The sequence below is a fragment of the Manacus vitellinus genome, unplaced genomic scaffold, assembly GCF_001715985.3.
Source record: "Manacus vitellinus isolate BGI_N305 unplaced genomic scaffold, ASM171598v3 scaffold_196_pilon, whole genome shotgun sequence".
NCBI lineage: Eukaryota > Metazoa > Chordata > Aves > Passeriformes > Pipridae > Manacus > Manacus vitellinus.
Window position 1 is genome coordinate 1 of NW_021939372.1, and position 56064 is coordinate 56064.

The 56064-nt window shown below is 47.6% G+C and overlaps 2 protein-coding genes across 3 annotated transcripts; one reads left to right on the top strand and one right to left on the bottom strand.

The window, feature by feature from the left end:
- Nucleotides 1-765: 765 nt before the first annotated feature.
- On the bottom strand, nt 766-23451 carry LOC108639362 (homeobox protein NOBOX-like). The gene is given in 10 exon segments (XM_029959056.1): nt 766-1046; nt 4373-4624; nt 4627-4709; nt 5206-5515; nt 16591-16725; nt 17555-17615; nt 17897-18033; nt 18445-18526; nt 22703-22734; nt 23295-23451. Coding segments are annotated over 10 exon segments (1530 nt in total).
- A 12207-nt stretch (nt 23452-35658) lies between these two features.
- On the top strand, nt 35659-44731 carry LOC103755408 (butyrophilin subfamily 3 member A3-like). 2 transcript variants are annotated; one of them, XM_018070897.1, is made up of 7 exons: nt 35659-36348; nt 36664-37005; nt 38343-38618; nt 38948-39049; nt 41313-41480; nt 42959-43009; nt 43905-44731. In XM_018070897.1, the coding sequence occupies exons 1-7, from the start codon at nt 36279-36281 to the stop codon at nt 44459-44461; spliced, it is 1566 nt and encodes a 521-aa protein (XP_017926386.1). In that variant the 5' UTR covers nt 35659-36278; the 3' UTR covers nt 44462-44731. The 2 variants fall into 2 exon arrangements, with proteins under 2 accessions (XP_017926386.1, XP_008919589.2); XM_008921341.2 differs by having other exon boundaries at nt 35659-36344.
- The last annotated feature ends 11333 nt before the right edge of the window (nt 44732-56064 follow it).

A 56064-nucleotide genomic window follows, 5' to 3' on the forward strand; every position in this document is an offset into this window, starting at 1 on the left:
GCTGGGGGCTTATTTCTCTCCTCCTTCCTCCCTTTTTGGTTTGTTCATTTTGTTGGCCACCTCTTGGTAATAAATATCAGTTTTGTTGAGCTTGCAACAGTGTCATGGTTTCAAGATTTCAGTATGTTTGAACCCGTCCCTAATACACTCCCACTCCCCTTCTTCTGGGGCGGATCATAACAACATGACACAAAATACTTTGGATTTTTCTAATGTCTCATATTTCAAAATGAGACACACATATACCCCCATACACATCCAAAGAATATTTAAGGCATATGAGACCTTTCAACCATTCAAAAGTAGGATAATCTTGTTTCCAAAAAAAAAAAGAAGCCTGGAAATGGAAATCCAGACAGAAAGCTCTCTCTTCTCTTCCCTTTTCCCCTCTCGTGCTGAAGAAGTTCTGCCTTGAAGAGAGGTGTTTATACCTCTGGAAATCTTAGAAATTGTCAGTCCTGTGCAGCCATTCAGATCACAACAGATGTTGTCTGAGAGAGGACAGAACTTTGGCATCTATTTTACTGACTTCTAAGTCCCCGTTTCTATGAACAGATGAATCTAAAAACCAGGTACAGGATAATGGGACCAGCCTTGGATGGCAGACCAGAAAAAAGGAAGTTCCATTCCCATTCATGCCACAGTTTTGATCCTGCATTCAGAGGAGCTACTGCTGTCTTGGAACTCTTTCTTTTTCCCCCCAAAAAAATAATCAGCTGGCCTTTCAGTTACCAACAGTGGTGTCTCCTTTCTTGTTACAGCACTCTACATCATCTCTCTTTCAGCGAGCCATGGCCATGCCAGCTCTGGCTCTGTTTGGTGGCTCTGGTTTGAACTCTGGTCTGGTGTGACTCCCTTTTGCTTTCCAGCCTGTGACATGGATCCCAGTGCTGTTCCATTGGGCACTTGAAGAAGAGATGGCTCTATGAAGTTCTGTCCTTCTGCTGTGCTAAAAAGTGGTATTTGGGAGTGCAGCTGATTTGAGAATTGAGCTCCCTGCATGTAGAAATCACTCCAGGGGACAGCCTGATAGGCACTGATGTCTGCTGAGGGAAAAGCAACAAAAGGAAAGACAGAATACTGAAAATAACAGCAGCATGTCTATGCTCCGTGCAAACAGCATTGCAGCCATGCTCTGGTGGTCATTGCAGTAGAGCTGACACCATATATAGATAAAGGATCACTTTGCTGTTTACGCTGCAGTGTTTTTATCCAAAAGATTGTCGTGGTTTGGACCTTGTGTTTCCCCCAGAGGCTAAGAAAAGTGGTAGACCCCAAGGGGTGGAAACCCCTGGAAGTTTTGGAGTTCTGTCCAATGGGTGCTCCTGCAAAAATGTCAACATCCCACAAGCTCACCGGAAGAGATGAGTTGTAGTTTTGGTTGTTGAGGAGAGGTGGCCATGTTGTAGAGCCACGAGGAAGGGGCTCTGAGCCCCTGGGGCCCTCTGGGGCCTCCCAGCCCCTGGCTGGGGGGCTGCGGGGACCTGGAACAGCATAAAGCTGGGCTAGGTGCCTGTAGTTATGCCGGGAGATGTTTTCTCCATGGGCACAGAGCAGCAGCAGGCACTGACCAGAGAAACGGTGGCAGAGAGCCAGGAGAGATAACACCTGAACTGAAGGAGCAGCAGAAACAACATGCAGCACCACAGAAAGGACTCCTGGAAGGAGAGCCGGAAAGAAGAGAGAGCCAGCAGCCTGAGAGACAGAGTTCTGGGGGTAAGACTGTACCAGATCCCCTAAAACTCCCTTGAGACCCCTCTTGGAGAAGAGGGACATGGACTCCTATTTTGGAGAGTAGTTTTGGACATGCAGCACTAGAGAGAGAGGAGCTAAGAAGCTCAAAGTGTCCCGCAGCTGGACTGGGACGGCCAGAGGAATGCAGGGGGAGTTGACCTTGGCTCTTCCCCCTTGCACGCTGCCACGGTGGCAGCCTGAGAGACAGGGCACAGAGGCCCTGCAAGAGATACCAGACCGTCACGAAGACCCCCCTGTGTCTTCGTGATATGACGTGGTGATACGACCTTGTCTGGGGTTACGAAGCCCACGGAAGACCCCTCGGTTGGAGGCGATGGGGACGAGAGAGAGGCTTGAATACCTCCCTCGTGGATGCTGGCAGAAAGCCAGCCATAAGCTGCTGCATCAATGTGAAGAAGACAGACAGACTGCTGCCTCAGAAGATGCTGCTGTTCAAAGACTGAAAGGGATCTGTCCTTCTCTCCCTCCTGGACTTTTATTTGGAGGGGAGAAGAGATCTGATCATTGTAAATACATATGTCATGGTAGAGATAGTTGTGATCATGTGTATAATGTGATATGGTATTTATTTGTACAGTCATTGTAATATATTCCCTTTCCCCCACTTTGAGTCTGGTGTGTTTTGTCTGGAAAAACCCATCTCACATTAGGTTGAGATGTGGGAGGGGGAATGGAGCTAGGGGTCTGGTGTGTTTTGTCTGGAAAAACCCATCTCACATTAGGTTGAGATGTGGGAGGGGGAATGGAGCTAGGGGATTGGATTTTGGGGCTATCTCAAACCATGACAAGATAGTTCTTAGGAGGAAAAATCTTGGAAGTTCATAGTATTGTTATAATGTAAAAAGAAATCATGATGTCACTCAGCACTGATCCTGAGAGTATGTAACGATATTAGAGACACCCACTCCCCAATTTTTTTTCTCCACTCCTATTTTCCAAGAGGTTCCAACTCTGTCAAGCATAACCTGAATGTTTAATCTTCACTTTCATTTATGGAAGCTGGAAGCAGAAATGTATTGTTAAGTAATAGCTATAATCCAACTAAGCTGTTCACTTGCTTACTCTGTGAAGTAAGACTCACGGGTGTGTCTGCACTGACAGACTGGTTCCCTGCCCACTGCATTTTGGGAACCTGGAACCTTTTCAGGAAGAAATTCTTCCCTGTGAGAGTAGTGAGGCAAGTTGCCCAGAGAAGCTGTGGCTGCCCCATCCCTGGAAGTGTCCAAGGCCAGGTTGGATGGGGCTTTGAACAACCTGGGATAGTGGAAGGTGTTCCTGCCCATGGCAGGATGATCCTTAAGGTCCCTTCCTACCCAAACCATTCCATGATTCTGTGAACTTGGTCATAACAGTTGTAGGATCCCTTCCTCGAACAGAACAGCCACGCACTGCTGATTGTGCTCTGGACAGAGTAAGAGAACATCAACTCTGCCTCTGTTCCTTCAACAATCTTTCAACTTTATCAGTCTGCACCTTTACACATCCCTTATACTCACACAATGTGCCCCAAAGAATGCAACACACACTTTGGCATCACGCTATAAAAATGTTAATTTGGTGCACTGGGGCACAGCCCTCTCATTATTTCTGGCACTTCAGACTGAAAAACCACTGAAAAGAATAATTATGCCTTGAAACCAGAGAGGGGAGACAGGCCAAGTGTGGTAGATAGCACAGGTGCTGCCAACCTGGCCTGGACAATGTCAGCAGGAATAATGGGAACAAGAGCCAGTTTGCAGCCTGCTGTGAGTCAGACTTCCCTCCCTAACAATGTCCACAAGACTGGTACAAAACTGGCAGCAGCATCTGTGGTCTGAAACTATTCTCTTATGTGATAAGACAAGACATGTAGTTTTTGGACTGTGAGCTTAATTCAACAAACCTGACAGTCCAAATAAACTAACTGCAATGGTTTCTTATTTGATTATACTTGGGCTTGAATAACTTCAAAATACAAAGCCTGGACACAAAACAAGATCAACAGTGCCAGTTTCACCTAGTTACTTTACATAAAATTATGCAGAAGTGCCTTAATCTGTTCCAAATTCAAACCAGAGGAAGAAAAAGAAAGACTCTATAGGCATACGCTGCTGGCTTCTGTCTCTCTCTTCTTTTGCACTACCTGAAGATATGAAACTTCAAACTGGTTTCTGCAGAAGCCCAACAGAGTGAGAAGCCTGTTTTTCTTTCTACCTCCAACTATTCCACTTGCTGAGGCACCTTTTCTATTTTGCACCCTTGATTCCCAGCCACATATACCAAAGGCATGTTCACTTGCACAACAGTACACTCCTGTAAAAGTTAGTTCTCCAGTCCAGAGAAAAACCACTGCACTACCTGACACATTCATATTTAATGCTCTTTCTGACGTGCAAACTGTGTAGTAACTTTTGATTCAAATGAATGGGTCACTCAGCACTTTAAAAAAAAACAAGCATACAAAGAAATTAGAAAAAAAGATGGGCCCATATATATATATATCTATATCTGTGCATGCATGTGCATTTTTCTACTTTCTGTCACAGCCACCAGTAAAACCACTGATCATCCTGAGTGTTTCAGGGTATGGTTTAGTTACTCCAGAGATGCAGGATGACAAAATATTTCAGAAGTTTACCTGAGTTTCCACTTGACTGCTGTGGCACGAGCTGTCCCCCCATGTAGTTTTGTCCATAGCCTTGTGTGGCTCCACAGGTTACTGCTCCAGTGTTACCAGGTAAGGCCAGGAAAGCTGAATGGGACTCAGGGGGTGTTGGAGGAGGGAGCTGGTCACTGGAGAGCAAATTGGTGGCCAGGTGATCTGGCAGTTGGCAGAACTGGGAGAGCTGGTACAGCTGGGAATATTGGGACAGCTGGTAAATTCCCCCTGGCTGCTGTACTGGCAGTACGTGGTCTCCAAGTTCCCTGCAGTCTCCAGCTGCTCAGGGTAATGGCAGGAGGGTGGTGGACTAAAGCTCCAGAGAGCAAGGAGAGGTAATCCAGAGATTAAAGTAGGGTCAACAGCTACAGCAACCCATCCAGTAAACAACTGTGTTATTGCCAACTCTGATCTGACTCCAACCCCTCCTCCCAGATGCCAGGACAAAGGCAACGGAAACCACTTGAGCCAAGTGGTTTCACAGCAGGATTCTTCACCAATGGGCATTAGTGGGGATCATCTTCCCACTCTCCAGAGCACACCCCAAAGTTTGAAACATCCTCTCTTTTGCTTGACAGGTATGCAATTCTGGAAGCATTCTGACCAGAGGTATCACTTGTCTCACAGCAGGTGCCCTGTCCCACTATGCACATCAGGCAGCTTTTCACGCTTCATTTAAAAGATACTGTCACTCCTGCACCTCACTTTTCACTTATGCTCCCACCTAATTCCTTGTCCCATGTCCCACATTCACCCTCACAAGGCTTCTCCCAGGCTTTGCTTTTTTCATTTCCCTTCTCATCTGTTCCTACTCTTGATTCTGGATGTTGTAAGTGAAGGCCTCCCTGGAGCCATTTTCCTGACTGGACAACCAGCATTCACTGTTGGGAGTGTCCAGCGCCATGGACACAGCAGGGCTGTGGGGGTTGAAGGACAGGTTGGTGGCCCTGCGGATGGGAGGAGGGCCGGGAAGGCTCGGGAAGCACTCCACTCTGCTGGAGTTGAAGCTGTCCACTCTGCTGGAGTTGAAGCTGTCCACTCTGCTGGAGTTGAAGCCGAGCCGTAGCGACATCTTCGCCTGAACTTCTTCACAAGATGCCACCGTTCCTGCCACCGAGGAGGCTGTGAATGAAAAGAGAGACTGTCACACCACGCTGTCATAGCAGGAATGAACAGGAGCAAGCAGAGGGAAGGAGGAGCAGAACAGAAAAGCAAGAAGCCAGACATTAACTGGTGGGAATAAAAGTGAGCAATTACAGGCATTGCTGTAGAGAAGCACAAGGAAGTACTAGCAAGTTCTCTGGAGCACAGGATGGTGTTTATTGGCTAAATAAAACTACCTTCATGATTTCAGCCTCTACATATTATATTTATTCAGGTCTCAAGAAGGCAGCCAAGTGAAGCAAAGTACTTCCTGGAAAAAAAGCCAGGAATTATCCCCCAGTCATCTTCCATCACTACTGTCCTCTGGGAAGAGTGTGCTGCACTCAACTCAAAAGATTACCCTTTTGAAAAATTTAACTGTGGCTCGTAAGAAACAAAAACATGCACGTACACATCCACATCCTCGGTCATTGCTTTGACCATATTTTCACTCAGATGAGTCGTGCCAGAAAAAAAATTAAAAGAACAGAGATGTCAGCTGAAGATCTTTTGGAAAAAGTAGCTGGGACACAGAAAAAGAAACCAACACCTTTTGGTTCCTAGAATCTTGTTTGGCGACCTCTCTCAGTCACTGCTGGAAAATGAGAGAGGAAGAGTTTCTTACAGAAGAGCCTCTGTGGAAACAGGACAATAGAGGACATTAAAGGTCAGAGTCACATATGCTGGTAATCCAGAGTAAGAACTATACACAGAAGTTCAAGGAGCTTGCACATGGGGCAAGAGAACAAGATTTTCTTTCATTATGGCAATTAGCAAATGATTTCTCTCTTCACAAATTTAGATGATTTTTTGAGGCTAGCTGGGCTGAACCAGCCGAATGTTCAGGTAAAGCTGGTCTACTCCCACTCCTAGGAAAGCTTTATGGAGAGTTTACAGTTGTACTTCACCCTTGCAGGCATACAGGGTAACATCAAATGCACTCCACCAGGTACGAATGAAAGGCCTCAAGCATAAAACTTAAAGATGCCACAGCAAGCATTAGCAACCTCCGTAGAATTTTGGAATGCAAGCCCAGAGAGCTGATGAGGAGATTCCACTTCAACACCTCATAGCACTGTTTCTCAGATTCCCCATCACACTGTGCATTTCTGTCTCTCTTATTGCATCTTCCCACATGCAGTTTTTTCTAACTCTCTGCAACCATGGAGAGACGGAATCATGATGTTTCCATGAAAACTTTTCAAGTTTCAATAACCTCGATTTTGGGCTCATTTAGAAAACTGGAGCAAGAGCTAGGATGGCATCTCTCAAGCATTCACATGCCCATGCAATTCTCAGCGGTTTATTTTTTCTGTTTGAACATACTATTTATCCATGTCAGGCAGCATCTATGATATACCTGTCCCACTCCCGGTGTTTGACATAGCACAGATCTACTCCCACACAACAAAGCACAAGGAAGCCAATATTTAGTGTCCTCAAAATCAAAATGGCTTAGCCAGAAATGAAACTGAAGATCTCTCCTGCCTTTTTTTTAAAACCTTCATTTGCACAGGTTCTCCCAACCATCGTGTCCCAGAATGTTCACACAAACATTATGAAACATACCTACCTGAAAACCAGTCTACATCCAGGTAAATCTTCAGTTCAATAATGACATTAGGGTGAGCTGTTCTGCAGATGGCACTAGTCTTCCTCAGGATGAATACAAGCAGCCCAGGAAGTCACTTCTAATCCCACTTTCACATCTACTAAAAATTAAGTTGTTTTTTGAAATATTTGCAATCATCATCACGGCTAGGCTTCGAGAACGAAGATTTGGGAAGGCTCTATCCACATTTGCTGGTGGCTTATGAGGCCAATACGTGACAGACATATCCGATTGCAAAAGGCACAGCAGAAAGACTCCTTAGATGGTGTATTCTGCAAGACACGGTTCTTTCTGCGTTGCCTTTTCTCCTCGAGAGTGATCCTGCGCATGTTCTCGAAGGAGACAGCTGTGTTATAGATGGGGTGTCTCCAGGCCTCCCGATTTGAGGCCAGAGTAGACCAGTTATGGTGATCAATATGGCCAGGCTGAGATGTTGTTTCAGGGAGTCCTTGTATCTTTTCTTTGGGGCTCCTCTCTTGCAGCAGCCAGTGGCACGTTCACCATAGAGCAGGATCTTCGGGAGGCAGTGGTTGGTCCTTCATCCTTGAGACGTGCCCTGCCCAGCACAGCTGTGTTCTCAGCAACATGGCCTCAATACTAGTGACTGCTGCTTGTTCTAGAACAGATGTATTGGTCACATAATCTGAGCAGTGGATGTTTAGGATTGAACGGAGGCAGCGTTGATGGAAGCGTTCTAGGAGACATAGGTGGTGGCGGTAGATGACCCATGAGATGCAGTCATCATCACCTTGCATAAGAAGAAAGGTATTAAATCAGATTGCTCAAACTATCGTGGTATTACTCTGCTCTCCATTGCTGGCAAAATCCTGGCAAGAATACTCTTGAACAGACTAATACCCACTATAGCAGAAGGCATCCTTCCTGAAAGTCAGTGTGGTTTCAGAGCCAACAGGAGCACCACAGACATGGTATTTGCAATACTTAGGTGTAGATAATCTTTGTGGGTCATGGCAATAGGACCCCCAGGCAAAGAGATTGTGAAGGGACACCCATGGTCTCCGAAGAGCTGATTTAGCCTTTTCTCAAGACTTCTCTGTTTCTCAGTCCTTTGAAAGACAGATGCTGAAATTATGCCTTCTGAATAAAGTCACAAATGCAGTGGGAATAAACAATTCCTAGAGGAGCAATATCTGCTAAATCTGACATATTTACAGAAGATTCCAGAATTGTTTGATGGAGAATTCTGATCACTGGCTTGAGATAATACCTACATTTTACTATTCTGTTGCTTTTCCTGACACTGATATAGAGATAAATAACCTCAGAAGGCTTTCCAGTGAGTATGGGAATGTAACAGCAGGATTTTTGTTTATCGCTTCCATTATTTCTGGATTTTCAGTCCATGAGACAGCCTTGGGAATTTTTGGAGAGCAATTTAATAATTTGCAGCTTCAGATCTCTGAACCAGCCCTGGTTAAGACATGTGCCTTAACTCAAGAATGTCTATTCTAAGTCTCCACCCACACACCTGCCTTACCCCTACTATAGCTGCTTCCACAACATCCTGGCAGAGTTCAGAGATCCATTCTTTAGTGCAAACAGCTTCCAATGAGCAGGACAGAGTCTTGAAGTAACAGAAACGGATGTGTGTTTTTCTGTCGGCATGACTGGGATGTCTGTCTTTCACGAGTCATGAAGGAGACTGAGGCTTGTCCTAGAGATGTATCCATGAACTTACAGCAGGGCCTGGTTTCACAAGCCTGTGTCACACACTGATGTCACAAACAGTTTCTTTTAATGCTGAGTAATTACAGCCTTTCGTGCAAATGACATCTTGAAAGCAGAAAAAAAATATTACTCAAACTTAGGAGCAATGGCCTCTTCATTTAATTGGAGTGATGGTCAATGAACCAATTCAGCTTCTAAATTCATTGCTTTGAGAAGCCTGTCAGTCTGATCCTCTTCTGGATTTTCAGTAGGCCAGAACCTACCACTTGTTCAAAAGATATGATTCCTGCTTGCCATGTCAGCTACACATCATCAGCTTTAAAGTAATTTGTTCAAAAGCCAGAATCCTGTGAGTGAAATTCTGAGAAATAAAAATATGGGTTTTTTATAAATAGACGTACCATGAAGTTGTAAGATACCCAAGTTCCAAGAGCTGAACTTGGGTATCAGGGTCTCTTTCGGCAGGATAAGGGAAATGAGAAAATCCTTAAAAATTCAATCTTTTAGGGCCATTTTGTACACGAGGTTCCTTTTCTCTTTGGGCTAAGAACAAAGGAAGATCCATCACTTTTGACAGGGGATGGCTTGCAGCCAACTGGGAAAAAGGGGAAGCCCCTTTTCAGAGAAAAGAAACCTTTTTAGGTAAAGATGAATACATTAAAACTTATCTGAAAAGGGTGGGATTTTGCGAAACTATAAAATGTATGGAATTTAAACCGAAGTTGTCTTTTTCCCTGGAAATGCGGTGCGAGAAAGACCCAGCGTGTTGAATAAATTCTTCCTTGTTTCTTTGTTCCCTAAGTTTATGACGTCTTTCTAAATTTAAAGAGAGGGATATTTCCCACAAAATCATTAGAGCTTGTTATTTATTCACTCTTCTCTGACAGATCATATCCAGCTTCATCCAATTGCTCTCAAGACTTCCACAGCCATTCCACCTCTGACAGTTATCTGCACAGATTGGGCTCCTGACAGGTGTCCTCACAATACAGCCACATGAAACAAAGGATTTCCTGCAAAATCACCAGTGGGGCAGAAAAATCTCCTCCCACAAACTAGAGGAACTTTTCTTTCTAAAGGGTTAACTCAAAAAAAATCATAAGCCAATGCTTTAAGTCAGTGAATCACAGATATATTTATATCAGTAAGGAATCTCAGGAAAACAAGAAAAACTTTAAAGAACTGCCAGTGTCAAAAAAATCTATTAATCTCAAGCATGCTGTCCAGCAAAAGTAGTAAAAAACAATTCTAAGACCAAAGCAAGCTCAAAATGGAAGTTTTGAGGTGCAAAAGGCTCTCATAGCAAGCAGTGTGCCCAATACCCAAATCAGAAGCCAAAACTGCCATCAAGGTAAGATACATCTCAAATAGAACACGCTGACATTTTTAATCAACTTGTTTGGCAAACTGGAAAAAACGGTGACACATTAGGAAAAAAAAGAACCCACAAATCAACAGTCAGAAGTACTGGCCAGAGCAAAGAAAAACAGTGGAAAAGGCAGCACTGAACACTCTCCAAAGGTCTCAGATAACAGATTTTACTGTCCTCATCATTTTCTTGTCGTGCTGAAAGTGGCTAAATACACTGGTACCAAGGAAAGCACCTGAACAGCCACTCCAGCAGGCCAAAATCTATAGGCATAACTGCACCACAATGCACAGGTCACAAATTATTTTGCTGAAATCTAACATTACTAAGCAATTGGTTTTGCCTTGTAAACTGATAACTTTTTTTTTTCTAATTTGTTTCCTCTTTTATTTTGCTTCAGCTAGTTTGGATTTTATCCTATTCAAGTTTTGCCTCCTTCATGTTCTGAGATATTCTAATAAAGCTAACAGGTGGACCCTGGATGGCTCTATTTCTTGGCAAGTTTTTTTAATGAATGAATTCAGGTCACATTGTCTTTCATTTTCCCTGTTTCAGTTTTTGCTTTCTTAAAGAGAAAAGTCTGCCTATGCAATGCTAGATAACAAGCAAACAAACAAAAAGCAAATTTTATTGTTTTATTCCCCATAGCTGTGTTACCCTGCATCTAGTTAAGGCAAAACTGCAACTGCAGCTTTCCATGCCACTGTGCCCTGCAGATCTCTCTTCTATGAGGACTCTCGACACCAAATACCAGTCTTCTCCCTCAAAGAGTGCACCAACTTAGGTCTCTACTCTGCCCAGGCACCAGTTCTCCCATGACTTGTAGGAATGTAATTTTTAGGACTTCTAACTTCCATCTGATTAGAGCTGAACAAATTTGGAGGGCAGGGTGGGTTTCATAAATAAAGAGAGCAGAATGTGGCTCTTTACACAGACCTTATTCCTCCCTTCCCTCAGGCAACCGGGTTCAAAACCACTCACCAAACCTCACAGTTCGTGTGCACTACCAAAGCAAGCCTCTTTTCTGAACAGTGACTTAGAGACGGTACTTTTTTTGATCCCCTCAAACAGATCTGTATCTGGAAAGTATTTACCAGCCTTAGCTGACACAAATAGATTTCATTACTTCTTGCCCAGCCTGATTTAAAGAGAAAAAGGGGAGGCTTGTTCCCTCACACAGATCTAGTGGAACAAAGTAAAGTCTCGTTTTCACACATCCCTATCACTGAAGACACAGGGGTTTCAGACAAGCAGAGGAAGCCTGTTGTGCAAGTTTGGAGTTGGCCTCCTGCCAAATCTCCGAAACTCGACAACAGGGTCTCACATTGCCACAGACCCGCCAAGGTAAACGCTATGTGCTTACCATGGTGGAAGCAACCACCGGATGGTTGGAAACATATTCAGTACCGCATGCAACAGCCCGAAACACCATCCTAGGCCTTGAGAAGCAGGTCCTGTGGAGACATGGCACTCCAGAGCGAATTGAGTCAGACAACGGGACTCATTTCAAAAACAGTCTAGTGGCCACTTGGGCACAGGAGCATGGTATTGAATGGGTATATCACATTCCATATCATGCACCTGCTGCAGGAAAAGTAGAAAGGTGTAATGGACTGTTGAAGACGACTCTAAAGGCACTAGGTGGGGGAACTTACAAAAATTGGGACAAGAATTTAGCCAAGGCCACCTGGTTAGTCAACACCCGAGGCTCTGTCAACCGAGCTGGTCCTGCCCAAGCAGAGTCCCTCCACACTGTAGATGGAGACAAAGTTCCAGCGATCCATCTAAAAGGTATGTTAGGTAAGGCCGTTTGGATCACTCCTCCCTCAGGCCAAGACAAACCCATTCGTGGGATTGTCTTTGCTCAAGGGCCTGGATATACCTGGTGGGTTATGAGGAAGGATGGAGAGATCCAATATGTGCCTCAAGGAAACCTAAGCCTGGGGAAAAACTAATTCTGTGCCTTGAGTTGTATTTTACAGGAGACCAGACACCAGACGGAAAAAAGACCCGAACAAAGCTGATACGAGAATCCAAGGATGGCCAATGATGACACAGCCCAAACCAGTGAGCCAGCCCTAAACTGGAACTGTGATTATGACGAAAGGGCCAAGAACACAAATCGAGTTGCTGGTGGTGCTGATCTTCAATGACAGACGACAGCCTTCGAGAAAAATAAACATGGACTATATATGTATATATGTATATGTGCGGGATAGAGACAAACACAATATACAGGTGTTACGTAAAGAAATAGTATGGAATAAGGGGTGGAGAATGTGATGGTTTCAGTCTAGGCCTTCCTGGAAACCAGCTTGTAACCAGGAAGGAACTGGGAAGGTGACCAAGGAAGTATTCCAGGCTATTCCTTTACGTAACCTAGGGTATAAATAAGGCATTAGCCAGGCCCCAGCACAAAGTAGAGAATCGCATATTCGGATCCTTGTAGGAGAAGCATCCTTCTGTTAGACAACGGGCCATCTCACCGGAATCAAACATCTGTTCCGGTGTGAACTCCCAATTAATGGGAGGTGACACACTTCCTACTAATTTACCAAACTCTACCCAAGCTCCATGCCACCCGGGGACTGGCCTGTCCGCAGCCCTTTCCAAAGTTCCAGCGATCTCCTTTGAGGTGCGATCTTTCCTGCAACAGGGAAAGCAATACAACACCATTCTTCCAATTTTAAGCAACACTTCCATTACCTTCATTAATAACAGCATGGTTGCCACACAATTTAGATAATAATTGGGTCCAATCGTAACCATGGGGATCTCCTTTACCAGGCCTTTGATGTCGAGATTAAGAAAAGAAAAGTACTGGCAACATTCGTCCTCTGGGCATGGACGTTTCCCTATGGGATAACTCAGAACGGGCACAAACATTGCCAAAATCAGCAAGGAAATAGGTAGGATGGTCTTTAAAAGAAGAGCCCTTGCCCTACAGGACCGTCGGGCAATGCCAATTTCGGGGTCATTGTTAGGGCCACCTACAGAGTTCCTGTGGTAGTTGCTGATGAAGGTAGAGCCAGTACTACCCATTGTTGTTGTTATTATTTCTTCTTGTTCTTAAAACAACCCTTTGTTTATGTAAACAAAGTTTTCTTGGCTGCTTTCCCAGACTCTGGCAGTGTTCCCAGACCTGTTCCCAAAACAATAGATTTGGTTCGAAAAATAACACCGAGCTTGGCTGTCTTCCCGGACAATGTTTTCAAAACAGGCCAAACTTAACCAAAATATCCCACTTCTGACACCAAAATTGTTGTGCAAGTTTGGAGTTGGCCTCCTGCCAAATCTCCGAAACTCGACAACAGGGTCTCCTTCCCAGAGAGGGAAGGAAAAAAAACCCGAAAGACCAGGCAGCCAAAGTTCTAGCCAAAATATATATATATATTATGTATAAAACAGAGATATACAATGAGAATTATATATATGAATCTATGACCCCAAATAGCTTCCCGAAGTCGAAGGGAAGAGGGGGGAAGGGAGAAGGGAAAAGGATAAAATAGGGTGAAAAGGGACAAATAATAAAACAGATCTACACAATCTAAAAACCCAGCAAAGCTGAAGAATTGGCAAGAGCTCACCACTTCCCTTGAAAGAAAGCAGTACGTCTGGACACGGCCCAGCACTCCCCCCTCACGCGTGGCCGATAACAGCAGTTACTGTAGGCCTCAGCTCCAGATAAGCCAGGCCCAGACAGGGACCACCGTTCTCCAACCTCGCCGGAAGAGAAGAGAGCGAACTCTCTTATCAATGCCTTATTTATACCCTAGGTTACGTAAAGGAATAGCCTGGAATACTTCCTTGGTCACCTTCCCAGTTCCTTCCTGGTTACAAGCTGGTTTCCAGGAAGGCCTAGACTGAAACCATCACACCTGTGTTTCCTAAAAGCTGGATGCACACACAGCAAATGCAATAGGAGGCAGTCAGCAGCAAGCTGAAAGGATTCCAGCAGTAAAAACCCAGCTCTCTTTATCACTCATTTTCCACATACTCATTTCACCCTCAGGGACATTCACTTGCCCTTTTTCTTCCTTACACACTGCACCAAGAATTCAGATGGGACCTTTCTGTCTATCAGGAGGATTGCTTGTCTTTTCCACATGGAGAATTGTATCCCAGTGTGCAAATTCCCAGAAAAAAATGGCTCATTGAAAACAGAGGACAAGATCACATCCCTGAATGAAACTTCTATTTCTCTAACAGAGGAAATGGATTCAAACAAAAAGTTTAGAGTATATCAGGAAGAAATTCTTTGCTGTGAGGGTGGGGAGGCCCTGGCACAGGTTGCCCAGAGAAACTGTGGCTGCCCCACCCCTGGAAGTGTCCAAGGTCAGGTTGGATGGGGCTCTGAGCAACCTGGTGTAGTGGAAGGTGTCCCTGCCCATGGCAGGGGGTTGGAACTGGATGATCTTTAAGGTCCCTTCCAACCCAAATCATTCTATGATTCTATTATATTCTCTCTTGACTAAATAGCACATCTGCAGATGTATTTTAGGAACCAGCAGAGGTTCCTACAGCATAGAAGTCCAATCATAGAGGATAATTGGTTTGTTTCCTTTAAATGAATTATTTTGCAAAACCTTAGTCTTTATCTAATTCTAATTAAATACAGGGCTCAACAGATGACATTGCTTCAGAACTCTGGGAAGCAGTGAATTATTCAAACACTTTGACCATATTTACCCTGCTGTAAGGAGTGGAAAAACCAGAACTAACTGAATTACAGTCCTATTGATTAAATAGGTCATAGGATTGACTAAAGTAGCCCTTGCCTTGAGAGGATGACAGGCAAATTTAAATGACAGAAATACTAAATTAAGTATCTCAATTACGTACTTTTAGCACACATAAGTATTTATTAGCATTATAAACTTACTGATACAACCTTACAGGTGCTTTCTACAGTGCCAAAGTACTTTTAAGGTATCAGCACTATTAAAAAAAAATTGAGTCATTATTAGAAAATGAGTTGCAAGAACTGACCTTAATACTGATAACTAAATACTGGCACATTTAGAATAAAATGAGGGAGCAGAAATTCCAATGAATGAATTACACTGGGAAGCAGAAAAATGCACACAGTAGTATCATATGTCAGCACATATATTGCTTGGGATATCCCTCTGAAGGAAGTGATAAAGTCCTCATCACTTTGGAAATCTTTTTAAATTGTGCCAACTTGGAAATGTAAACATACATAGGAAATGCTTTAGGGAGCATTCCTGACTCCAGGGAATGCTCTGGTACTCCACACACGAATAAACAATTGAACAGTCTTTAGTTGCCATCAATCTTTAAGCACAGCACAGGTAGAGCCCTGGTCGAACAGCACACCCCACTGACCTCCAGCTCCACTGCAACTGAGAGTAAATTCAGCATCAGCTCTGGAACTCAACTAGTCTCCCTCCCTCGAGGTCTTGCACAAAATGAAAACTTGCACTGCCTGGGGAAGCCAAGGAACCCTCTTGGACATTTAAAGGTATGGAGTACCTGAGGGAGCCTCTATAACACCAACAGTTTGTACAGTGCACCTTCCTCACACACCTCACCTGACTCTGGTTGTAACCAGAATGTTTCCATCTAAACCAGAGTATGGGATGTGTGTATCTGCCATGAAGAACGTCATAACCAGAGTAATACTTTCATCATCATTTAGAGCAGCAGGACCAGTGTCAAACAGCTATTATGGAAGAATGCCCCTATCACTTATCCTTATGAAGTCATATTCAGAATTCCTTGCTGGCTTGGGCTAGGACATGAACAAGGACTGCAAATTTGGCTCCAGCATCAGCACAGAAGCACCACCGTGCTGGTACATAGTTGGGACAGACTCAATTAGCAGGGAGCTGCTATACCTCCAATCATAGAAAAGTTTGGGTAGGAAGGGACCTTAAAGACCATCCAATTCCAACCCCCTGCCATGGGTAGGGACACTGTCCACTATCCCAGGTTACTCCAACCTCCATCCAGCCTGTCCTTGAACACTTCCAGGGATGAGGCAGCCAGAGCTTCTCTGGGGAACCTGTGCCAGGGCCTCACTACCCTCACAGGGAAGAATTTCTTCTGCATATCTAACCTAAATTTTCCCTCTTTCAGTTTGAAGCCATTCTCCCTCATCCTGTCACTGATGAAAAGTCCCTCTCCAGCTTCTCTGCAGCCCCTTCAGATACTGGAAGGTGCTGTGAGGTCTCCACACAACCTTCTCTTCTCCAGGCTGATCAATCCCAGCTTTCTCAGCCTGTCCAGTGACCTGGTGTCACATTTTGCACTGATGGTGTGGGGCATTCACATGACCTTCCCTAAAGTGTCTGGGAACATCCTAGCTCCACCAGCCAATGCTGTAGTTATGGAAAACACTCATGCTGGTCGGGGTCTCACCTGAGGCAGAGGAGAGCGGTGCAAGCTGTGCTCTGAGCAGGCTGGAGCAGTTCCCAGCTGCAGCGTTTCCTCCCAGCACGGCAGATTGGTCACGAGCAACATCAGGCAACAGAGGCACAGGCAGAGGAGGTACCCTGGAGGCAGCAAAAAGGGTGTGAGGATGAACCAGAAGACAAGGCAGGGCATTATGACCAAATACATACTCTTCTACCCTACAATGGGCAGATCCTACATCACTAGCTGGTGGAAAAAGAAAGCAGTGGCTGATTTAGGTGTGCAAGGAATGCTGTCGACAGTATTTGGGGAAGCAGCCTCAAGTCCCCGGTGTAGGACAGGCAGCAGGGACAATGCAATGAAATGTAAGGTGGTCTCCAATCTTTATCTTAATTTTTCCTCTTTGCATTCTGTTTTCTCGCTCCAGATTACCACAAATATATCCCTGTGGAAACTAATTTCTTCCCTCACACATTCACTCACTACCCCTTGAAAGACTATCTATCCTCTCACATACTCCCTTCCCCCCCCAGTAAATGTCCCCTGCTCACCTATGAAAGGTGCTACCTTATATTTGTTCAAAGAAGCCCGTGACTTTGTAAGACTGATCTAAGCAAGCAGCACTTCCATCACCAAGTGAAAATCCATGGAAATGGAAAGCAATGGTGGGAAGTGCAATGGGCTCCTGACCATTCACAAAAACATAAAATGAAGGGGTGATCCACAGACCTTTCTATCTCATCCCTTGTTCTCCACATGACTTTACCCACAGCAATCTCAACAGATTTATTTCAAACCCTCTTTTAAGAGGGTCTACTACAATTTGCCAAGAAATCTGACGAGCGACTGAGGTCCAACTCGATTGTCAGCTCTCCATAGTTTAAATGTAAAGGGGGAATGGCAAAGGAAAACATTTAATTCATTAGGTACCTGTTGTGGAAAGATGAGAAAACAGAGTAGGTCTCCCATCCATAATCATGTGACAGAGGTGACGATGTTGGATGTTTTCTGTTGCCTTTTGCATTCAGCTTCTCTGAAAATAACAGCAGAAAGACACCCCCAAACATCAATTTCCTTTGCTACCCATGATTTTCAAGACAAAAGAGATTAACTCTGATCTCCTTAGCCTCATTTATCTAGCCATTATATGATTCACCTTAGGAAATGGGAAGATATGCAACCCCAGACTCCATGGCCATTTTGGGTGGGGTTGAGCAGTGTCCATGCCTGTGAGCTCTCTTCCTTGTCACCAGTGGCAGGTGTAGTCGTCACCTCCTCCCTGTCCCAGTCCCTGTCCATCCCTTTTCTGCACAGAACCCACTGTCCCTCGAGCAGGCGTTACCAGGATTCGCTCTGGCATCACACCAAACGCAGCTGCAAGCTCCATCCTCTTCTCAGTGTTGGGATAGTGGTCTTCATGGAACACCTTCTCCAACTCTTCTAGCTGCTCTAGAAACCATGCATTGTTCAAAAAGATAGTGAGAGATGGGGAGTATGTGATAAACAAGAAAAAAAAAAAACAGAAGAGGGAAGTAGAAAAAAACCAGAACATTTTTACTATATTTAGAAACACATGAAAAACATAAAAGATTTTTTTTTTAAAGTAAACCACAAAAATAAACAAAACTCTTCTTCTGCAGTAGAAACAAAGAGCACTGCTAGTGATGCTTCAAACATAAGACACTTTATTTGAAGATCTTCTCTATTTGAAGATCCTCACACATCTGATAGTGTGGAATGCAGTGCAGCACCAGTTAGGGCAATTCAGCACCACCATGGGCCTTCAGCATGGGGAAAGGAACACCAGTGCCACTGGCACTACAAGTGCCCCTGTCTGCCAGTGGGTGCCCCAGTATCTACCTGCATTATAGAAGGTGCGGGACTTCTTCCTGACCGATGGTAGGATGTCTGGATTCTCAAGTAAGGCTTTTTTCTCTTTTTCCTCTTTTCCCTCCCTTTTCTGCCCAGAAAACTCTTGCTGTGCACGTAGTGCCGAGAGTGCTGCACCAATGGCAGGGGAGAGACAGAGAGGGTCAGGGCTTTTTCCTGGATGGAAGGGCAGTCGTTCGTTGGAAGTAGCCTCATTCCTAAATCAGCCATCCGAGGTTCAAAAGTGAATACGGACGAAGATTCCTCCCAGACCAAAGGTGCCCGTCCAGAAAACTCTTGCTGTGCACATAGTGCCGAGAGTGCTGCACCACCAACAGAAGAGAGACGGAGGGTCAGGCCTTTTTCTTGGCTGGAAGGGCAGTCGGTGGGCAGGAATTCCGTTCCTAAATCGGCCGTCCGAGGGCCAAAAGTGAAGATGGACGAAGATTCCTCCCAGACTAAAGGTGCCTGTCCAGAAAGCTCTTGCTGTGCACATAGTGCCCAGAGTGCTGCACCAACGCCATGATAGAGACAGAGGGTCCGAGCTTTTTCTTTTGGCTGGAAAGTCAATCGTTCGTGGGCAGGAGCCCCATTCCTAAATCAGCCATCCGAGGCCCAAAAGTGAATACAGATGAAGATTCCTCCCAGATCAAAGATGCCCGCTCAGAAAGCTCTTGCTGTGCACATAGTGCCGAGAGTGCTGCACCACCAACAGAAGAGAGACGGAGGGTCAGACCTTTTTCTTGGCTGGAAAGTCAATCGTTGGTGGGCAGGACCCCATTCCTAAATTGGCCAACCGAGGGCCAAAAGTGAATACGGACAAAGATTCCTCCCAGACCAAATGTGCCCGTCCAGAAAGCTCTTGCTGTGCACATAGTGCTGAGACTGCCAGGCTCTGCCTGGAGATCAACTGTCCTTTTTCTGCAAGACTGATGCTTTTTTGCCAAGTTGTATGGGGAATTAAGGTTGGGTTTCCCTAGGATTTGACAGTGGATTCCCACTGTCCTTGGCTCTTACTGTCACTTTTCACAGCTGTCTTTTCCCTGAAATACTGTGCCAGAATTATTTCTTACTGCCCTAGGAATTATATGATATTGGGAAGGTTTGAGGAAGATGGGAAATGGAGACATTAAAACAAAATTCTCTCCATGAAAGACTGAAAGGAGGAAGGAGAAGGGAAGGTGTTACCTGTGGTGGAGGAGGACCAGGTTAGGGAGCCTCGAAGAAATGTGACATAGGTCAGTTCATAGGTTGTCCCCCCAAATGCTGAGGGAGCTGCCTGATGACATTGCAAGGCCACTCTTGATTGTCTTAGGAAGGTCATGACGACAGGGAGGGATCCTAAAGAGTGGGAGAGCAAATGCCACCTCCGACTTCAGGAAGAGCAAGAGGAAGATGCAGATAAACTGCAGACCAGGCAACCTGACCAGAGTGCTTTGGAAGGTTTCTTCCTGGAAATCATTTCCAAACACACAAAGGACAAGAAGGTGATTGTGAACAGCCAACGTGGATTTACAAAGGGCAAAACATACCTCAACCTATATGAGAGCTTCTACACTTAGGTGCTCTCAGATAGGTGACAAACTTCATAGATGTGGGAGAGGAGTGGATGTTGTTTATCTCGACTTTCTGAGGTTTCTGACAATGTTTGCAGTAACATTCCCATAGACAAGCTGACAAAGTAGGGGTCACACAAGTGGGCAGTGAGGTGAACACTCAGTGAGGTTGTAGAAGCCCAGAAGATCAGGGGCTGGTGTTTGTATCTAAAACACTGACAGCTGGATGGCCATGGAGACAACCAAGGATTGTTGATAATGACACACTGTGAGATGGGGCTGGAGAAGGGGCCACACAGAGGTAGGACAACACTTTTCTGGTGCAAACATCCTTGTTCTGGCTCCTGGAGAGAAGCACAACACAGCACAGGAGGCAGCAGAGTTGGAGGCAGCACTGGAAGTGAGGTCTCCCCTGAGAGGAGCAGAGGGGCAGAATCCCCCCTCACCTGCTGCCCACACTGTGGGGATGAGCCCAGGACAGGGCAGGTTTCTGGATTGTGACATCACATGGCATTTTAACACTCCAGTGGCACAGGTCATCCTGGGTCCAGCCAGGGCTACAGACGACACTTGGCAGACAATGAAGTTTGGGAAGAAAAGCAGAGGTAAGAGAGGAGAGACAGAAGTAAAGTACAAATATGAAGCTTTGAGGGTCTGGTGGATGTCTCAGCTGAGCTCAGACCAGAGACATCTCCCCTTTCTATCCCTGTGTACCTCCAGAGTCCCTTCATGTCTCTTCAGCCACCCCTTTGTACCTCCAGGGCTGTCACCAGGCAGCTCAACCCCATTCCGGGAGGGACTGTGGAAGGCAGAGGTGCAGTCTGGGAGAGAAATCCATGTTTGTTCTCCACTGGAGTAGAAGCACCTGATCATTGCACACCCCCACAGACAGAGCCCTGTGAGCACAGCAGGGCCTGTGCCCCTGTGTACCTGTGCATCCAAGGGAGCACCGGTGTGGGCACAGAGAAGAGCACACCCAGACTTGTATCATGTGGTTTGTAGACACACAGGTTCCTTTTGACACAGGGGGATGGAGATGTCTTCACTCAAGTGCCACGGCCCGAAGGGAAAGGGAATAGGGACACAACACTGCACAAAGGGTTCTGACACGGTAGAAGGTCAGGGTGCAATGGCCACTTTATTGCGGGGAACAAGGACTTATATAAGGTTTGGGTAAGGGGAGGTCTAATAACTGGGGCGGAGCATGGGATTGACGTCTCAGGGCATAACAGGATTGGGGAACACAGAGAAAATGGGAGGAACTTAGGAGTATCTAGGGAAGGGGGCCAATGGGAGTTCACTCTGCACTGTGGCATCCATCAGCCAATCAGTGAGAGATGAGCAGGAAACCAGGGGAGAGTAAGGGGGTAAACAACTTTTGAAGGGAAAACGTGAGGGCAAGTCCAGACAAGCCCTGAACAGTACAGACCAAGGGGATTAACGTAGGGATGGTTGTGGGGGTACATTGAACACAGTAATAAACTGAGGAATAACATGAAAGTCCATCAATTATTAGCTCCTTCAGGCTCCATATAAGTCCCTCCAGGCTTTGAATCTCTCCCAATCACTTTGATGTTCCTCCTCACTCGAGGTGCTCACGTGTCCATGTACAATACAGGGAATAGATTTGATCTGGATTTATCCATCAGACATTGCCAATACATGTGCAAGTCACAGAGATCCTTTGGGTTCAAGGCATTCAGAACATATTTCTGATGGGTGTGGGAAGGGCTGGGCGTGGTGGAAGGGCTGGGTGTGGACATGTTGGCATGGCCAGGGCTTGCGGGGAGGTGTTGCCCTGCCAAGCCAAGCACTGGCAATTCCTCACCAGAACTGGTGCAGACGAGCCCAGGGGTTGGCCCAGGGCAGGTTCCTGGGGACAGGGACAAACCCGCTGGGAGCTGCAGGGATGTCTGTAAACCCCCTGTGCCGTGGGGGGTGGAAATGGGGTTGGGAAGGGAAAGGGGGAGAACATGGTGAGAGGAGGAGCTGGAGGAGCAGCCCCAAGGCTCCCAGCTCCCAGCCCTTGCCCAGCCCAGCAAAGGCCAAGCAAGCCCAGCCTGGATCCCCCAGCCCCTTTTGCCAGCTCAGGAGCTCTGTCACAGAGAACAGGCCGGGCTGGGCCATTCTCCCTGGGCACTGGCCGTGCTGGAGCGCTCTCTGGGCTGGCTGCGGGAGGGCCTCACCAGGGCATAGGTTGTGCTGCTGTTCAGCTCTTGCACACGAGGCTTCAGAGGGAAAAGGAGAGCCCGTTATTTCCCCTGCTGGCTGCAAGCCCTGCACAAGCCTCTGGCTCTGGGCTGCAGGAGAGCTGCATAACTAGGACTGACTAACATGGCAGCAGGAATAATGGCTAATTGGAATCAATATTGTGTTTCTAATTGCTTTTTGTTGTTGTTTTTGCAAAACTTGGGTTCTTTATCTTTCTTTCCCACTTGAATATACACAAATTTTACATTAGGCATTTACTTGAGAAGCATTTTTAAAGGGAAAGTGCTTGCAGAAGAAAACAAGACAAAATAATTTACTTTTGGTTAAAAAAAGTATAAATATAATTTCCCCTGTGGTTCCCGTTTGGTTTTGGTGGGGTTGGCCCTTTGAGACTCCCCAGCCCAACCCACCTGCACAGATCCTGATACCCATCCCCAGGGCCCTGCTCCCTGCTTTGGCACCAAGGCTGTGCCACAACTCACCCCTTTATGTCCAACGTGGGCGATGGTGGAGTCTGGTGGGGGGCAAAAAGCACAGAGTGAGCCTTTGCTTCCTGTTCTGGGAGGGACAAGCCCCACCCTGCCTTTGAACAGCAAATCCCCCGGGGTCAGCACTGATCCCCTGCCCTGTTTGCCTGTAATCTCACCCCACTCCTGGCAGCAGAGGAAGCTGCCCTTCCATCTGTGGATGCAGAGCAGGGATGGGAGTCTGTGCTCAGCTTTCCTGTGCAGGCAGGAGCTGGGCCCTGTGTGCAGGGAAGAAGCTGGGGAGCAACAATGTGGGGAGAAATCTGCCCTTGTTCAGTGGGCAGTTGTTTTGCAAATCCTGCTGGGACATTAATTGCTGGGATTGCATGTGGAATTGGGAAAGGCCCTGCAATGAGGGGAGAGATGGAGAGGATGGAAAGGGGCTTTGGGGCAGGTCCCTATAACTCAGTGCAGCTCCTGAGGCAGTGCCACAGCTGGCTGATGGTCTCAGGGTTGCTGGTGGTGCCAGAGGCAGCCAGGACACAAGAGGGGGGTTCCACAGACAGAGGGGTCCGTGTGTCACCCAAAGGGAGGGGTTGGTACTCACAATGCATTTCATTGTCCTCAGTCCCTTCAGCCTCGTGGCTCGGAACTTGCTGCTGCCTGGAGAGAGTTGGGGGAAAGGGTTTGGGGGTCTGTGTCCAGACCCTGATGAGCCCTTTGGAGTCATTGCCATGGATGATGTTGTCTTGCACCGGGTCCATGGCTGGAGTCAAGGCAGGGCAAGCCCTGCTCCTCCCTGCCTGCACCATGGGGGAATCCACCCATGGGCACACACCAGGCTGCCCCTGCCTAAGGACCACCCCAGGGGGCTGGGATGCCCCGTGTCCATCACCCCACAGCCCCACAGCCCAGGGGGATTGCTGCTCACCTTTGGCATCTCTCTCTGCAGGCCCCTGCAAGGAAAAGAGAGAGACAGGTGGGAGGCAGAGTTCCTGCACAGCCCTGGCTTTCCATGCTCTGGGCTGTGCAGTGAAGATGCTGGGCTGAACCTCCACACCTCACTGGGAGAGGGATTTTTAAGCCCATTCTACACAACTGGGAATGCCCTTTGCCAGCCTGGCCTCTCCCAAGCACTCAGCAACTGTGCACAGCCAGAGTGTGGAGGAGCTGTGCTGGCTCCACTCAGGCCAGCTCAGAGACTCAATTCTTGTGCCCACAGGATGGGAGCCAATGTGTGCCTGGGGCAGGGCACCCCTTTGGTAAAGTCTTGGTCATCTCAGCAGCTTTACTTGCCTCATTTGAAAAAGGAAAGGCCTGAGAGGCTCAGCTTCCTGAGAAATGAGGTGAGGATCCAACCATCCTAAACCAGCACATGTCAGACAGCAGCAGCCCCACATCAGGATGCAATTTCGGCCTCAAATTTACTCCTCAATATCCCCAAATCACTTACCTTTCCTCACAAAACAGTAGGTGGCTGCAGCCAGAAGGAGAAGAAAGATGGTCACCAAGCTTATCACAAGATGTGGGGAAAAGGTCTGGAGGCCCTGAGGTTTCATGGTTGGAGGCAGAAAAGCTGTTGGGGAAGAGGGGCAGTTATGGGAAGTGGCAGCAGAGAGCAGGATATGCCCTTAGAGCCAAGCAAGATCCCAGCTGATGAACCTCCCAGTGTCCTGGGCAGCCTTGGCCCAATGCTGAGAGACAGTGGGTGGGAGGGAGGGAATCACTGACCATGGGTGGTTGTGCCTGCCTGGGAGCTGGACCCACTGCCTGGGAGGAGAAAGGCACAGGCTGAGAGCCTGCAGCTCCCCCAGGTACTGCACAGACTCAGCCACTGTGGGGACCCCTGATCCACCATCTATCAACTGTGGGGATCAATAAATGAATGCCCTGCCCAGCTGTGGCTCTGCATTAGATGTGGCACCACCACTCTCCCCTTTCTGTGATGCTGGTGCAGGAGAGGAGCAGGATGCTCTCCTGGGACTGGGAGGAGTGTCCCTGTTGCCAAAGGTTGTAATGAACTGACCCCCAGCATCCCAACTGTCTGGGGACACGTCATGGGGAATGGCAGGGTCTCCTGCCTCACATGGGGTCTGGGGAGTCTGTGATATTATCCTGCCTGTTCCCCAGTGCCACGACTCACCTGTGACACTCAGGTTCTGGGGAGCACTGAGGGCCGAGTTCCTCACTCGGTTGCTCTTGTCCTTGTGCTGGTATCCACACGTGTATGTCCCTGTGCTCCTGTTCGTCACAGGGAACAGCATGGAGTAGCTCCCCTTCTGCTGCTGGGCTTTCAGGCTGCTCACCTCTACCCCCTCCTTGCAGAAGATGATTCGGGTATCAGGAGACTTCCAGGCAATCTGGCACCGAAACAAAACCTCTTCCCCCTCCTGTGCAGCAATGGGGGTTATGAAGAGGTCAGGAGCTGGGAGGTCACCTGCAGAGACTGCACAGAGAGTGACTGAGATGGTGTTACTGCTGTCGGGGTGGAAAATGCTTCATATCTGGGAAGACCCCCTCTCCAAGGGGTCACACACACTGGGAACAAAGCCCTTCTCCCTTCCCATCTCCCACCCCACACACCTCCCTTTACAGGGCCTGTCCCTGTGCTCACCATCCCCTGGGGAGCTGCAGATGTCCTGGGCCATCACACCAGCACCTGCACCGTGGGGCACAGAGGGTTTTGGTCAGAGAGGCAGCAACCCAGCTCAGCCCCGTGCCCCTGTCCACATTTCTACTGCTGAGTCTGTGCTATTTGAGCACCTTCCACCCATGGGGCTCCATCCTGCCTCTGCCTTGTCACCAGGCTGGACACGTCCCCAAGCCCATTTTGTTTGGTTTTGTGGTTCCAGGTGGGTGCCTCTGGCTCCCTAAAGCACTTCAGCATCTGCCAAGTCTCACACCATGACCAAAATACTTAGCATGGATTAGACAATGGTCTTATATAGACCACAACATATTTTGGAGAGAAATTTAATACCTTTGGAATGTACTTACCCTGAAGGATGTTTCCAAAAATTTAATGTGAGTCTCTAAATGTGTCCCGAGCAACTCCTGTGGTCAAAATTGTCTGGTCAGGGCTTGGAGCCATCTGGTTTATTGAGAGTTGTCCCTACCCAGGAAGGGTAGAACCCTTCCAAGCAAAACCATTATTCTCCAGTCTTGAGCAAATTTTGGATAGTCAGTGAGAAAACGAAAATAAAGGCCTTTAAACAACCAAAACCAGTGACAGTTGATCCCAGAGAAGAGAAGACATGGGAAATTTGTGGAGCGTGTGGAAAACATGACAGTTTGGAAGAAAAATGCAAATGATAAGCCAGAGACATTTTTAATCCTCTTTTCCAAAATGCCCCCAAGCGTATTGAAGAGAGAGAAATTGAGGGGGATCAGAACAGTGCCCTCAAACACTTCATTATGAAGGAACAACTGTTTCCTACCACAGAGATTTTTTTTTGTTTCAACCCAGTCAAACCGATGAAGAAAGGCCAGGCCTTGTCTGTCCTCTACAAACAGTGTAAGGGCAGCCTGGGGCTGAGCTGGGCAGGTGGGACCTGGAGGGCTGCAGGCACCTGAACTGCAATTTCTTGTCCTCTGGCTCCATCCCTCTCTCCAGAGGATGCTGTTGATGCCATCAATCCTTGCCCAAACTGGCAGGGGGATGCGTTGTGTAGCTGGACTGTTTTTCCCTGTCAGGGATGCAAGATTCATACAGGGGGAGGAAGCTGTTTTAGGACAATTTGGGGAGGTGGTGTCAAAGCTCCTGACCTGAGCTCCCCACCATCCTGTTGTGGGTGCCTGTGAGTCTGGAAAAGGGTGGGGGGTTGGACACAGAGGTGCAGGAGGAAGGTGGGAAGTGTGGACTGGAGGGCTGCTGAGCGGGGCAGGACAGGGCCCATGCTGGGCACAGGACAGGACCCAGGGAAAGAGTGTGTGGAGCAGCCGTGCAGCAATGAGGGGCAGAGCTGCTTTGGGGAGGGCAGGAGGACAATTGCTTCCTCCAGATCCCGTGGACCTCTGAGCAAAGGGGGTGATTTCCAACCCCTCGGAAGGAGTTTGGTTCATGGTGTGAGACTTGGCAGATTCTGAAGTGTTTTAGGGAGCCAGAAGAATCCACCTGGAACCACACACCCAACCAAAACTGTCTCTGATGTAAGCAAGCTTCTTGCAAAAGGCTCCTTTGCTGTGGGATGGCTTGAGCTTGGGGTGCATGTCGGGGGCTGCTGATAGATCCCAGACCCCCAAGTGTCCCACAGCCAGACACCTCCCTCTCCAACCATCCCAAGAGCCTGGGACGTGCCATGGGACAGGGTAGGGTCCCCACACTCACATGGGATCTGTGGGGACTACGAGAGTTGCCTGCACATGCCCCAGTGAGTTCCATGTCTCACCTCTGAAACTCAGAATCTGGGGAGCACTGAGGGCCGAGTTCCTCACTTGGTTGCTCTTGTCCTTGTGCTGGTATCCACATGTGTATGTGCCTGTGCTCCTGCTCGTCATGTGGAAGAACATGGAGTAGATCCCTTTGCCCTGTCGGGCTTTCAGGCTGTGCACCTCCACCCCGTCCTTGCAGAAGACGATTCGGGTATCAGGAGACTTCCAGACAATTTGGCACCAAAAATAAACCTCTTCCCCCTCCTGTGCAGCAATGGGGGTCACAGAGAGAACAGGAGCTGGTAGATCACCTGGAGAGATGGCACAGGGATGGACAGGGAGAGTGTTATTGTCATCAGAGCTGGCCAATGGCTTGGATCTCAGTAGAGAAGACTTTCCTCTCCTGGGGTGCACAAAGGGGGAACAAAGGCTTCTCCCTTCCCATCTCCCCTCCCTCATAACTCCCTTTATAGGACCTCTCTCCGTACTCACCATCCCCTGGGGAGGTGCAGATGTCCTGGGCCATCACACCGGCACCTGCACCGTGGGTCACAGAGGGTTTTGGTCAGAGGGGCAGCAACCCAGCTCAGCCCTGTGCCCCTGTCCACATTCCCACTGCTGAGTCTGTGCTTGGTGAGCACCTTCCCACCCACGGGGCTCCATCCTGCCTCTCCTTTGTCTCCTGTCTTGACATCTCCAGAAACCCATCTTGGTTCGGATTTTGGTTCCAAGTAGATGCCCTTCATGCCCTAAAGCACTTCAGCCTCTGACTAGTTTTAGACTACGACCTGAATTTTCTTTAAGGGATGTGAAAGTACACCCTTTGCTTGGAGGTCCATGGCAGCTGGAGGAAGCAATCCCAAAGCAGCTCTGCCCCTCATTGCTGCACAGCTGCTCCACACACCCTTTCCCTGGGTCCTGCCCTGTGCCCAGCACAGGCCCTGTCCTGCCCTGCTCAGCAGCCCTCCAGTGCTCAGCCCCAAGGCACAGCCAGCCCCCAGCTCACCCAGCACCAGTAGCAGCAGGAGGAGGAGGAGGAGGAAGGTTGGGCGAGCAGGAGACAGCCTGGCACATCCCAGCTGCCCCAGCATTGTTTGGGCACTGCAGGAACAGCCTCTCCTGGAAGTGTCTGCTGTGGGCTGAGCTCTGCACAGCGCTTCAAGAGCTGCCTGGTCCGTGCCTTGCAGAGCACCTGGGACTGGTCCTGCTGCAGGTCTGTGGCCAGCAGGGCCTTTCCCACGAGGAGGGGCTGTGGTGAGCGGGGGCCCTGCCTCAGCCCCCACTGCGGCCGCTGCGCCTGCAGAGCCCCCGCTTTCATTTCCGGACACCGCGAGCCCGGAGCACGAGCCACGTTTGCCTGTCCCTCTGGGGCAGCATCCTCCCTGCAAAGGCCTCCTGCCCCTTGGCCCCCACCCTGCTCTGCCCTGCTCTCACTGCTCCTCCCAGCTCCTCTGCCACATGGGGCCAAGGGATTCTCCAAGGGGAAACTGGCCATGGGCACAAGTGGCTCCACAGCTCTGGCGGTGGTAGCCAAGGCCACGGGGGCCTGTGTGGACAAGAGCAGCTTCACGTTTCCACATCCGTGTTATTTTGTGGTATTTCAACCTCTCCACACAGAAGGACAGCATGGCAGGACACAGAATCCAGGAGGTTCCTGTCTCTAGGAGGATCAGGCACCAAGTCACAGGAGGGAGAAATGCTCTAAAAATTATCCGAGTCTTCCAGCAGCACCAACACTTCCCAACACAGAGAGCCCAGGGAATGTAGGGGGCTGGGAGGTCCAGCTCAGGAAAAATGAAATGAAAGCTGGACATAAAAAATAGGAAGCAATTCCCTTAATGACTTCTCCTGAGGACACTGAAATTTCAGCTCCACTATTTCTTCAACTACAACCAAAATTAGGGAATAAAGTGATGCAGACAAGAGACTATAATGATTTTTCCAAACACTTTTGAACATCTTCCTGACTTCCATATTTTTTGTTGGTCAATACTTTACCTCAGAAGGATTCTGTGCCTCTGGATCACACCACTCATCTTCTTATGCACTTTCTATCACTATGCCTGAAAATAAACAGCCAAGGGGAAGTGAAAGTTAAACACACACAGGAATTGGTACAGATCCAGCTACCTCTGACTTTGCAGATTCTGAAATTTGTGGTTTGATATTTCTTGTGCCCTGTACAGAATCACAGAGACAGAGAGAAGTTGAGGCTGGAAGACACCTGGAGAGATCATCTGGTCCAACCCCCCTTCCCAAGCAGGGACACCTGGAGCCACTTGGCCAGAATCTCATCCAGAGGGGGGAATTCAGAGGAGCAAAACGTTTCCCATAGCAAAAGCCAGGCTTGATATGCTCAGCTAAGGGCAGGTCCCTGGGCACGGGCTGGCAGAACAGCAAGTCTGTTGCAGCTGGTGAGTAGAAGGTCTAGCAGAGCCCCACTCCTCATCAGCTCCTCTATCCCTCAAAAGAGGAAGTTCCAAGAACCTGGTGGATTGGTGCTGTCCTGCTGTGCTGTCCCTCCAGCAGCTCTTAGAGCTGTTGAATTTCATCAGAAGGTCCAGACCCTGTGAATGTGAAGCCACTCCTGTCTGTAGAGGTCTCATTCCCTTGTCCTTCCTGCTCAGATGGCCTGGAGCAGAATCCCACCATAATGTCACCTAGAGCTCTCCTTTCTTTATTCCTAGCCCAGGAGCTCTCCCTTGGCTCCTCATCCATCCCCAGGGGAGCTCCATGGACTCACATAACAAGCTGTGGGAAACGACTGGATGGTAGGCCTTGAATTTGAGCAGTTGCAGCTGTGAAGTTGTAAGGAATGTAAACAATCCAGGATGAGAAAGCAGAAAAGGAGAAAAACTGCTGTAAATAACAGGAGCTGTTTTTGAGATCTGCCAGCACATGAAGAAGTGTCGACCACCTATCAAAAGATGAGTTTAGGCGCGTGAACAGGAGTACCTGACCAATGAAATATAATATGCTTGCACATGGACAGAGAAAAAGAATATAAATCTAAGCCTATTGTAAATGAAGTTGCCTTGTGCCTTTGCCTGCCTAATTGCTGCCTGAGTGCATTCTTGACCGTCGTCAACAAGTAACTTTTCATCATCGTCTTCCCTGCCTGTCCTTTCTAAAATCCTGTGTGGCTCCAGTACAAAAGAGCAGTCAGAGGAGCCGTTGCATCACATCTCCCTGATCCCAACAAGGTCACATCCCTGAAACCACACCCAGGTCTCTGTCTCACCCTCTTTATTCCCCACAGGGGCTGCATTAGTGGACAGGCCCTTCCCAGAAGCCCCTCAGCACAAGGACTGCCCAGAAAGGGCTTGGTGGTTTCTCCACAGTGGAGCACTGTCAGCACTTCCTGGGGCAAATGCCATTGCTGGAGGTGACCCTGCTGGAGCCTCATCTGGATGTGTTTCATTTCTGTCCCATCATCCCCTGGCCTTTGCTCATCAGCCCAGTCTGTCACTCCCTCCCAGGACAGCCAGTTCATCTCTCCTTCCCCCATCATTCCCAGTTTCAAGCCCTCTTTACAGGCTCATCCATTCTACTGGAAGAAGTAGCTTTGTCCTGCTTGGTGAGGTGGGTCCCAGCTCTGCCCAGTGGATGCTGAGCTGCAAACAGTCTCCATTGATCAGAGAGCCCAAAACTGTTGCCCAAATCAGCATCACAGCCAGTTCTTGACCTGTAACATCAGCTTCCTCTTCATCTCCTTTCCACCTTGCACAACAGGATTGACAAGAAAACCACATGGTCCCCCATGGCCTTGGCTACCACTCCCAGTTTCTTCTGGCAGAATCACTTAGATCCATGTGGAACACTACAGTAACACTGTCCTTGGCCATCCCTTTGCCATCTCTCCAGGTGACTTCCTGGCTTCTGCATTCCACACGATCCCACTGCTGCACATGAGGATGAACAGGTTTTGTTTTGGTGCCAAATTTGCTGGAAGTCTTCTGCCACCCAAATTGTCTTCTGCAAGGATGTGGTGCGGGTGAACAGCCTTAAAGGGCAACAGGGGCAGGGGAGCCTTCACATGCTCTTCACCATGATGAGGGGGAGCACAGGGACATACACGTGGATACCAGCACAGAGACAACAGCAACCGAGTGAGGAACTCTGCCCTCAGTGCTCCCCAGAACCTGAGTGTCACAGGTGAGTCCTGGCACTGGAGCACGGGCAGAAAACACTCCCAGGCTGCAGAGCCCCCAGGTGAGGGACGGGACCCTGCGCTGCTCCGTGGCACATCCCTTGGCATTTGGAATGCTGGAGCTCAGTGGGCAGTTCATTACAGCCTTTGGCACTAGGGACACTCCTCCCAGTCCCAGGAGAGCATCCTGCTCCTCTCCTGCACCAGCATCACAGAAAGGGGAGAGTGGTGGTGCCACATCTAATGCAGAGCCACAGCTGGGCAGGGCATTCATTTATTGATCCCCACAGTTGATAGACAGTGGACCACGGGGTCCCCACAGTGGCTGAGTCTGTGCAGTAGCTGGGGGAGCTGCAGGCTCTCAGCCTGTGCCTTTCTCCTCCCAGGCAGTGGGTCCAGCTCCCAGGCAGGGACAGTCACTGAAGATGAGTGATTCTCTCTCTGCACACTCAGTGTCACTTCCCACCGGCTGCAGTTCTTCACGAACTGCTCCAGAGTTTGACCCTCGCAGGGTCTCAGGTCCAGCCAGCAAACCTGCTCCAGCCCGGGCTGCTCACAAAGTTTGACCCTCCTTCAGGCGCTGTGGAGGACCAGACACCAGCACGTTTTGTCTCAGGCGTTCTGATTGTTGGGAGAGGGAAACTGTGATTGTAAGAGAGGGTCCCATGGAGGTGGGGCAGCATGTTCTGAGCCATGAGCTCAGTTCTCACCCCTTAAGACTCCTGTTCAGGATGTTTGCGTCATCTCCCCCTCCTCTTCCTCCCCCCTCCCCCGGGCTCACTTCCTCTAAGAGGGCGCCAAAAAACTTTGTGGGCAGTTTTACGTGAGCGGCTGCAGCAGCTGAACCACAAAGAGCAGCAGATCGGTGCGTTTCTCTCTCATGTTTTTTTTTTTTTACTCACTCTCTCAGTCACTTCCCTTGTTAACCCCAGCTGGAAATATCAGAAATAAAAATATGGGTTTATAGGCATATCGCGAAGTTGTAAGATATCCAAGTCTCAGAGTGGACTTGGGTGTCAGGGTCTTTTTCAGCCGGTTAAGGGAAATATAAAAATTCCCAAAATTAAAATCTTTCGGGGCCACGTGAGAGTTTGGTACACAGGGGTTTCTTTTCTCTCTTTGGGCTAAGAACAAAAGGAAGATCCCTCACTTTTGACAGAGGATGGCCAGTGGCCAGTTAGAAAGAAGGGAAAGCCCCTTTTCAGAGACAAGAAACCTTTTTAGGCAAAAGCGAATATATGAAGCTTCTCTGAAAAAGGTGGGATTTTGTACAACTGTAAAAATGCATGAAATTTAAACCCAAGGGGTCTTTTCTCCCCAAAGAACTCGGTGTGAGACTAGAGCCAGCACGCTGAATAAATTCTTTCTTTTTGTTTCATGAGTTTTTGCCGTCCTTCTGAATTCAAGGGAGAAGTTTTTTCTCACAGAAATACTTCTGGCACAGTCTTTGGAGGAAGAAACAGCTGAGAAAAGTAAGACTAAGAGGAAAATACAAGAGCACTTCAGTTCACTGAAGTTCTTGAAAAGCAGAATTACTCCCATTTCAAGCTGATTTCTCTGAATGGTGACTGTCAATTCCCAGGGAAACCCCACCTTCATTCTCTATGTAATCTGTCAGCAAAACATCAGTCTTAGAGTAAAATCATCCGTGATCTTCAGGCAGAGCCACACCCTGAGTTAATCCTTGATCATCTCTGATCCACAGATTGAAGACACGGGGATCGTTCTCACCTGACAACAGGTAAAATCCAGCTCTAATTCTGAACTAAGACACAGTTTGTGGGCATTGAGCAGGATCTCTGCTTGTCTTAAACTTCTCAGTAGCATCAAAGCTCCATTTGCACCTAATTCCCTACAACACCAACACGGAGCCCTCCTATGGCAGAGGAGATGTGACCTTCTGGCAGCAAAGTAACTCTTGGGCACAGAAATGCTGCATTTAAAATTCAGAACCTGATCCTTCTGTTCATTTCCCTCCTGCAGGTGAAAGTTTCTCTGGCAAGAGGAAAAATAGCTGTCCTATATCAGTGCTCCCCTTTGCTGACTCAGGCAGGTAAGCAGGTCTCTTTTATTTCTCTCCCTCCTGAACAAGTGGTGAATGTGGTGGTATTCCCCCTCTGGAAAGGGCTGTTGGGCCCAGGGACCCCCTGGGGGCAGGGCCTTGAGGCAAAGCAGGGCTGATGATAACTCTGGAACCTTCTTCTCCATAAGCAAGGCTGGTTCCAGCTGTGCCCACTTGGAACTGTTTCCTGCCGGAAGCTGAAAAAGTAGGAAAGTGCCCTGATTTTATGGGAATTTGGGATGACAATAACTCTGAGAGCACCCAGGGCTCAGCTGCATCTGCAGGAATGTTACTGAGCTTAAACTGTGTCCTGGTGTGTCTGTTCAGCAGTGCTGAACATGAAGCCTTGGGGGACAGAGGAACTCTGTGTTTGATTGTTGTGCTGAGATTTTTAGGTCTATTTTCACTTGTCTTCTTTTGAAAAGCATTCAGCTTGTTTGGGAATGTGGGTTTGGTCTTTGAAGTAGTAACTGATGACTTGTTAAACAGCGAGGTTTCTTTTGAGTTCTCCTTGGATGACAGGGAAATTTGTAAAAGTTGGATGTAAAAAGACCATGACATTTGTCAGAAGAAGTATCTGTGTTGCTAAACAAGGTATGTAAGGTCTCAGCAAGTTCTGGATGGAATTCATAGGTAAGATGTTCCAGTCTTGTGACATTTTGCATTTCCAAGCCTCCAGCTCCTGATCTAGAGGCAAAGAGGTTTCTTCAAGTCCTGTGCAATATCTGCCCCTTCCCAAATGCCTGATGTAGTATCCAACCCTGATAATATCTGAAACAGCCCCTGAGACCTCTTTTTAGGTGACTGAGGAGCAACCCTTTCATCTCTAATCAGGATTAACCTCTTTCCCATAGTAGATGTCTAAATTAATGCCTCTGACAAAATTTCATATGGCCTCATGGGATAATGGACTGCAAAGAACAAACTTAGTGCATGTCCAAGCCCATGAAAACAGGAGGAAGAGCAGAATTTAACAGGACAGTTTCCAAAGTTTAGTGTCAGTTGCAGTTTGACATTCAATGCCCTGAGCTGCCTGTGGAGTTTATGGACGTGTGGGCCATGTGGTTGGTGGAACTGAGGCTGTGACCACCAAGACCTGTGGCTTGTTGAGTGATGTGAGACTGTCCTGGTTTAAGCCCAGATGGCCACTAAGTACCACAGAGCTGCTCACTCACACCCTGGCCCCCGGCACCCCCTGGGTGGGGAGAAGAATTGGAAAGAAACAGTAAACCTTGTGGGTTAAAAAAATAACAATAATTGAAACACATTTTAAAAATAATTAGAATAAGATTAATAATAAGAATTGTAATTTAAAGTAGAGAGGGAGAGGAAGATGGAGAGGGAGAGCGAGAGGGCAGAATAAAACCCATGTGATGTCCAATTTTGCTCACCACCCACTAACTGATGCCCAGCCTGTCCCCGAGCAGAGATCAGTCCCCTTCCGGCCAACTCCCCCCAGATAATATACTGGGAATGATGCTCCATGGTCTGGAATATCCCTCTGGCCAGTTCAGGTTACCTGTCCTGGCTGTGCTCCCTCCCAGCTTCTTGTGCAGCTCCTTACTGGCAGAGCAGGAGACTCTGCAAAGTCCTTGACTTGGGCTGAGCACAACTGAGCCACAACCAAAATATCAGCATGTGATCAGCATTATTCTCATCTTGAATCCAAAACACTGCCCTGCACCAGCCACAAGGAAAAAAATTAACTCTATCCTGTCCAAAACCAGAACAGAAACCTCTGAGTGCCTGTTTATCTCCATGTGCCAGAAACAGAGCTGAGATCAGAGGAAAAAGCCTCTGCTCTGGAGATCAGAGTAGAGACAAATCCCCATCATGGTGATCTGTGGTGAATTGGATGAAATCCCTCCAGAAGTCCATGTCCCTCCTTAGCAAGTGAAGAGGGACAATTTGTGATTAAAACTAAGTGAATTGAACACTTCCCTTGTCACTCCACGTGTGCTTACCCAGCTGGCCAAACATGGCAGGACATCCCAGGACAAGAATTAATCCAGAATTACTGATGTCTGCCTTGATCCACCACCAGGCCTGTTCCAACTGCATCTGATTTAGTCCCATGAGATGTAGCTGTGAGACCTTATGGCCACCTTAAGGCTGGGAAGTAGGGATGTATCCAGAACTGCAGTGCAGGGTGATTAACTCTTGCTTGGAAACCATCAGGGTGTCTCACCTTCCTCACTGCTCACTAACCATGGAATATTGAACACTAATAAAGTCATAAAGATACCAAACCAGAAGTGTTGCTATGAGGACTGAGATAAGGACTGTCAGTCCCACTCTGGAAATGTCAAAAGTTCGCAGAGAGAGCCAGAGCCAGAGAGGGGAAGGATCTTCAGTGTAGTGCAGCAAAGCTGACCCTGGTGCAGGTCCCTAAATGATTCCAGGTTTGTGCTGGAACTGATGCACTGTCACCCTGCAGCCTGAGGGTTCCCAGGGAGAGGGAACTTCAGGATAGCAAACACCATGGATTCCCCATCTCCAAATGTAGGCATGGGAGGGGGTAAACTGTGTCTTCCTTCTTTTCCCCCCAGCTCAGAGCATGGACAGAGAGACTCCTGCAACCCAGACCAGAGATTTAAACTGATGTATTAATTAAGGTGTCCATCAAATTTCACAGCAGGCAGTGGGGGCTGGGTTGAATTTTCCTCTCTTGCATCCCCTGTCACAACTTCCTGGGAGCACGTTGGACTGAGAGAAATTCCCAGAAGCTGCAAGGATAATTGAGATCTCTGGAAAGGCACAAGTTCTCTTGATGTCTGAACTCAACTGTTTGAGTGCTTTGCACCTTTAGAAGTCACAGCTGGCAAGTGCCAGGTGAGAGAGATCAGGGGGCTTTGGGACAGGATTTCCCTTCCTTGTCCACTTCCCTTCTGTGCCTGTTCCAGGTCAGCTGCAGGATTGTCCCACCTCTGTGACTGCAGGGATGGACCAGAGGAGATGGCTCCCGTTGGCTCTGACACTGCTTCCAGCCTGGTTTCTCCCTCTCTCCTATGACTTTGGGCTTTTCAATTTCCCCAGTTACAATTTTGTCTCAGAGGAAAGAAGAAAAGGAGAAAGTGAGTAAATGCTCCAAACCACAATGAATTTATCTTTTATAAAAAGAACACGTGAGCCATTTTCAAAGGCCATTAATTCTGCTTTCCTAAGATTTTTTCAGAACTGACAATTTCCCCAAAAGATCTCTGAGGTTTTTATTTTTTTCTCTGGCATTCTTCATTGATGAAGGTGCATGAACAGAAGGGACCAATGTCATTAGTGAATATTTGCAACTGTCATTTGTTCCTCATTGTGTTCCCCCAGTGCTCTGTGTCCTTCACACCAGTACATTCTCTGATTGATTCTAGGCAAATGCTCACTCATGTTTGATTTCCACAGAAAATTTTGAGCTTAGCTCTCCCCAGAATGTAGTTGGAATTGTCGGCCAGGATACAATCCTTCCTTGCACCATCTCTTCCACAAAGCCACTGGACAACCCTGAAGTGCAATGGAAGAAGATCACAGATGGACATCCAGAGGACATCTGCACATATGGACAGTCTGGTGGTGAACCAATGCAGAAATACCATGGGCGGACATCAATGCCAGGAGATGGATTTGCCACTGGGAACGTGTCCCTGACGCTGAAGAACGTCCAGCCAGCAGATGAAGGAATGTACAGTTGCACTGTGACATCCAGGGACTGGAGTGCTGACACAGCCACCGAGCTCAGCATTGCAGGTTGGAGACTCCCTGGGCTGGGAGGGGAAGGGGGGAAGCTCTTCCAGAGGGAAAAGAGCTCTCTGAAAGGTCACTGTCCCCCAGCTGATGCCCCTCATATGACCCAACATGTCACCTCCCCACTCACAGCAGCGCTTGGGCCACATGGCTCCTGCTTTTTGATCCATGGGACACTTGATTTCTAAGTCACTGAGGGGTCTGTAAGGAGCCAAGAAAATTCAACCCATGCGCCAACATCCAGGAGGTAATAGGGGAATTGGTGATCTGACTGGCCCATGAGGGTCATGGCAGCCCTGGTAGTTTTAGGCAAGAAGGAAGGAGCTTTAAAGCTGAATGTTGCAGGAGACACAGAGCCTGCACTGCCTGTTGGAAGGCAGCTGCATTGTGTGGTGAAATGGAGCAGGCAGGAATAACTTGGTAAAGCTGCAAAGAGACTGGGGCTGAGTTCCTGTGGCAAGAGATGTTGTTCAAGCCCCATGTCCAGCCTGAGCCTTGTTATGACCCATGTGGGGCTGGAGAGCTGCAGCAATCCCTGCTGGGGAGGTGTGAGCCTGCCTGGGAGATAGACAAGTGCTCAGCATTCCTGGCTGTGGGACTGATAGGAATGGTGCCCTCCCTCTGGGGACTCCTCAGCTGGGCTAAGGAGATGTTCTGGGCTCCCAGTTCCCCCCAGATGGACAGTTGGCATCGTTTGTGTGCAGGGATCGATAATGTCAGATGAAGCTGGTCAGCCTGGAGTCACTGAGCAAAAATAGCACTGAATCATATCATGGTTTGGGTTGGAAGTGACCTTCCATTTGCTACTATTGCCCAGGACAAATTTCTATGAAATCCAGCTCTGACCCAGCAGTGGAACTCAGAACCATGTGTGGTGCATTCCCCTCACCACTCTGGCACAGCTTTGGCACAGTCCCTGGGCAGTGACCATCTGTGCCCACCTGTAGTGCTGGCGTGGACTGGGGAGGTGCCAGGGAAAAAGCTGAGTGGGCTTTAGTGCCCTGTGTCCTGCTTTGACAATCCTCAGACTTGGACCAGCCTCCTACAGATTCATTCTAAAAGAGGGATACAAACCACACACCTTCTCACTGCCAGCTCCATGGGATAGTGGGGAGCTGAGAGACAAACCCATCCCACGCTGTAGCTCTTTCTCAGCCAAAGGAAATTTGGCATTTATGGCAGATGGAGTGGGGGATCTCAGAAAGACCATTGCAAAGGTTGGGTTAAGGACTGAGAGAAAGTGGCAGCAACTTCTGCAAGAAGCAAGAGCTGTGAATCCAAGGTAGAGCTGGTTCCATGGAAACACACTTTTCCCACTCACAAACTCTCTTGCCTTTAAGGTACCGGGGAAGTGTTCCTTGAAATTCTGGGCCCTCAAGGGCAAGGGCTCGAGCTTGGCTGCAGATCACACGGATGGTTCCCCCAACCTACTGTCCAGTGGGTGACTGAGGATGGGCAGGGTCTGTTTGCAGACACTGAAATACAGCAGGACAGTGAGAAACTCTTCAGTGTGTGGAGTCGAGTCATAGTTACAGGAGAGGAAGTGGGAAAAGTCACCTGTCAAATCCTGAACCCCCTGGTGCAGATGGAGAAGAAAACTACTGCACGTCTCTCAGGTGAGTCCCATCGCCCTGAGAAGCCTTTGCTGAAGGCTCATTGTCTCAGGAGCCCTGGAAGACCCTTTCCAGTGCCAGGGAAGATGACAGCTCTCCAGTCCAGCCAGATCCCAGAGCAGCCTGGGGCACTGCAGGCAGGACAGGTTGCAGTGAGGGTCCCTCTTGCTCCAGATGCAGATCCCTAGGGAAGGCAGGTTCTGCCCACCCATGTAGGACTGACTGGGACTATTTGTCCCTTCATCTCCACAGGAACTCTTTGGATGGGTGCTCAGATTTTGGGGAAAAGATTGAATATTGCCACTGATGACTCAGGTTTTTTCTTTTCAAAGGTGCTGCTTTTCCCCATGTGTCTCCATTTGTCCCTGCCTTCTGGACACTACTCACTTTATTCCTTCTCACATTGGCTGCTGGTGCTGTTCTGGTATTTCGAGGTAAGGGCTCTTGGTTCACAGGACCTCATGTTTTCAGAAGGCTGTGGGAGGTCAATCCCTGTGAGAAAGTTCTCTGCAGAACCTGCTCTGGCAGAGGGTGTTCCTTGTGCATGGTAGAGGAAGGCTCTGAACAGATGGCTCAGGTGAAGTGGCTGAGGGTTTTACACATCACTTCTGGGGTTTAGTTTCACTCTTTGACTGCAAGGGATCATTTCTCAGCCCCTTGTGAGACTGGTCTGACAATTAGCATGAAATATCATGTAGAGTTTGCCTCTGGTCCGTAGAATTAGCAGACCTAAGCTCTCCTGCAGGTAGGAGCTTTCCATGTGCTCCTCTGTCATCCAGAGGCAGAAGGGAGATGCCTCCACAGGCAGCTGAGAGCTTGAGGGAGCATGGTACCTACAGACAAGAGGAGGGAGGAGGGTGGGTTGGTGGACTTTTCCTGTGGTGAATTAGAAGGGTCCCTTCCTCTGCCTCCACTGGGCTCATCTACCCAAGTCTCCAGTGGAGCTTGTTCATCAGAACTGGACCTTTTTTCCCAAAAGTGTCCATGGTGCCTCCCCATCTTGGAAAGGGCCTCTCCAGAGATCTCTGTGTCCACAACCATGGCTGGGCAGAGGGCTGACCCTTCCCTCGCAGCTCTCCTGAGCTCACACCACTTGCATCTTCTGAAATCTGCGCTGAAGCTGCATCTGAGCATGTGTCATTGCATCTGTGCAATGGACATGGACCTGGACCTGGAGAGTTCCCACAGAGGATGACAAACACCCAGGGAATGATCACTGTGAGCACACAGGGAAGGGAGAACTGCAGCTCATGAAGCCATGGCAGACGGGGGCTGTTGCAGACACCTCTGGACAAACTGGCTGCTCATGACTTGGATGGGTGGACTCTTCAATGGGTAAGAAACTGGCTGCTGGCTGGGCCCAGAGGGTTGTGGTGAATGGAACTACATCCAGTTGGGGCCAGTCTCTAGTGGTGTCTCCCGGGCTCAGTTTTGGGGCCGCTCCTGTTTAACATCATTATTGATGCACAAAGTTAAACAAGGCCAAGGGCCAGGTCCTGCACTCAGGTCACACCAACCCCCTGCAGCTCCAGGCTGGGGGAGGAGTGGCTTGAGAGCTGTTCCACAGAAAGGGACTTAGGGGTGCTGGTTGGCAGACAGCTCAATATGAGGATTCAAAAGCCAGGGAAGAGATCAGTCATGGTGCCCACAGGTGCACAAGCATGGGGATGCCCCATCCTTTTTTTTCCAAGGATGAGTGAGTTCTTTTCCAAGGACACTGAACTAGAAAAGATTCTCTGAGGAAAGAGAAGCTTGGAGCACACAAATCAGTAAATAAGAAGGGCATATTAAGAACAGCCCTTTGGAGAAAGCCTTGTGAATGATGGTTCATGGAAAACTCACCATGAGCCAGCAGTGAGCACTCACAGCCCTGAAACCAACAGGATCCTGGGCTGCATCCAAAGGAGGGGGGGCAGCAGGTCAAGGGAGGAGATTCTCCCCCTCTACTCTGCTCCTGTCAGATCCTGCCTGGAGTCCTGTCTACAGTTCTGGTGCCCCAAGAAAAGAAGGACATGGAACTGTTGAAGCAAGTCCAGAGGAGGCCAAACAGTTGATAAGAGGACTGGAGCACCTCCCCTGTGGAGACAGGCTGAGAGAGTTGGGACTGTTCAACCTGGAGAAGAGAAGGTTGTGTGGAGACCTCACTGCGCTACAGGGAAGGCAGAGAGAGACTCTGCATGAGGAACTATAGTAATAGGACAAGGGGAAATTTAGATTAGATATTCGGAAGAAATTCTTTCCTGTGAGAGTGGTGAGATACTGGAACAGGCTGCCCAGGAAGATTGTGGATGTCCCAACCCTGGCAGGGTTCAAGGCCAGGTTGGATAAGGCCTTGAGCAACTTGGTCTGGCGGGAGGTGCCCCTGCCCATGGCAGGGGTGTTGGGACTGGATGATCTTTAAGGTCCCTTCCAACCCTTAACATTTTATTATTCTCTGTGGGAACTGAGTCTGAGTTTCTTGTCCCATGCCTGCACAAAAAAAGAAGGCAAAATCAAAACCATTTCCAGGTGCCCCCTTAAGTGCAAGCTTTGTTTCTCTGAGGTGAGGAGGGAGAGAAGGAACAATAAAACACACTGAGAAGAGACCCTCAAAAAGACAATTTAAAACAGAAGTTTTATCATCTGCAGGGCAGATGGGTGGTCTCATCTTCAAGGGGGTAATGTCAGTGTCATAGAGATACCTCTCTTTTTTCACAGAAATGAAAGTGGTGGAAAATACCACAGGGGCCCTGGAATCCATGTGGAAGAGGGACCTCCATGAAGTCTCCCAGAAAATTCAAATTCTGCAGGAAGATTTCCAGAACATGCAGCAGTCCACACAGCATGACATTCAGTTGCTCAGAACAGACCTGGAGAACAAACTAGGTGAGCAGGGCCATTCCCCAGCAAGGTCTTCACGTCTCTGAAGGCAAAAGCTGCTCTACAGGCAAACTGTCCTGTGAGCTCGTCCTGCACAGCTCCTCAAAGGGGATGGGGAAGGACAGTCCTTACATGGGGAACAGCTTTTGTGATCCTGACACTGGAACACCTCCATGCTGAAATTTTTTGTGCAGGAGCTCAAGGGCCCTCTTCTCTCCTTCATCTTTGTAAAGAGTGTGTACTGTGGGTCCCCTCATTCCCTGATACTTGTTAAGGTTCCCCCTTGAAGTCCTGTCCCCATCTCTCTCCCTGTCCCCATTGCCCTTCTCCTACTCCTCCACTGCTGGTCCCAGGCTGGGGGAAGCTGGGCTGTGCCCACCCTGCATGTCTGTGCCCATGAGGAGCCCCTACCTGTGCTGCCCTGCTCAGCTCAGGGGCATCTCAGCAGGCAGTGCAGGAGGTGGGGCAGGGGAGGGCACTGGCAGCACCCGGCACTCTCTTGCCCAATGTCTGGGGACCTTCCCCTGGGCGGGCACAGAGCCCATGTCCTGAGCTCTCTCTGTCTCTGATATGTCAGAACGGTTCCCAATTTGAAGTCCTTCTTCCATATCTCTCCCTTTCCCCACTTCTCTTCTTCATGGGAAAGTGTGTTGTCTCCCATAGCTCACAGATTCATTCTGGAGAGATGTAGAGGGGTGGTTCCTACCCTCCATCCTGCCCATCAGGCCTTTGTCAAGGCCTTTTGGGAAGGGTCACAGGGCCTCTGCTCTTTCCCCAGCCCTCCATCAGTCAGTCAATCCAAAGCAGTTCAAAGAACCAAACAGGGAATAACCCCAGGCACCATTCCAGGCTGGGGGTGACCTGCTGGAAAGTTGCTCTGCCAAGAAGGACCTGGGGGTCCTGGTGAACAAAATGTTTTCCCAGAGTCAGCCATGTGCCCTTGTGGATGAGGACAATGGTATCCTGGGGTGCATTAGGAGGAGCATTGCCAGCAGGTCAGGGGAGAAGCAACCCTGGTGATGCACATCTGGAGTCTTGTGTCCAGGAGATACTCAGGCAGTAGCTGGGCTGCTGCCTGAGGAAGGGGTAGCCTTGCAGGCAGATGGGACCAGTGAAAATACAGCTCCTGCCATTCTGTGGCAAACTAAACAGGTCTCCTGCAGGGAAATTCAGCTCCTTGTTTCCTATCCCTTCTCCCCTGCCACCAGCAGGCCATTTTCCTTCTCCTCAAGAATTCCTACCTTGATTTCAATGATAGTTGGAGCTCTTGCTGCTAAAAGACAAAGCATCCCAGTGTCTCAGGCTTTGCTCTCTTTGGAGGATGGCCTCGGACTTCTCAAAGTGCTTCATAAGTTAGAGAAGCAGCGTGTTACTCCAGGAGAACATCATCCTTTTGGCCAACAGCTTGGGCTGACTCTGAGCACACTGGGGCCCAGCAAGCCTTGACAAATCCACTAATTGCCTGCTTTTCTCTTTTCCCACAGAGCTTTTCAAAATACAGTACTACAAAGAGAAGCATAGAGGATATCGTGCAGGTGAGTCCTCAGAGCCTGAGTGCAGCTCTCGAAAACATGTCCAACCCCCTCAGAGAACTGTTTGGAGAAGAATATGCTCAGATCAAGGGTAGTTTGATAACTTTTTTCCCTGCCCTGTGCTGCCAAAGGCCCTGCCTGTGCCTGTCAGGAGCATCTCAGCTGTGGGAAGCAGGGGCAGCCAGCTTGCACTGGCCACTGCAACCCCCCCTCCCACTCCTGCTTTGGCCTCTGTGGTCTTTCAGGAAAAGTGTCTGGATTTGGCTCCACTGCAAGAGCAGCTCCTTCTTCTTTAAATCTGAGCAGAGCTAGAGGAGCTCAGTTCATGCCATTGCTCCTTGCTCAAGTCCTGCCAGGGGTTCATCCCATTCACTGCTGAGCATGGAAAACTGAGGCAAGAAACATTTTTGTGGCAGTGCAGATCACTCTTTCACCATGTGGCAGCAATATCTAGACTGGTGCTGTCCTGTTATTTAGGAGAAACTGCCTAAAGCTTGAAAATCATCTTCAGACTTTACCTAGGAGTTAATCCTGACACCCAAAACTAATTGCAGCTGCTGTCACCTCCTGGTCCTTTTCCCCAGCAACACAGAGATGGAGGGAGAGGGTGTCCAGCCCCACAGGCTCCTCCTTGGGGCTGCCTGCTGGAGTCCCAGGAGCTCTGGCTGAGTGCCTGGCACTCGGGGTGTGCAGGCTGCCACTCTCTGTGACAGCAGCTCAAGGAAGGGACGTGGCGGGAGGGGAGGGGAGAAGCTCGAGGTGCCCTGAGGCTGCCCAGGGAACCTGAGCATTGAGAGGGGGGAAGGACAAATGGGAGGGGGATGAGGGCCCAGAAGAGAAAGGCTCAGAAAAGCAGAACTTGTTTTCTGCTCCTCACGGCCTGACCTGACCATTGCAGTTGTTGTCACCCTGGACGCTGCCACAGCTCATCCCGGATTGGGAATATCTACAGATGGGAAGACAGTGGTAAAGCAAGGTTTCGGCATGGAGGGTATCATCAGAGACTTCTCCAGCAATGAGAAGAGATTTGATTCCCATCTGTTTGTGTTGGCAAAGCAAAGATTCAGATATGGGAGGCTCTACTGGGAAGTGTCTGTTCGGGGAGGAAGAAACTGGGCCTTGGGTATTGCCCGGGAATCTGTGACTCGCAAAGGGCCACTGACTCTGACCCCTAAGAATGGCTTCTGGGTCATCGGGTTGGCAGATGGGCGAGACTATTGGGCCTACACGGATCCTCAGACCCGTCTGAGTGTGAGGGGGGAGTTGGAAGTCATTGGGATCTTCCTAGACATCCTAGCCAAGGAGGTGTCTTTCTACCATGTGTACGATAAGGAAGCAGCTCTGTACACTTTTAGCATTGCTGATGGCAGCAGCCAGAGAGATGAATTCATTCCCTTCTTCTCCTTAGACTCTGCTACTGCAAACCATGATCCTCAGGCTCTGGTAATAGTGTAGATTTTTGATGATGTTCAATAGTTTACTCCACATTTCAAAGCTCAGTAATGTACAGCCAGTGATGAAATCCCATTGTAATCAGGCTGCTGCCTAATTTGTGTCTCCTGAACAAAGCTAATGAAGGACAGGACAGATCTCTCAGAGTGGTCTGCTCTGAGTTTTTTGCCTTATGGATCAGAGTGAAGAATGTTTTGAGGGAAATTATATGTGCTCAAGAAAAATAAATGTACTTTAATGTTTGTATGAAAAAAAGTGGTGTGAGGGACTGAAAAAAAAGTTATTAAAATTATTACTGGCTCAAAACAGCTCTGTGTGTGTGAGAGGGGACAGATCAGATTCTGCCAAGGTGCAGTGGTGCTCCGCCCCCATGAGAGCATCTCGTGCAGCTGTCAATCACTGGCACACTGGTAGCACTGCCCCACACCACACCCCAGGGGACCCCTAACCCAGATCTCAAATGGCTGGCAGACCAGAACCCCACCTGGGGGTCATGGCCACAGGAGTCCAGAGCAAATACGACCAACATCATGAGGCCCTCCATGTGCATGGCCCTATCATTCTTGGATTTGTGCTAGCTGGTTCTATGCTCGATCTAAGGCAGTAGCTATAATTCTCTCTCTCTCTCTTTCTACTTCTTAATTTCCTTTTCTTAATATTTGGGTAACTTAAACTTGGATGGGTTGGAATTTGCTAAATCAATGCTTTGTGAAATGCTTTATGTTGGTTGAATGCTTCTTTTAAACTTTTTCCAAAATTTGCCAGTAAAAGTGTGTTATTTTGACCCCCTGAAAAGCTTTGCAGCATTTCTCCAGTGTGTGGCCTCACAGTATAAAAGTACTGAAGGCCCTTTTAATAAATCTGTCGGGTGGATTTTTGAAACCGGGTACCTTTTGACATAAAACCCCTTCGATGAGCTCATGAGAAGAGCCTGGGGTCTTACAGGTTGAGTGTGAGTTTTTCTGAAAAACCTAGTATCTTTTTCCTGTTTGTCTATGAGCTGACATTTGTTGAGGAGGGACAGTAATGGAGCAGCTTTGTGGGTACCTGGAAACCAGTCAAGGTCACCCCACCACATATCTCCACATGGCTTTGGAATGTCTCCAAGGCAAAGACTCCACAGCCTCTCTAGGGAACTTGAACCTGGGCTTGGTCACTCTCAAAGTAAGAAAGTGTTTTCTGATGTTTAGAGGTACCCTCCTGTGTTTCAGTTTTTCCAATTGCATTATGTTCTGTCCCTGGCACCTCTGGGAAGAGCTTCCTTCAGGTGTTCATAAACATTGCTGAGATCCCCCCAAGCCTTCTGCTCTCCAGGCTGAACGGTCCCTGCTCTCCCAGCCTTTCTTCTGATGCCTGAAAAGCCAGAAAATAACTCTTTAAAACTCTTTTTGAGGATTAGGAAGCAAAAGCACTCATTTATTACAACAAACCAGATGCACAGGAATATTTTCCAAAGTGTGCATCCCAAACTACATAGGTGTTACAACTTTATACTGTCATCTAATGACAATATTTGGACATTATCTCACCTGTTACACCCACTTCCAAAGCCATTCCTGTCTTAGTACCACCCTCAATACGCCTCCCGATTTTGATAGAGAACTCTTCATCTTGTTAAAATCCCTTTTCTATTGAAAATCTTAACAAAGAGCATTAAACAGAACTTTTAGGAATTTTGCACAAAACTACTAGCTGTCTACAGGTACTAGCAAGCTATACTAAAATCTATATGATATAGATTTTAAGGCATCACTTCATGGGAGAAATCCTCCAGTCCCTAAGTCATCTGTGTGGGAATTCCCTGGACTCTCTCCACTCTGTCTGTATCTCTTTCATCCTGGGGAGCCCCGAACAGCAGCTGTGGCCTCTCCAGTGCTGAGCAGAAGGCAAAGATCCCCTGTCTCAACCTGTGGCCTCACTCCTCCAGTATTGCCTGGGATACCCTTTGTGGGAAGAGCAGGTTCCTCAGCTTGGAGCCCAGCAGAGCCCTCAGGTCCTTTTCTGCCCAGATGTTTTGCAGCTGGGTGTCCCCCAGCATGTGCTGATGCCTGGCCTTGTTCCTCCCCACTACAGGAATTTGCCCTTCTCCTTGCTGACCTTGCAGAGGTTCCTGTCAGCCCCTTTTTCTCCAGCCTGTTCAGGCCCATCTGGATGGCAGCAGGACCCCCCTGCCAGTCTGGGATCACCCTCCAACATGCTGAGGGGGCTCTCATCTCCAGACCTGAGGTGTGTGTTTCCTTTCCTCTCTGTGTCTGGTTTGCTTCAGCGTGGTTATTCTGAGCAGCTGCCACATGCCTGCTCACTCATCTGCCCACTGGGGGCAAATCAGGCTCTGCCAGTGCTGCCTCCTTCACCCTGCAAGCCTTGAATTGGGATGGGGCACAAAAACACCTTGTTCTCCTACATCTGTCTGAAAGGGACCATGATGGGGGACTTTCTGCTGCTGGGCCTTACACCCACAGCCCTCTCCTTTCCTCAATGGCACCCGGAGGGAGCTGAAATTCAGACACGTTCAGCACTTTCCTCTTCCTGCCCTGAGCCAATTTCTCTTTTTTCCTACTGGCTCTGAGACCTTGGGCCAAGGTTTTGGAAAGGCCTTTCAGGGTGTTTGTGAGGCCTCCTGTGTTTTGTCTAGAGAGATGAGGGGCACAGAGGGTGATTTCCTCGATTCTTCTGATAACAAGGAATAATATTGACAGGAATAGGCAGATCCATCAGGTCAACAAGTGGCTCCGAGATTGGTGTAATCAGAAAAATTTGGGGTTTTTTGACCATGGGTTGATCGACTCAACACCTGGTCTGCTGATACCTGATACCTGGGATGCACCAGTCTCAGAGGGGAGAAAGTTCTAGCACAGGAGCCAGAGGGATTGTTGACTGAGCTTTCAACTGGCTTGAAAGGGGGAAGGAACAAAACCAGGCTCACCAGTGATAAGCGATGTAGTGCCAAAACTTGAGAAAATGAACACTAAAAAAAGGGAAAGAAAAAAAGAAAGAAAGAAAAACCCGTAAAATCATAAATATAATCTTATCACCTGAGCCTATCCCAGGTGCAAGAAATGTGTCCTCTGTATTAAAAACCATAGTCTTAAAACAAAAAAGGGGGAATATGACACCCCAAGTAGATAAAGCTGTATTTACCCTGAATTTTTTGAATTTAGATCAATAAGTATTGTACAAAACCCCACAAGAAGATACCTAATGATAAGGTTCCATCGAGTTGTTAGCATGGGGAAGGGATAGCTTGTGTTTTGTCTCCCACAGGACCCTTTTGGCTTCCAACACGTTTGATGAAATGTTGTCGTGAGTGGACCCGACACACAATCCGATCCTGCAGATGCAGAACCTGTCCCTGAAGAATCCCGGGAGGAGACTGATGAATGCTGAGCTGCACAAGCCCTGCCCAGATGTCACATGGAAGACAATATTCTAGGGATATTTCATTGTATCATGAACACTAACTGGCATGACTCAGTCCTGGTGTGTGTCTCTCACTCATTTGCCTTCTTGGCCGCACCTGACGTTGTGATTACTGTTACTAACAATCCCTTTAACATCACTGTAAATGATCAATATTTTAGTTATATCATGAATCAAAATATATCCACTCTCAGTTTATCATCGGTAATTCCCACGTGCAGAGGAGCTGAACTGTGGCTCCCAGTGAACCAAGCCAGAGCCTGGCAGGATGATGCAGGATACAGGAAATTAATGAAACTGTTAACGCAGTCAAGAAATATATTTATATAAAATGAATTATTTATTATGAGAAATTGTTGCAGAGCAATTTAAATTTAGTAGTAGAATGGCTAAGGCTTAGTAGGAGAGTAGGCCTAGAAAGCAACACTCCAAAGTAGTAAGTTAGCAACCTCGTTTGTGTGCTGAAGAAGTGGAAACAATAATCAAAGGATCTAGTCAAGCATGTATATAACGATTTGTTACCTTGGATGTGGCAAGGGTCTGTTAAACAGTTTCTAGGGGTAAGACAACTTAAGCAGATTTATGATTAGAGTAGATGATTATTAATTGTTATCAGTATGAAGTATGAGCTTGTTTGTAACTGCACCTGGTTTGCTGTGGAAACTGTAACTGTTTTGCTGTGGAAACTGCACGTAAACTTGTTTGTGTATAAAAGCTGAACTGAGAATGAGGGTCTTCGGAATCCTGACTTGGGACGTAAGTCCGCAGGTTCCCGGGGCCCAGAATAAAGCACCACATAAACCGGCACTCTGTTGGTTTGTGTTTTTGTTACGGGCAACAGTTTTCTGGCGACCCAGGTATGGGACTCCGGGGGTAGCTGGGGCGGCTCACGAGCTGATCCACTCCATGCCGGCATCCAGGTGATTTCTGGGGAGACATCGACCCGTGCCCGACCCCGCGCCCACCGGACAACCATCCAGGTAAGCCCAGAGGTGCTTTATTCTTTTACGTTTGTTGGTTGGGAGCCTGCCTATAAGACGGGATAATGAGTTTCCCGCTGGGTTGGGCTAAAGGTACCTTGGTTGGGAAGCCTAGGTGCTGGTCGTAAGACGTAGCGAAAGCCGCGCTGTACCAGCACTCGCCACTCAGAGGGAGAATTGGCGAGTTGGTTTTGGTTTTGGTTTTGGTTTTGGTTTTGGAATACGTAATTGGTTTATATCGTTGTGTTATTGCGCTGGTCGTAAAACGTATTGGTTTATATCGTTGTGTTATTGTGAATTTGATTTTGAATCCAGACTGTGGTGTGTGTGTGTGAGTCAGTATGATGCCATTTAAAACCTTTAGAGCACTATCTTGTGCAGAAAAAGATATCCCTAGTGATTCTCCGCTTGGTTCCTTGTTAAAACATTGGAAGGAAGGAAATTTCGGACGAGAGTTAAGCAGGAAACAATTGATTGATTATTGTAATAATGTATGGCCTCAATATGAGACAGAAGGAATGCAGTGGCCTAGGAATGGTACATTGACTCTGGAAATTATAACCCCCTTGATGCAATATTTACGAGAGAATGAGAAGTGGGATGAAATACCGTATCTAGATTTGTTCTATTATTTAGAACGTAAGACTGAATGGCAAAAGGAATGTGGTATGTTAATATTGAAAGAACTGGATGATGATAAATGTAAAGAATGTCAAGAGCGGAGTATGTTGATATTGAAAGGATTGGATGATAAATATGAGCGGAAAATACGGTTTTCAGAACCAGAGGAGGATGTGTCTTTGTTAGTCTCCCCCGGTATAACTCCAAGTGCGCCCCCGGGAGATAGTCTCCCTTCACATGTGAGGGCACAATCACCCACCATGCCCCCGTTAGAATCGTCCTCGGATGAGGAAGTAACGAGAGGACGAGGATGTGATTTTGATAGAACTCCGCTAGCAGAACGGACTCGGAAGGGGCGAAAAGAAAGGGGAAGGAGTAGAGAAAAGAGACGGGGAGGGGGAAGGGAGAGAGACGTTTCGCTCTCACCCCCTAGATTGATGGCCCCTTTGCGGGAGGCAATTGGAGCGGACGGAAAGAAAGTCATGGTAAAAGTTCCTTTTTCACCTAGTGATTTATTAATTTGGAAACAGTCAGCTGGAACATGTAGAGAAAACCCGGAGCGGGTGGCTCGTATTATAAAAATGGTTATAAAAACTCAAAATCCAGACTGGAATGATTTACAGGCATTGTTAGATACAATTCTGGATTCAACAGAAAAGGAAATGGTATTAAGGGTGATGGTGGAAAAAGCGAAAGAAAGAATTCGAACTCTGCCCCGGGCGGTGCGGGGAACAGTGAATGATTTCGTGCCGCGGGAGGATCCCGAGTGGGACCCGAATGTAGACAAAGATTATAAAAGGTTAAGAATTTATCAAGAATTATTGGTAGAGGGAGTACGAAGTGGGATACCAAAAACGCTGAACTGGTCAAAGTTATACTCAGTAAGGCAAGATAAGGGGAAATCTCCTTCAGCCTTTTTGGAGAGGTTAAAAGAGACAGCTCAGAAATATACAGATTTAGATGTTGAAACTGAATCAGGAAAATTGCAATTAGCATTGATTTTTATGGGACAATCACAAGAAGACATTAGGAAAAAACTTCAGAAGTTGGAGGGTGAGGAGACAAGAGATTTGGAAAAATTATTAGGAGTGGCATGGAAGGTGTATAATAATAGAGAAAAGGAAGCCACTAAGAAGCAGCAGACAAGCTTGTTAGCACTCCTGCAAGCTTCAGGAGGGAACAATGGGGCCGGTAGCCATAGAGGAAGAGGTCGCGGTAAAAGGGGAAGGGGAGGAATGGGTAGAGGATTTAACAATCAGTCAGGATTTGGAAATCAATATGGGGGAGGACGTGGTAGGATAGGACCAAATCAGTGTGCTCTTTGTAAAGGACAAGGACATTGGAAAAACGAATGCCCACTGAACGCTGGAAATGGAATAAATCCGTGGAATCCCCAAGGTTTTGCAAATCCACAAAACTCTGTTGGTATGGGCGCGCCACAAGGTGTCACCCAAGCGTTTATGTTAGGGAATTACCGAGGTCAAAGCCGGCTAGATTCAGACTTAAAGGTTGTTTTAGAAGTAGAGGGAGAGCCGACAGAATTTAGGATAGATACTGGAGCTAGTTTTTCAGCAATGAATAAATTGATGGGGCCACTAAGTGATTCAACTGCATGGGTGGTAGGAGTTTCCGGACAGATAGAGGAAAAGGCGTTTCTGCGACCCTTAGATATCAAATTTAGAGGAAAAGAACTAGACCATCAATTTTTGTATATGCCTAACAGTCCTGAATGTTTACTAGGAAGGGATTTGCTTTCAGCCTTGCAAGCTAAAATTATATTTGAAAAAGGGAGAGTCAAAATGGAAATTCCGGAAGAGAACTTAGCAAAAATTTTTGTTGTGAAAGAAGTAGAAAAAGAAGAGATACCTCAGGAAATAGAACAAGCTGTAGTGCCTTGGGTATGGGAAACAGGGGTCCCTGGAAAATCCAAAGCTGCTACCCCAGTTAGAATAGAATTAAAAGAAGGAGCACGACCCGTTAGAGTGAGACAATACCCAATTAGTTTAGAAGCCAGGAAAGGAATAGCTCCCATGATCACACAGTTTTTAATTTTAGGGATATTAAAAGAATGTGAGTCAGAGTTTAATACTCCCATTTTTCCGATAAAAAAGCCAAATGGTAAGTATAGGTTAGTGCAAGACTTGAGAGCAGTAAACCTCATCACAAAAGATATCCACCCGGTTGTAGCTAACCCTTACACCTTGTTAACATCTGTTTCTGAGAGATTTCAGTGGTTTACAGTGATTGATCTAAAGGATGCCTTCTTCTGCATACCACTGGCACGGGAAAGTTGGAAAATCTTTGCCTTTGAATGGGAGAACCCAGAGACTGGACGGAAGCGACAGCTTACTTGGACTCGATTACCACAAGGATTCAAATGCTCACCCACGATATTTAGTAATCAGTTAGCAAAGGAACTTGAAGAATGGAAGACTACTCAGGTAAAAGAATCTCCTTTTTCATATATAATACTTCAATATGTTGATGACATCTTTTTGGGAGCTACAGAGCAGGGACTTTGCCGTCAATTAACCATTGAACTGTTAAACATGCTGGGACAAGCAGGTTATCGAGTTTCAAAAGAAAAAGCACAACTAGTAAAACAGAAAGTTATTTATCTGGGATGCGAAATCTCTCAAGGAATCCGGCACTTAGGAACAAATAGGGTTCAAGCAATATGTGCTATCCCTGTGCCCCGAAATAATCAGGAACTGAGATCTTTTTTAGGAATGGTCGGGTAGTGCAGACTGTGGATTCCCAACTTTGGACTAACTGCCAGACCCTTATATGAAGCAGTAAAGGAGTCCAAGCTGACCTGGGGGACGAAGCAAGAGAAAGCGTTCCAGGAATTGAAAAGAGCCCTCCAGGAAGCACCTGCCCTGGGACTGCCAGACCCAACCAAGGAATTTCAGCTCTATGTCTGCGAGAGACAACGAATGGCTTTAGGAGTCCTCACTCAACGACTAGGATCCTGGAAAAGACCGGTTGGGTATTTCTCCAAACAGCTAGACGCAGTAAGTGGGGGATGGCCAGGGTGTCTCAGAGCTGTGGCAACGACAGTTACTTTAATACAAGAAGCACGAAAATTGACTCTGGGAAAACACATGGTAGTGTACGTGCCCCACATGGTCATAGCAGTTTTAGAACAAAAAGGGAGGCATTGGCTCTCATCTAGCCGTATGTTACAGTATCAAGCTTTGTTAAGAGAACAAGATGATGTTGAACTGAAAATCACTAACCATCTCAACCCAGCAGAATTCCTTAGGTCTACACAGGAAGAAGGTATCCTGGAGCATGACTGTGTAGAGACCATTGAACAAGTCTACGCGAGCAGAAGAGACTTGAAGGATGAGCCATTGACAGATCCTGACTGGGAGTTGTACACCGATGGATCTAGCTTTGTGGAAAACGGCACCAGGTACGCTGGGTATGCAGTGGTCACTCTACAACAAGTGATAGAAGCAAACGCACTACCCCCAGGTACGTCTGCACAAAAGGCCGAGATATGGGCATTGGTGAGAGCTTTAATATTAAGCCAAGGAAGGAGAGTTAATATATGGACTGACTCCAAATATGCTTTTGGGGTAGTTCATGTTCACGGAGCACTCTGGAAAGAGAAAGGACTTCTTACTTCTCAGGGGACAACGATTAAACATCGAGAAGAAGTTTTACAATTGCTAGAGGCAATACACAAGCCCTCAGCAGTGGCAATAATGCATGTTAAAGGACATCAGACTGATCCCGGACGAGAATTTCAAGGTAATCAACAGGCTGACCAAGCGGCTAAACAAGCCGTGAGAGAAGTATGGACTCAGATGGTTCTTTTGCCTGTTCGAAATAATCCAGCAATAGCATATATGGAAGAAAAACCACATTATTCACAGGAAGATGAGAAATTAGCTCAATTGACAAATGCAAGGAAAAATGTTAAAGGGTGGTACATTTCCCCCACAGGACAAGTGATTCTACCTGTCAGAATAATGAAAGCAGTGCTTGAAATGGAACACAATAAGTGCCACTGGGGTGCAGAAGCAATGGTAAAATTTTTGAAAAATGAAGTTCTCTCAAACCAGATGTTAACACTAGCAAAAAGGGTAAATGCAATGTGTCCTATGTGTATAAAGAATAACCCAGTAGTCAGGAAGCAGGTGCAGATGGGAAAATTACAGATAGGTCAGTTACCGGGAGATTACTGGCAAGTAGATTTTTCTGAGTTGCCTAAGGCCCAATCCTATAAGTATTTGTTAGTATATGTCTGCACCTTTTCAGGATGGCCTGAGGCTTTTCCCTGTAGGACTAATCAGGCAAAGGAAGTGGTAAAAACTCTCTTGAGGGAAATCATCCCAAGATTTGGAGTTCCCCTAGGATTGTCCTCTGATCGAGGACCGCACTTTATAGCAGGGATAGTCCAAGATGTGTCGGTTGTATTAGGAATAACATGGAATCTCCATACGCCATGGAGACCACAGTCTAGTGGACAAGTTGAAAGGATGAATCAGACATTGAAAGGTCAATTGAAGAAAATCTGTCAGGAAGCCAAGATTCCGTGGCCCCAAGCATTATCCATTGCCCTGTTGAGAATTAGGATCAAACCGAGAGAAAGGATAGGAGTAAGTCCATATGAGATATTGTATGGCAAACCCTATCATGCAGCTACCTACCAAGGGGATCCTCATATAGTGGGTGATCAAGCAGTATTTAATTATGTGTTATCTTTAAATAAGACTCTCACAGCCCTCAGAGGAGCGTTGCAGTGGAATCGACCTTTGCCCCTGGAGAATTCAGTGCATGACATTTCTCTGGGAGATCATGTCTACGTGAGAAACTGGTCAGTGGAGCCACTGAAGGAAACATGGGACGGTCCTCGCCAGGTGATAATGACGACCTACACAGCAGTAAAAGTCGAAGGAATCGACAGCTGGATCCATTATACTCGGGTCAAGAAGGTTCCAGTCTCGTGGTCGGTAGAACCTCTCTCACCCACAAGGATGGTATTTCGAGCCAACAATTGAGGATCATGGTGTTCCTGGGGTTGATGAGTTTAGCAGAGACCACCGTGAGAATTGAGACCCCGGATCCTTATTTGTTTGTACCAGAACACACTGATGTAAATTTAACTTGTCTGTTTTCTGATGACCAGGGAGCTGAATTAAGGGATGTCAACGTCAAGTGGAGATGGAGAGATCAAGATCAAACCATGACAGAAGGAGTGACAACAGTTTGGGATGCTACACAACAAAAAGGTTACACCGTTCTGCAGGTACCCAAAGTGTCCAAAGCTATGGAAGGGACATATATGTGTGTAGTTTGGATTTGGGAAAGTTTTGATTATGGACATATAGAAATACAGACAATAAACATGACTCAGAAAACGGCGACCAAAGTGCAAGTTATACCCACTAGGAAACAATCGGACATGTGGGATGGTCCTCCCTAAAGATCAATTGTACTTTCCAATTTGATGATTGTCAAAAATCAGTTAAAGTAAAATGGTGGAAATTGAATATGGCAAATCAATCTTGGGAATCACAAAGTCAAGGAGTTAGCTGGTGGTCAAATAGTAAGGGAGGTAAAGGGTGGCTGAATATTTCTAATCCCAGAATAGGAAAGACAGAAGGTACATTTCTTTGTGTGGTCACATGTGGAGAAGAAAAAGATTATGGGATAAGGACAGTAGTGGCTGTACTACATCAAGGAGTAAGAGTCAGACCAGAATACAGTGTTTATCCGGCCCTGGAAGGAAGAAATCTGACTCTAAGTTGTAAAATTCCAGAAGGACAGTATTCTGAATATGGGTGGTGGTTTAAAGGACAGAACTTGAAAGTCGGGAAGAGACATCAGATTGTAAAGAGGGCAGATGCAATAGTTTTGAAAATCAAAGAAATACGAAGAGGAGAAGATGAGGGCCAATATACTTGCTGGATAAATAGAGATGACTGGTGGGATACTGGACTTACTGCCGTCTACATAAGGACTGAAAGAATAACCCGGCAAGTAAGTAACCTGCAGATTCCAGATAGAGAAGTGGGACAAGAAAACCTAGTCGTAGGCCTAATTCGTGATTTTGGGAAAGTACAGAATGTCACAAAAATCACTGCGTGTCTCCCTATGCCTCATGCTGCAGGAGACCCAATCCCATGGGGAATAATTCCAGTGCCAGAAATTCCTAAAATGTTTAAGAATACTACATGGAATTGCAGGTTTGTAACCAAAACATGGAATGAAGTGACAGATGCATGTTTATTAAGGGACAAAATGACTAAAAAAACAATGTGAACAGATGCCTGGATTTTTCTGATGGGTAGTAGTTGGAACATGGGTAACAAGCGAAAACATTGACAAATTAAAGGGATCTTGTTTAGTTACAGATTCAGTAATATACCCATGTTCTAAAGTTCCAGCTCAAATAAAACAAGAAAAACAAGAAAAAGTATGTCAAAATATTACTAGCTCTACAACCATGGAAGAGTGGCAAACAATTTGGGGACCCAGCCTATTAGAAACTTATAGTTATATTGGAAAAGTACAGTGGTGCATTTACTGGAAAGGGAAAAAGAATCAAACTTATTCTACAGGAAATAGAGG

What these genes read in the sequence shown, in the direction of transcription:
- LOC103755408 (XM_008921341.2), top strand. Translation starts at nt 36,212, where the DNA reads ATGGACCAGAGGAGATGGCTCCCGTTGGCTCTGACACTGCTTCCAGCC. An exon ending in CACCGAGCTCAGCATTGCAG is followed by an intron (nt 37,006 to 38,342) that starts GTTGGAGACTCC and finishes CTTGCCTTTAAG; the next exon opens with GTACCGGGGAAGTGTTCCTT. An exon ending in TGCTGTTCTGGTATTTCGAG is followed by an intron (nt 39,050 to 41,312) that starts GTAAGGGCTCTT and finishes CTTTTTTCACAG; the next exon opens with AAATGAAAGTGGTGGAAAAT.